This window comes from Solea solea, chromosome 7 (assembly GCF_958295425.1).
Source record: "Solea solea chromosome 7, fSolSol10.1, whole genome shotgun sequence".
Classification (NCBI taxonomy): domain Eukaryota; kingdom Metazoa; phylum Chordata; class Actinopteri; order Pleuronectiformes; family Soleidae; genus Solea; species Solea solea.
Window position 1 is genome coordinate 29,777,520 of NC_081140.1, and position 71,626 is coordinate 29,849,145.

General features: G+C 40.1%; 4 protein-coding genes and 1 long non-coding RNA gene across 10 annotated transcripts in view; 4 read left to right on the forward strand and 1 right to left on the reverse strand.

Moving 5' to 3' along the window:
• Window positions 1–5,466, forward strand: part of LOC131462317 (extracellular calcium-sensing receptor-like) — an 8,461-nt gene extending 2,995 nt beyond the window's left edge. Inside the window, exons 1-11 of one of the 3 annotated variants that reach the window (XM_058633387.1) lie at window positions 1–1,112; window positions 1,201–1,430; window positions 1,909–2,000; window positions 2,362–2,541; window positions 2,629–2,817; window positions 2,908–3,363; window positions 3,448–3,657; window positions 3,741–3,864; window positions 4,162–4,355; window positions 4,452–4,733; window positions 4,810–5,466. The exon at window positions 1–1,112 is cut by the window's left edge and continues 411 nt beyond it. In XM_058633387.1, coding sequence (XP_058489370.1) covers window positions 820–1,112; window positions 1,201–1,430; window positions 1,909–2,000; window positions 2,362–2,541; window positions 2,629–2,817; window positions 2,908–3,363; window positions 3,448–3,657; window positions 3,741–3,864; window positions 4,162–4,355; window positions 4,452–4,733; window positions 4,810–5,232 — 2,673 coding nt within the window. In that variant the 5' untranslated portion in view covers window positions 1–819 and the 3' untranslated portion in view covers window positions 5,233–5,466. Of the gene's footprint in view, window positions 1,113–1,200; window positions 1,431–1,908; window positions 2,001–2,361; window positions 2,818–2,907; window positions 3,364–3,447; window positions 3,658–3,740; window positions 3,865–4,161; window positions 4,356–4,451; window positions 4,734–4,809 lie in introns of all 3 variants that reach the window. The other 2 variants (XM_058633386.1, XM_058633388.1) reach the window with 2 other exon arrangements.
• A 15,046-nt stretch (window positions 5,467–20,512) lies between these two features.
• On the forward strand, window positions 20,513–44,351 carry LOC131463070 (neprilysin-like). Of its 2 annotated transcripts, none has more exons than XM_058634733.1 (23): window positions 20,513–20,757; window positions 25,446–25,622; window positions 27,146–27,181; window positions 29,656–29,817; window positions 33,706–33,786; window positions 34,114–34,209; window positions 34,297–34,415; window positions 34,558–34,626; window positions 35,415–35,549; window positions 35,643–35,772; window positions 35,862–35,973; window positions 36,066–36,159; window positions 36,641–36,769; window positions 39,769–39,867; window positions 39,961–40,038; window positions 41,219–41,322; window positions 41,519–41,577; window positions 41,666–41,785; window positions 42,102–42,235; window positions 42,378–42,443; window positions 42,562–42,657; window positions 42,881–42,957; window positions 43,051–44,351. In XM_058634733.1, exons 1-23 carry the CDS (start codon window positions 20,715–20,717, stop codon window positions 43,148–43,150), a joined length of 2,316 nt encoding a protein of 771 aa, XP_058490716.1. In that variant the 5' UTR covers window positions 20,513–20,714; the 3' UTR covers window positions 43,151–44,351. The 2 variants fall into 2 exon arrangements, with proteins under 2 accessions (XP_058490716.1, XP_058490717.1); XM_058634734.1 differs by having other exon boundaries at window positions 20,516–20,757; window positions 35,643–35,744; window positions 35,837–35,973.
• A 3,003-nt stretch (window positions 44,352–47,354) lies between these two features.
• On the forward strand, window positions 47,355–55,893 carry LOC131463178 (uncharacterized). The gene is made up of 5 exons (XR_009240959.1): window positions 47,355–47,758; window positions 49,977–50,050; window positions 50,461–54,686; window positions 54,783–55,249; window positions 55,339–55,893. It is a non-coding gene; the product is annotated as an uncharacterized LOC131463178 (long non-coding RNA).
• Window positions 55,894–58,439: 2,546 nt separating this feature from the next.
• LOC131462803 (extracellular calcium-sensing receptor-like) lies at window positions 58,440–62,458 on the reverse strand. Its single transcript, XM_058634334.1, has 10 exons — window positions 62,118–62,458; window positions 61,730–62,033; window positions 61,577–61,663; window positions 61,374–61,481; window positions 61,091–61,257; window positions 60,529–60,991; window positions 60,220–60,444; window positions 60,020–60,143; window positions 59,454–59,926; window positions 58,440–59,381 (listed from the first exon to the last, which is right to left on the reverse strand). The coding sequence occupies exons 1-10, from the start codon at window positions 62,387–62,389 to the stop codon at window positions 58,941–58,943; spliced, it is 2,664 nt and encodes an 887-aa protein (XP_058490317.1). The 5' UTR covers window positions 62,390–62,458; the 3' UTR covers window positions 58,440–58,940.
• A 2,862-nt stretch (window positions 62,459–65,320) lies between these two features.
• Window positions 65,321–71,275, forward strand: LOC131462715 (probable G-protein coupled receptor 149). Of its 3 annotated transcripts, XM_058634179.1 has the most exons (6): window positions 65,321–66,609; window positions 67,475–67,655; window positions 67,824–68,257; window positions 68,760–68,815; window positions 68,904–69,047; window positions 70,649–71,080. In XM_058634179.1, exons 1-6 carry the CDS (start codon window positions 65,539–65,541, stop codon window positions 70,950–70,952), a joined length of 2,190 nt encoding a protein of 729 aa, XP_058490162.1. In that variant the 5' UTR covers window positions 65,321–65,538; the 3' UTR covers window positions 70,953–71,080. The 3 variants fall into 3 exon arrangements, with proteins under 3 accessions (XP_058490162.1, XP_058490160.1, XP_058490161.1); XM_058634177.1 differs by lacking the exon at window positions 68,760–68,815 and having other exon boundaries at window positions 67,589–67,655; window positions 70,649–71,275; XM_058634178.1 differs by lacking the exon at window positions 68,760–68,815 and having other exon boundaries at window positions 65,322–66,609; window positions 70,649–71,275.
• The last annotated feature ends 351 nt before the right edge of the window (window positions 71,276–71,626 follow it).

Genomic DNA, 71,626 nt, shown 5'->3' on the forward strand with positions numbered 1-71,626 from the left:
GATGATCCACCTGTCGTTTTTTAGTCAGGCTTCCTTCTTGTTACGGACGATAGGTGATGAGTTGATGGTGTAGAAAGAAAGCCTCTGACACAGGACTCGTACCAAAGTCAGGCTTCAGACCGAGCTCTGCAGCAGCTGGGGAGAATGTTTCTGCCAAATCTCCGAACAATTCCATGCTTTTAAAAGTTCTCTGACATCATCCTATACCTCACATTTGCCCATTTTAGGTATTCTATCTTTGACCTCTGTTGTGAACCTGTTGTAAACTGTCATAGGTGATGCATCTAAACCCCAAAATAACCCTCTTTTGCTTCTCAATGCAATGAAATGCACCTCTTTAACACATTCAAGACAAAAATGAGCTGTGTTAATGTGTTCGTCTAAGTTCATATACTTTACACCACTGGAATAAAACCCCTCTGTTATCCACTGGACTTTCATTTCAATAAGAACGAGCTAAACGACAGAAAAGCACAAACATCTGAATCATCATCATCATCATCATCATCACTCTGAAGATAACGTTTGCTTCATGAAAACATTTGATTTCAAACATATTTGCCCCGTCAGTCACTTCCTCCTGTTTTCATGAGTGAATGAAACTGTGGCAACGATGTTTTTCATGATGAAGGTGAAACAGTGAGGTTCATGTTCACGCAGGTGTGCTCTCCTCCTGTTTACTTCTATTCCACTGTGGCTTTTGTCACTGTTATAAATACTCGCAGCAACATCTGTGATGTGCAGAGACGCTGAGACGTCGTGTTTTCTGTCGACGCTTCACCTGCGAATGTTTCATGTTGTTTTATTGTTCTTGTACCAATGACATTGATCAGTCTGCAAATATCTGAGTGTTCAGGGATGTTGTGGTTCTTGTGGTTCGGTTCACTGTGGCTCGGTTCCGCTCCGTCCCCACTGCTCGTGGGTCTGGTGGGTCTTGGGTTCGGATCCCAGCTGGTTCAGGCCGTGGCTTGTTCTCGCTGGGAGACGCCTGGTGTCACGGGTCTGTTCCAGGACGGGGACGTCGTCATCGGCGGTCTCTTCAGCCTTTATTACCAACCTCCAGCTTTAGATCATGACTTCTCTCAGCTGCCGCTCTACAAACCTTGCACCAGGTCAAACTGTGACTGTTGAATATTGAAGTTAAATGTTGTAAAACCCAAGAGTAACCGAGTGGTTCTTCTGTCTCCCCTGTGCTCTCAGACTGCAGGCTCTTCCATTACAGTACATATATGCCATGGTGTTTGCGCTGGAAGAAATCAACGAGAGTGTGAGGCTGCTGCCAGGAGTGAAGCTGGGTTATCACATTCACGACAGCTGTGCTCTTCCCCTCTGGGCTTTACGAGCCGCTCTGTCGCTGGTCGGAGGAAACAGCAGCAGCTGCAGTTTTTCAGCCGCGACTGACGGAGGAAAGAAAAGTGGAGAAGAGTCGGGTAAAAAACATGATGTTTGAAACCAGAATGCTTTACTGTCACTGAGCACACGCCGAGGGTCTGTCCAGAGCTTGATTATTATAGGATGCACATTTATGAAGGCGATGAAGGACACGATCTTTGGTTCTTTTGAGAAGAAGCGGTTTCTGAACTTTAATGATTCTGTCAAATCAAAGAAATGTTTAGTTGTACAGAACCGAATCACGACATACGTAAACGTTATCTCACGGCACTTGAAGTTCATTCAAACACTCAACTCTTCAGAAGAGTCTCAGCAGGAAGAGAATCTTTTAATCTGAACTGATCTGATCCAACAGCCTGAAAACTCACAGGTCGTAACGTTGACCTGAGTTTTCAACGAGTGAATCAGGATTTAAATGACGCAGTTTTTCTCTTATTCCTATTTTGCCTCCATTCACTCAGCTGTTCTGTGATGTTTGACCATGTTTGATCATGTTTGATCATGTTTGATCATCAGGTGATCAGGCTGTTCCTCTGATCATCGGCGGCGACTCGTCAATAACAGCTATGATTCTCTCCAGACTCCTGGGGCCGCTCGCTGTGCCTTTGGTGAGTTTTTATATTCAACTCTTTGTTTGCATTTTTGTATTTTATATTAAAGTGAAGCTGCAGGTGCTGGATGATCTCTCACCATCAACTTCACTGATCACGCTGTGCTTTAATCACGTGTTTCTAATGGTTAGTTTCATGTCATCAGTGAAAAGTGAACAACGTCTCACTGTCGATGAAAGACAATAAATGTTGAATTCATTCTTTGGTGAAAAGCTTTTATTGATCGTTGGTGCAATAACACTGACTTTATCATAAAGATCAAAATGTCATATTTATTATAAACTGCAGCAACGACATTGATAGAAAACTCAACAACCCAGAGCTGAAGTTCAGATTTGTGTGTGAGTGTCTTTTTCAGCTGAGCTACACGGCCAGCTGCCCATGTCTGAGTGACAGGAGCCAATATCCAAACTTCTTCAGGACCATGCCCAGCGACATTTACCAAGCACGAGCCATCGCGCAGCTTGCGATCAGCTTAAACTGGACATGGATTGGAGCTGTAGTGGCAAAAAACAGTTATGGCCTCATGGCAATAAAGGTGTTTCCACTGCAAATGTTACAGCATGTGTGTCAGAAACATGCACAGGTGAGACTTTACATTTCTGATTCCAACTGCTTTAATCAGATTTTTCAGGAGGAGACTCGAGGAGCAGGAGTGTGTTTGGCATTTGTGGAAACTCTCCGCAGAGAGAATATTGTGAGCGATGCCACACGCGCAGCACTTGCCATTCAAGCCTCGACTGCAAAGGTGATTCTGATCTTCACCTGGTACACAGATGTGAGGGAACTGTTCCAGCAGCTGGACGCCAGGAATGTGAGACACACACGGAATCTAGGAATCTGTCGAACTCTGCTCTTTAAAGAAAAGTCACAGATTATTGTAAAGATTTTGTTGTCACTGCAGGTGACTGACAGGCAGTTTCTGGCCAGTGAGGCCTGGAGCACCAGTGGGGATCTTCTCCAACATCCTTCCTCTTCTAAAGTGGCAAGTGGGGTCCTGGGAGTGGCCATTAGGAGTTCAGCTATACCTGGATTTGAAAAGTATCTCAGAAATCTCAGCCCATCTCATCGTCCAAATGATAAATTCTTACGAGAATTTTGGGAGAACGTGTTTCTCTGTCGTCTTAAAGACTCGGCTGCTGCTAACACACTGCCTCCGTGCAGTGGCACAGAGTCTCTGCAGACGGTGCACAATCTTTTTACGGACACATCTCAGCTAAGAGTGACGTATAACGTCTACCTGGCTGTTTACGCCGCAGCCCACGCTCTTCACAGGCTTCTCTCGTGTCCTGACATTAAGAGTCTTCCTGGAAACAGCAGCTCCACCTGCTCCGTTCCAAAACACATCAAACCCATGGAGGTAAAATCACTTCTGTTTCTCACTGTGTAATTTTCACACCCCACTTTTCCACATTTCCCATTTTGGTTGTGTTGATGCTTACAGGTCCTACAGCACTTGATGAAGGTGAACTTCACTACACCACAGGGGGAAATGTTTTATTTTGACGGAGCTGATGTTCCAGCAAAGTACGACCTCGTGAACTGGCAGAAAACTCTCGGAGGGAAACTCAAACTTGTCCTGATTGGTCGTGTAGATGGATACGACCTCCAAATGAATGAGTCAGCAATTCAATGGAGCACAGGGTCCAATCAGGTGATCCTGACTCAGGCCAACGTCCAAACATCTAATGAATAAAATGCTTATGATTTACTTGAAAATATGTTGTTTTTGTTCAGGTTCCTGTTTCAGTTTGCAGTGAGCGCTGTCGTCCAGGAACCAGAGTGGCCACAAGGAAAGGAGAACCAGTCTGCTGCTTTGACTGTCTCCGGTGTACTGAAGGAGAAATAAGCAACACAACTGGTGAGGAAATCACAGCATATGAGTGTGTGTGTGTGTGTGTGCTTCGTTTCAGAAGGTTCCACAAACACAAGCTAAGAATCACATGTTGTACGTGTAGCTGTTTTAATGTAGAATCTGCGTTCAGGAAACTTGGAGCTGCGTGGTCCAGTGAACAGCAGCAGCTGTGTTGTATTTGGCACATGCAGGCGCTGGTTTGGGCAGCACTCACTCATAGACCAGACGAAACTGACTCCAGCTCCTCCCACAAACACTCATGTATAATGTATTCATTGAAGAGTTTCCTGTTTCCTGTGCCAGGTTCTCCTCACTGTGAACCTTGTCCACCTGAGTTCTGGTCCAATTCTGACAGAACCGCCTGCGTCCCTCGCCAGCTGGACTTCCTGTCCTTTAATGAAACCTTGGGTATAACACTAACTACAGTTGCTGTGTTTGGTGTCACGGTGACAACAGCTGTGTTTGTGGTTTTTCTTTACTACCGTCAAACACCGATGGTAAGATCCCAGTAACAGCAACAACACTCATCATCTTTGGTTTAGTTTGAACATAAAACATGTGAATGTCTTTTCAATATCAACTCTTTATTGTAGGTTCGAGCCAACAACTCTGAGCTGAGCTTCCTGCTTCTTCTGTCTCTGAAGCTGTGCTTCCTCTGCTCTCTGGTCTTTATCGGTCGTCCGTCAGTCTGGTCTTGTCGTTTCCAGCAGGCAGCCTTTGGCATCAGCTTTGTTCTTTGTGTTTCCTGCCTTCAAGTCAAAACCATGGTGGTTCTGGCAGCCTTTCGCTCGGCTCGTCCTGGAGCCGAAGCCTTGATGAAGTGGTTTGGTCCAGGTCAACAGAGAGGAAGTGTCTGCTTCTTCACCAGTATACAGGTCAGTGTTTCTTTTTAATTGTATCTCGTTACACATTTTCATGAGCCTGACTTTGTGCTGTTTTTGTTTCATCAAGGTTCTCATCTGTGTCATTTGGCTCTCAATCAGCCCACCGGTTCCTCAGCCTGACCTCGATGTGCCTGGTTTAAAGGTGACGCTGCGATGTGCCATGGCCTCGGTGGTGGGCTTCTCTCTGGTTCTGGGCTACATCGGCCTCCTCGCCTGCACCTCCCTCCTCTTGGCTTTTCTCGCTCGGAAACTCCCCGACAACTTCAACGAGGCCAAACTCATCACCTTCAGCATGTTGATCTTCTGTGCAGTCTGGGTGGCGTTTGTTCCCGCCTACATCAGTTCTCCTGGAAAATATGCAGTTGCTGTGGAGATTTTTGCGATTATTGCCTCTAGCTATGGTTTGCTTTTCTGTATCTTTGCTCCAAAGTGTTTTATCATTCTTTTAAGGCCCGAGAAAAACACCAAGAAATACCTGATGGCCAGGTAGCAGAGGAAACTATGCCTTTGTTTATGATTGTGAGTCATCACATTTATCAATTCCATATGCATTTCAGTCACCATACTTTAAAAGTACTGTAATTACGTGTCAAGTATAGATTTATATTCATAACCTATTGGAGTTAAATCATAGCCCTTTTTTACTTCAGTGTTTCACATTTGTACAAATTCACAAACGTTGCACAGCAAAAGAAAAATACCATCAATAAACAAATAAAAATAACATTCATGATGTTCTGTTTCTTTTCTGTTTGAGTTTTAATATCTAAATTCTGAGACTTACAAACTTTACTAATTTGTTCAAAAAGTCCCAGAAATAAGAGGCCCCTCCCTCGTCTGCAGGAGATATTTGGAGAGTTAGAACAATTCATTTGTGTTGGACTTCGCCTTTTATTCTTCTAAGTGTTTGAACACATGTTCAATTATGACATGAAGGAAACGTTAAAGCACTTATTGAACTAAACTATCGCCGTTTTGTGGTTCGGCACCTTAAAACCTTCGAGTGTAGAATAATAACTGCTGCCTGAGCCACAGGGCCGGTTCTACGCAGGAATATATTAGTGGGCTCTCAAATCTAAAGCAAGCTTTTTTGTGTTTGGAATGTTGCCTGTACACGTTGTATTTAAGCATGTTGCACTTTCACTTTCATCGGCGAGTTAAAGTAAGGATGTAGCAACAGCTTCTCCCTGTGGTTCCAAACCACACTCTATAACAGTGTTTCCCAAGCCTGGTCCTCAGGGAACACTGCCCTATGGTCTCTTCTAATGTTTCAAACCAAAAGAAAAACTGGATTAAACTGAACAACTGAGACATGTTTGTTTCCAGTAGAGATCTCAAGAAGAAAACTGTTTTTGTAATTTACTGACGTACTTGATATCTCAGTAATAAATGAATAATAAAATCAGGAAAACCTCTCATAAAAACAGAGATGAAGAAATCTGGAAATATTTCAGGGACATAATACGTTAATGCAGAAAACTGAAACCAAACACAATTTCATAAAATAAAACCAAAACCAACCAAAACAAATAACAATAATGGTCATATTTATATATTATGGTAAATTGATTTAAAGTGCTTGCAAAGGAAGAAAAGCAATGAGATAACAGGTAAAAAGGTTAAAATGTAAAAAGACGGCCTCACATAAAAGCAAGTCTATAAAAATGAGTTTTAAGAAGAGATTTAAAAGATGACACTGATCAAGCCTTATCTCCACGGGCAGGCCGTTCCAAAGCCAAGGCGTTCTGACGGAGTAAGCGAGGTCACCCTTTGTTTTGAGCCTCGGCCTCAGAACAGTTAAGAGAGACCCACCCGCGGATCTAAGGCTGCGAACAGGCTCGTATGGGGTCAGCAAGTCTGTGATGTTTTCAGTGGCTAGACCTTGATGAGCCATAAAAGTGATCAGTAAAATCTTAAAATCAATTCTAAAACATACGGGGAGCCAGTGGAGTAATGTGATGCCGTCTGTTAAAACCGGTGAGAAGCATGATGATGGATTTATGAGTTGCAGTAATCTAAACGGGAGAATATGAGGAGAACGGGAGAATATTACTGGTAGAGCCATTCAAGGAGCCTGGGGCTGTTTCTGCTGCTCGGACACTGGTCGAGCTAAGACAAGGCCGGCTCCCCGTCTGCCTCCGCAATTTACATGATTTCCCTGTCACCATAGGACGCTACCAGAAGCTGAGCCTTTTTGAGCCTTGCTGGATATTATAGACGGTTTGTCGCCGGGTTTGCTAAGATTGCACGACCGCTAAATTCACTTTTGATCGGCATATCAAATGACAAAAGCCTAAGTTCCCGTCCCTTAAGGTGGTCAGCCGAGTCCCAAGCTGCCTTTGATAACTTAAAAAAGACACTAACTGAGGCCCCCGTGTTAGCTTATGCTGATTTTTCCAAGCCATTTGTTCTCTACACAGATGCCAGCCATCAGGGGTTGGGAGCAGTGTTGGCTCAAGTCCGGGAAGGTAAGGAGCGAGTAATTGCTTATGCCAGCCGGAGTTTACATCCCACAGAACGCAACGATGCCAATTACAGCTTGTTGAAGTTGGAACTGCTAGCACTGAAATGGGCAATTACAGAGAAGTTCAAAGACTACTTGACAGGGGCTGAGTTCATTGTGTATACGGACAATAATCCTGTGGCTCATTTACAATCTGCCAGGTTGGGTGCAGTAGAGCAGCGCTGGATGGCCCAGCTGGCATCCTTCAACTTCAAGGTGAAGGATGCCCAGTGACTCGTATCAAAATATTCTGGTCATGACAGACATGTTTGAGTAAATTATAGCTACGCCTGGGCTATGCCCACTCGCGATCAGACAGCCAAAACCAAAGTACGTGCCATTTGGTCCCAAATCATACAGACCTTTGGCTGCTGTGGGAAATAACCAGTTTTCTTCTTGTTTTCTGTAGTGGTTTAAGATAACAATTAACCAATAGTCGAGCTGTGAACAAATGCTGGGGGGATCATTTCATAGGGAAAGGTCAACGTGAGGGTTGCACATGATGACATCTGTTGGTTTTCGTAAAAAAAAAGATAACATCTACTGGGGTCATAAACATTAGGTATGGTATTTGTTCTTGTTGTAAGATTTCTGGAAGAAAGGGAGAGAAGATTTAGACCGTCTTGGTGATAGGGTCTCTCCTTCATGCATGAAGTAAAGACATAATTTACTCAACACTGATGACTCTAGAATTTCTTGCACACTGCCCTGCTCAGTTCCATTCTGATCAGGATCCCAATTTTGAATCAGACTTAATGAAACAGCTATGCGATCTGTATGGGGTCTCCAAAAGTAGGGCTACTCCATACCACCCTGCAGGTAATGGAAGATTAGAGAGGATGAATCAAACCCTGCTTGCCATGCTCCGTACTCTGGAGACCGAAAAACAGAGTAGGTGACCAGAGTACTTGCCTGAATTGTTGCAAGCTTACAACAACACAGTACATTCGGCCACCGGTTTTGCTCCAACTTACCTTATGTTTGGCCGGCATCTCAGACTCCCAGTAGATGTTGGGTTGGGGGTTGTACAGGAGAAACCAAACAGTGGGCTGGGGGGCTGGGTTAGCGACCATCATCAGAAGATGAAATATGCTTATGAACTGGCAGGCAAAAAGATGACCACAACTGCTAAACAGACAAAACGCTGCTATGACCAGAAAGCTAATGCTTCCCCTTTGTTGCTAGGTGAGCGGGTGTGGGTTCGAAATCGAGGTTGGGACCACGAACCTGACATTGTACTAGAAACTGTGGGAGACTCAGAACTGGTGTACAGGGTAAGGCCGGGGGGGGGGAGTCTTACAGAGGAATTTGCTTAAACTGTGTACAGGTTCCCTGCCACAACCACAATCCCCTGCCCCACAGCTGACTGGACAGAGAGAGACTGAATTGCCTATGTTGTATTGTGTTCCTGCCATCAACATGCCTGCAGATGAGGGACAATGAGGGACCGGCGCGACGGTCCTCTCGACCGAATCAGGGGGTGCCACCAGAGCTTTATAGACTGTAAGGGGCCGTTGCAGGGACTGCTAACGCTTAGCCGTGGGGGAATGTGACAGGGTCAGTTTTTTGTGTTATAGGTTTTTATTTTTTGTTTAGTTTTTTGGGATTTAAGGACGTTTGTTATTTTGCATGTTGTGTTATTTTGCATGTTGTGTTGTGTTTTTACAGATTTGGTTGTAGTTTTACAACCAAATTTGGTTGTAGTTTTACAACCAAATTTGGTTTGTAGCTTTATGTTTTTGTATGTTTTCTCCAACTGACTGTGAACTATCCACAGACCTGCCAATAGCAGTCTGATTAGCAACGAGCCACAGGTGGTGGCGAGCAGGAGAGCAACCTTTAATATTTCAGACACTAGTGCACGCCAGGGAGACAGAGAGGACTTAGGAAACGGCCAGACGCCAGGAGACGACTGGCCGCCGAAGAGACCACCTGCACCCGAAGCGACTCCAGCCTGGAGAAGTGTGTGCGTGTCGCTTGGAGCGCCGAACGGGAGAGCAGAAGGCTGGCTGCGGGGCCAGGTGGAGTAAAGACAGCGTGGAGTGGGCGAGCTGGTGTGTTGGCGGAGGACTGGCGGCACATTAAGCCGTTTGAGTGTCGGGCTCGTAGCAACATGGGCTCGTAGAGGGGTGTGGTCACGATGCACCCCTCTCACAGCTAAGTACCCTCTCCGTCCTTTTTTACTGGATTTGGGCAGATTTTAGATTTGGAGATTCATTTAACATGATTTTACATTGGGCCCGATTAATTATCCCAGCTTTTTTTTCTCTCCTTGTGTATGTTCGCTGACTGGAGGCCTGTTCGCCTCGGAGGAGGACGGGGTCGCGGCCGAGTCTGCGAGTGACTGTCCAGGGACACGAGGGACCCATGGGGAGATTTTGGGCTGGGATAATTTTATCATTACTTCCCTTGTTTTATTGTAATAAATGTGTGTGTATATTATTGATTAGAGTCATGGTTTTTTTAACTCTGCTCAAACCCTGATTTTAATTAAGAACCTGTGTGTTAGTCGACCTTTAAGGGTCCTAGGCCCTCACCCCTAGGTGGCGTCGGCAACACCCGTTTAACAAATTAAGTGATTTTTAGAGCAATTAAACTGCGCCACACCTAGGTTTCTGACAGTGGGCTTTATGTTACTGGATAACGGACCAAGACTGATGGGACTGGAGATGGTGTTTGGTGGGTTAAACAGTAATATTTCTGATTTGGAGTTGTTTAATTGGAGAAAGTTATGGGCCATCCAGCGGTTCACATCTTTTAGACTAAAACAGCAACCAGGCTTCTCTGAGATCGTTGGGTCTCAGTGGGAGGTATATCTGTGTGTCGTCAGCATAGCTGGATGATTTGGCCGAGTGGGAGCATATAAATAGAAAATAAGATTGGACCTAAAATAGAACCCTGCTGTACACTATAGGCTATTTGGGTTGTGTGAGTGGTTGCCTATGGTGACTGCACAGGTTCTGTTAAAAAGGTAAAAGCAAAACCAACCAAGTGCTGTGTCCCTGATACCACCCCAGGATTTAAGACGGTCAATTAAAAACTTGTGATCTATAGTATCGAAAGTGGCGCTTAAGTCTAAAAGAATTAAAATAGCGAGCTCTCCTCTGTCTGTAGTTAAAAGCAGGTCGTTGGTTATTTTGAAGAGGGCAGTTTTAGTACTATGTAAAACTCTAAAACTGGATTGAAATTTCTCAAATAAATTATTTTGCGCCATAAAAGATAAAAGTTGGGAGGAAAATACTTTTTCTAAAACTTTTGATAAAAACGGAAGTTTAGAAATTGGTCAAAAATTATTAAAATCAGTGCGGTCTCTGTTGGCTTTCTTTAAAAGAGGTTGGACTGCAGCATGCTTAAAAACAGAGGGAAAAACACCATGGGTTAAAGAACTATTTACAATGGATAAAATACTGGTTTTATTTTATTATTTATATTAATTAAATAATTATTTATTTATTTTTACCATGTCATGTCTGGGGCTCCGTACAACCGATACGCTCAGCAGCTACAACAAGAGTAGTTCTTCTTCCTCTACGGTTGAAAGTACGTCACCGGATGTGCCCGGACTCTAGTGCCCGGACTAGGAGGCGCTGCTGTTTAGAGGAGTGGTGAAATTCACCAGTGATGTTATTAGTCAACGGAAGTGCATTTCCGCTCCGTAGAGCTCTGGATAACAATCAAACCCTGCGCTCTCAGCAGTGGCTGAACTGATTGTTATAGACTTTTAGGGCTTCATAGACAAGGTCGTGACGCAGATACACACAAAAACACAGCGTTAATTGGCACTTCTAGGCTGTGGCCTCTTTAACAAAGCTCATTACCGTTCATCAGGGCCATCACTGCACGTATCGAGGACAGTGTTGAGCCACAGTTGTCATAAATATTGTATCCAACAGAAACATTTAGAAGAACGAAGTCACTTGGTTCATTTCATTTCTTCTATTGCAAATATTATGGTCTGGGCAAATCGGAACTCCCTGAGGTTGATACCTCAACAAAAAAGATCAACATAGAATCTTGTGAATGATTCAAAATCATTTCAGTCAAGTTTCAGAATAACAATTACACAGTTTGTCTGTAGAGTTTTGAAATAAAATTCTGAAGCTGGAATTGAATTTTGCAGATTGTTCCATTTATTATTATATTATTTATTTATATACTGACTATCACTACACCTTATAACTCGTAGTGTCATAAATATGTCAAACTCAATGAGCCAGTGATGAGTGAGCGTAATTAATGCTGTTGAAGTTTATTTTGAATAATATAGAATTGATTTATCACAAAGGGCTTTCTGAGATCATTGAAAAGGTCAAACAAACATAAACATACATCTAATAATAAAATGACTATTTTAAAATTATGTCAAAGGATTTTTTTCTTTCTTCTTTAAATATTCTTGTTTTTATGATTTATTTGGAATATTTTTTTTCCTCAGTGTAGCATCTTTTTTATGGAGCTCTGTATTTGGATATATGAATTAAAGTCAGACTTTTGACAACGAATCAAAATAAACACACCTGCTTTAACAAGGCAGTGGACTGTGTGATATTTAATTTGATGTTATTGTTATTTTTCAGCCAAAGGGAATATTAATATGAAGCTGATTTGCCTGTTAGGCCTCTTTTAATTAAAAAGGTGTTTGTGTCTCTGTCTCTGGGGGGCTTTGTCTTTTGGGAGCGGCTTTAATTTGAAAGAATGATGTGAAGAACAATGATTAACACCTCAGGCTTTTCCAACTTCATAATAACAAGAATAATAATTCATAACTGTGTCTCTGTGTCAACTCAGCTTTGTTTCTTTAGAAATATTGCATCAGGATTTCATCAGATCTGTTTGTGAGACATTGATGATAATACTTTACTTTACCTTAACTAAAATTAAGTTTAGTTCTGTTTATTGAAAGTCACCATAAGTTATTATAATAATAATAATAATAATAATAATAATAACAACTAATGGTGACTTTCAATGATGACTTTCCATAATAATAAGGATAATAATGATATAATGAAATAATAATAATAACTTTAGTTAGTCACTATTAGTTACTTCCTGAGATCTACATTCATAAAAATATAAACATAAATAGAAACACAAGTCAAGTGCAGTCAAATGTATAGAAACATAAAATATCAATAACATAAATGAAGACAGTATATAGATTAGATAGATATATAGATATATATATAGATAGATTCTCATGCATTAGCAGAGCATTGATTATATATTGTATAGATAATGTATGGATGAAATGTTGTATAGACGAAATGTTGTATAGATGTAATGTTGTATAGATGTAATTGACAAGATGGTTCAGAGAGGACTCAGACGCAGAGTCCTTTGAATGGTCTTTATTGGCACTCGTAAACAAAACACAAGACAGATTCTCTTTACTGAGGGAAAACAAAAGCGAGGCTAAGTCACAATCCTAGTGATTGGAGTTCCTAAAAGGTTGTAAAATGTACAAACAGAAATCTCTCCCAAGGAGGAAAACAAAAAGGGCTATAAATCTTAACTACGGTATCAGCTGAAAGGCTATGATAAGAAAACTTACAAAAGAAAGCATCGCTCACTAAGAGGTTCGAAAACTTGTGGAATCTGTGGCTGTGACGAGGAGCTCTGGTGATCAGGCATGGGCGGAACCACACTGGCATTGAAACAAGGAAACGGAGAGTTTTTAAGGTTCACATGGCTTAATTGTCAGCAGGTGTGTGTAATCAGGACCGGCAGGCCGTCGGAGGAGGGGGCGGGGCAAACTGCTGGAGTGACAGTAATGTTGTGTAGATGTAATGTTGTATAGACGAAATGTTGTATAGACGAAATGTTGTATAGACGTAATGTTGTATAGATGTAATGCTGTATGGATGTAATGTTGTATAGATGTAATGCTGTATAGATGTAATGTTGTATAGCTGTAATGTTGTATAGACGTAATGTTGTATAGACGAAATGTTGTCTAGACGTAATGTTGTCTAGACGTAATGTTGTCTAGACGTAATGTTGTCTAGATGTAATGTTGTCTAGATGAAATGTTGTCTAGATGATGTTGTATATATGAAATGTATAGATTAAATGTGTAGATGATGTTGTATAGATGAAATATTGTATAGACGTAATGTTGTATGGATGTAATGTTGTATAGCTGTTATGCTGTATAGATGAAATTTTGTCTAGTTGAAATGTTGTATAGATGAAATGTATAGATGAAATGTTGTGACGATGATGTTGTATAGATGAAATGTGTCGATGATGTTGTATAGATGAAATGTATAGATGAAATATTGTATAGTTGAAATGTTGTATAGATGATGTTGTATAACTGCCGGAGTGACAGTAATGTTGTATAGACGAAATGTTGTATAGACGAAATGTTGTATAGATGAAATGTTGTATAGACTTAATGTTGTATAGATGTAATGTTGTATAGATGTACTTTTTGGATAGATGTAATGTTGTCTAGATGAAATGTTGTCTAGATGATGTTGTATAGATGAAATGTATAGATTAAATGTGTAGATGATGTTGTATAGACGTAATGTTGTATGGATGTAATGTTGTATAGCTGTTATGCTGTATAGATGAAATTTTGTCTAGTTGAAATGTTGTATAGATGAAATGTATAGATGAAATGTTGTGACGATGATGTTGTATAGATGAAATGTATAGATGAAATGTGTCGATGATGTTGTATAGATGAAATGTATAGATGAAATGTGTCGATGATGTTGTATAGATGAAATGTATAGATGAAATGTTGTATAGTTGAAATGTTGTATAGATGATGTTGTATAACTGCCGGAGTGACAGTAATGTTGTATAGACGAAATGTTGTATAGACGAAATGTTGTATAGATGAAATGTTGTATAGACTTAATGTTGTATAGATGTAATGTTGTATAGATGTACTTTTTGGATAGATGTAATTTTGTATAGATGAAATGTTGTGTCGATGATGTTGTATAGATGAAATGTATAGATGAAATGTTGTATAATTGAAATGCTGTATAACTGCCGGAGTGACAGTAATGTTGTATAGATGTAATGTTGTATAGATAAAATGTTGTATAGATGAAATGTATAGATGAAATGTTGTCTAGATGATGTTGTCTAGATGTAATGTTGTATAGATGAAATGTTGTCTAGATGATGTTGTCTAGATGTAATGTTGTATAGATGAAATGTTGTCTAGATGATGTTGTATAGATGAAATTTTCTATAGATGAAATGTATAGATGGAATGTTGTGTAGACGATGTTGTATAGATGAAATGTATAGATGATGTTGTATAGATGAAATGTATAGATGAAATATTGTATAGACGTAATGTTGTATAGATGTAATGTTGTATGGATGTAATGTTGTATAGATGTAATGCTGTATAGATGTAATGTTGTATAGATGTAATGTTGTATAGATGAAATTTTGTATAGTTGAAATGTTGTATAGATGAAATGTATAGATGAAATGTTGTGTTGATGATGTTGTATAGATAAAATGTATAGATTAAATGTTGTAAAGTTGAAATGTTGTATAAATGAAATGTTGTTTAAATGAAATGTTGTATAGATGTAATGCTGTATCGATGAAATGTTGTATAGTTAAAATGTTGTATAGATGAAATGTTGTATAGATGATGTTGTATAGATGAAATGTTGTATAGATGATGTTGTATAGATGAAATGTATAGATGAAATGTTGTATGGATTATGTTGTATAGATGATGTTGTATAGATGAAATGTATAGATGAAATGTTGTATAGATGATGTTGTATAGATGAAATGTATAGATGAAATGTTGTATGGATTATGTTGTATAGATGATGTTGTATAGATGAAATGTTGTATAGTTGAAACGTTGTATAGAGGATGTTGTATAAATGAAATGTTGTATAGATGATGTTGTATAGATGAAATGTACATATGTAACATATAGATGATGTTGTGTAGTTGAAATGTTGTATAGGTGTAATGTTGTATAGATGATATTGAATAGATGAAATGTACATATGTAACATATAGATGATGTTGTGTAGTTGAAATGTTGTATAGATGAAATGTTTTATAGATGAAATGTTTTATAGATGAAATGTTGTATAGATGAAATGTTGTATAGATGTTGAACATGTGAACATTTCACCACTGAATAAATGTTGATCTTCTATGTTGTAGTTGCAGTTTTCTTCAGCCGACAGCAGAGGCCAGTATTGGTGACTTTATGAAGAAAAAACTGTTACTGCTGTGTTAAAAACACAATAAAAAGTTATATTTTTAGTTATTGTTATTATCCAGACAGTGAGAACTGGTAACATATAAAACAAATGCTTATCATATTATGAGAGAGATAAATATTAATATTTCTTTCTTTGATTGTGTCAGTGGTTTATGTGATGTGCTATTTTGAAATTGCCCTGTGAATCAAAAACTTTTCACATCTGAGCACATTAAAGATCATTATTATTATTGTTGTTGTTGTTGTATTATTATTATTATTAGTAGTTGTAGTAGTATCATACACCACCACAGAATTTTCTTTGTGACTTTAGGTGCAACTGTACCATGGACAACACTGCCATCTCCTGGCAAAGATTATATAACAACCAAAGGTTTCCAAAATGATAAGACATGATGATGATGACTAAGAAAGGAAAATACTTAAAGCACTATACACAATAAATAATAAATAAACATAAAAAATAAATACTAAAATAATAATAAAAAAGTAAATAAACACTTCAAATGTGATGGTGTCCTGTCCCGCACACCTGATTGTTACACGTCGGCAAATTTGTTAGTTATGTTTGTTTTGGGAGTCACGTTTTTGTCATTTCCTGTTTTATTTTGGTGAGGGTCAAGGGTTTCCTGTTGGTCTGCACTTGGTCTACCTTGTCCTTGTCTTGTCTGATTACCTTGAGTGTTTGCACCTGGTGTCATTCCCTGATTGTCAGCACCTGGTCCCCGTTCCCTTTCCCCTTCTTCAGTCCTTTGTCAGTGCGTTTTTTCGTCTCCATGTTCTTCGTTACCTTGTTCATGCTTAGAGTGTAGAATCAAGTTGATCTCGTTTTTGTTTTCATGTTTACAGTTACGATCCAAGTTGATCTAGTTTACGTTTTCTGGTTATAGATTTGTTTTTCACCCTTTTTCTTGCTTCTTGTCTTTTTTGTTCATGTTTTTGAGAGAGCAATAAAGCCTCATTGTTGATTTGACGTATCTGACTCAGTCTCGTGCATATTGCATCCAAGCTCTGCAGACGGACCCTGACACTGATTCACATGAATTGGTCGTTAACAGGCTTCTGCCGACTTGTTGATGAGCTGAACATTTGATCAGGCGTGTTAGAGCAGACAAAACGTCTAGAACAGGCAGGACAGGACCGGTACATAAAACTATGAAGGTGTGTAGAACTTAAAACCCTGTGAGGTAATAGTGAAAATGTGAAAAAACCACCACAGTATTGATTAGTTCGATCAGAACTTGTTTTATTTCTTTTGAGACAAAGTTTAGATCTAAAATGTCTTTTATTTCATTGATGTTTAACAAGTTTATTTTAGTTGACGTCACTGACTCTTTAACTTTAAAGTGGAGTTTCCACGGTAACAATGAGAATGATATGATGGTCGTTGATGTAGCTGAACTCACACTTTGACTGTGACTATTGATTTGATTATTATGTGTGAGTGAATATTGATTGTGCTGCAGTGTTCATTGTTTTGGAAGAGTTGGGAAGGCCTCTAATTAAATGTCAGATTTAATTATTTTCCAACACAACAGCTGCTGAGCTTCAGTTTCACGGCCTCAGACTCGCATGTCGTCAGTCTTATTGGAAACACTTGTCTTTTCTTGCCCAGCCTGGGCACTTTGTTCCACACTCGGTCTCCTGGGAAATATGTTAATTGTCAGGTTTAAGGAGGTGATGTGATGGTGACACTATAACAAGTGTTGAGTGTTTCCCCGAGTGTGTTGCACCTCAGTACATGTTGTTATTCATAATAAAATCAAAACAACATTTAACATGTAAGTTTGTTTTTCTCATGTTCATAAACCACACACAAACACAATTTCTAGTTAATTAGAAAGTGATCTAAATGTATAATGATGTGACCAGAAGTTGGTGTCATTTTCAGTTAATGTATCCACTGTGTATAAACTTAATTTCTTTATATTTTTCCTGAATATCTTCAATTAAAATTACAATAAAATAGTCTTTGTTCACGCACAGGCCTGTGCACATGTTTGTATGTGCGTGTGTGTGTGTGTGTGTGTACTTGTGAACCAGTAGAACAGGGGACTTCGGTGTCGTTACATACTCACAAACAGGGGACTCCACGTTGAACAGGGGACATTTTTCAGGTCCCCTGTTTGTCATGCTTTAAATCAACCTAAAATCGTGTCTAAGGTGCTCTGGGTAATTTTTTTAATATTGAGCAAGTGTGGGGGACTTGCAAGTGTGTGAGTGTTAAAGCTCATACTCAGCAGTGCCCCTGCTGGCTGATTCACTAATGCATGAGAACTCATTCACACACGTCGTTTCTTAACACTCCTCCATTGTCTTTCAGACGTCCTTGAGGACATTTGATGTAAAAACAGTGTCAAATGTCCCTCGTGTTTGTCCTGGAGGACGTTTGATGTGGATTTGTGTTCAGTCACGTGATCAATCACATGACAGAAAACTGTAACACATGAGTTTTTCTACTGCGACTGTAAGAGAACGTGATTATTTGTGAAATTACAGATTAATATTATTATAAGTGACTTGTGTGTTATAGCAGTTTATGGCCAGTAGGAGGTGCTATAGTGTGTTCTGCATATAGTAACTGAACTGACGTTACCTGCATTAAAAGCAGCTGAATGAAAGATAAAGTTTCATGTATTGATTTGATCACATACTTTATTTAAATGTTCCACTGAGTGTAAGAAAAATAATAATGTTATAATAATAATAATAATAATAACAATGTCAGATCATCTGTGGTGAGTTCACGGCTCTGCTGTGATAGTTAATCAATAATCCCATGCAGGTACTTCCTGAAACACTGTGTCCTGTCACAAGTTTGTCTAAGTATCAGAGCTTTGTTTCGTCCCTGTAAAGTTCAGGGGATGAGGGAAGTAACGAGATAAAAACAAGAACATCTGGATATTTTGAACAAAGAACAAAGGCTGAGGCAAACAGAAAGTAACTGATATAAAAGATTTATTTACAATAAATAAACATAATGTAAACTTAAGATGAGCTGCTCCAGAAGTAGCTGATCGGAGAGAGAGAGAGAGGGAAGAGAGAGAGAGAGATCCCAGCTTTTCCTCAGCTTTTAAGTCCAAAGCTGAATTGGAATGGGCGGAGCCACAGAGCACACACAGGAAGTCTCACACATTATTGTGACACAAACGCAGATGAATGAATGTAATTTTATAGAATTGAATGAAACCATCTTTACAATCTCAGCTGTTTGTAATCATCTCAACAACTGCACAAATGTATCAGATGAAATAAAACCAAACTAAAGACATGTTTGGTGTCTTTGTAAATTCAGTGTGTTATAGAAATAAAAAATGTTTGTTGTAAACCCCTAAATAATAAATCATAGCATAAAAAACTAAGAGTTTAACATTTACAACATATTAAGATTTATAACATGCATATGTAACAATACAGTGTTTACTAACAAGAAGTGTAATTACTTTAGTTCAGTGCATCACTGCAGTTCATCCATGTATCTGTAATCTGCTCATTTACACACATCACTTCCTGTTCAATACAAACACGTGCAGCTGTTTAAATGGGAGAGAATCAAAGGAAGGAAACTGCAGTAGAAGCATGTCAACACCAGATGGCAGACTTGGTTAAAACATCACTCTCACATACAGAAGACTATTGGAAATAAAGTGAGAATAGACTATTACAAACATTCATCCATTCATTCATGTTCCACCACTTCATCCTGCTCTACAAACATAGTAAGTCAATCTTTGATGATGACAATGAATGTTTCATTATAACAACGACTGCTCTGTGTGTGAACGTCTGACATTAGATACATTCACTTCACATTTATGAACACACAGTCTCACTTGTAAAAGAAATTCTAATCATGATGTTAGAATTTCAAGATTATCAAGAGTTTGTAGTAAAGGATGAATAAAAACCATGTGTGTCATTCATTCATTCATTCATTCATTCAAACAACACAATGAGATTGTATCAGTGTGTGTGTGTGTGTGTGTTCCAGAACCACATACTGAAGTAACAAATCACAGAGTTCTGACAAAAAAATGCTTTTTTACTGAAAAAGAACATTTGCTCTATATACAGATTATATACATTTGTTCTATATAAAGATTACATACATTTGTACTATATACATATTATATACATGTACTCTATATACAGATTATATACATTTGTTCTATATACAGATTATATACATTTGTACTATATTCATATTATATACATGTACTCTATATACAGATTATATACATTTGTTCTATATACAGATTATATACATTTGTACTATATGCATATTATAGACATTTATTATATATGCAGATTATATACATTTATTCTATACGCATATTATATACATTTATTCTATATGCATATTATATACATTTATTATATATACAGATTATATACATTTATTATATATACAGATTATATACATTTGCTCTATATACAGATTATATACATTTATTCTATATACAGATTATATACATTTGTTCTATATACAGATTACAAACATTTGTTCTATATACAGATTATATACATTTGTTCTATATGCCGATTAAATACATTTGTTCTATATGCAGATTATATACACTTATTCTATATGCAGATTATATATATTTATTCTATATACAGATTATATACATTTATTCTATATGCAGATTATATATATTTATTCTATATACATTTATTCTATATGCAGATTATATACATTTATTCTATATGCAGATTATATACATTTATTCTATATGCAGATTATATACATTTATTCTATATGCAGATAAGCAGATTATTTACATTGACATGAGGAAGACCTCATCAGTCTGTGTAAGAATATGTGGACATTAATAATATATCATAATAATTACACATGTTGATCACTGTTGTTTAAAATAAACACATAATATTTTAACAGCGTGGTGATGACGATGATGATGATGATGATAATTCAGCTACTTCCTGTTTGTGTAGATGTTACAGAAACATACGGTGAAGTGGAGGTGCGGGGCGCGCATGTGTGTGCGTGTGTGTGCGCGCGCGCGTGTGTGTGTGTGTGCGAGCGAGAGAGAGAGAGAGAGAGAGAGAGAGAGAATTTGCACTCCGAGAATAGAAAGCCAAAGGAAGAAGAAGAAGACGAAGAAGGAGAAGAAGAAGGAGGAGAAGAAGAACAGGAGGAGGCGGATTGTTCAGACTGAAGCAGATACATTGATCAGCAGCTCGAGCTCATTTGATGGATGTTTGATCAGTGGATGTGATGCCCATTTATATCATCGACCGAAAATTTCCTGACACATCAGGTCAGTGTATCTCCCTCTCCCTCTCTCCCTCTCTCTCCCTCTCTCTCCTTCTCTTTCCTTCTCTCTCGGTGCGTAAATTGCATGTTTGTGTTCGTTCGTATTTTCGCGTGTGCGCGTGCCGCCGCTGTGACACGGGACAGCCCTCCCTCCTCTCTGTTGAGTTACAAACGTGCAACAGATGAAGAGCTGCTCGGTCCACAATCATGAGGTGAATCACATTCATGTTCTCACATTATTCATGTTCTCACACCATCCATTCAACGGTTACCCACACGCTTTATTCTTATTATGCGTTATTACTATTATTATTATTATTAGCATTAGCATTGTCACATCAGAACTGGTGATGTTTTAAATGTTGTTATTTCATTACATTAAAGACTTACTTACACAGATACAGAGTTACACAGTTACACAGTTACAGTTAGACAGTTACAGTTACAGGGTTACACAGTTACAGAGTTACAGTTACACAGTTACAGTTACAGAGTTACAGTTAGAGAGTTACACAGTTACAGAGTTACAGTTACAGAGTTACAGTTACACAGTTACAGAGTTACAGTTACAGAGTTACAGTTACACAGTTACAGTTACAGAGTTACAGTTGGAGAGTTACACAGTTACAGAGTTACACAGTTACAGAGTTACAGTTACACAGTTACACAGTTACACAGTTACAGAGTTACAGTTACATAGTTACAGTTACAGGGTTACACAGTTACAGTTACACAGTTACAGTTACACAGTTACAGTTACACAGTTACACAGTTACAGAGTTACAGTTACACAGTTATAGATTTACAGAGTCACACAGTTACAGTTGAACAGTTACACAGTTACAGTTACACAGTTACACAGTTACAGTTACATAGTTACACAGTTATAGTTACAGAGTTACACAGTTACACAGTTACAGTTACACAGTTACAGTTACACAGTTACACAGTTACAGTTACATAGTTACACAGTTATAGTTACAGAGTTACACAGTTACAGTTACATAGTTACACAGTTATAGAGTTACACAGTTACACAGTTACAGAGTTACAGAGTTACAGTTACACAGTTACACAGTTATAGAGCTACACAGTTACAGTTACACAGTTACAGTTACATAGTTACACAGTTATAGAGTTACACAGTTACAGAGTTACAGTTACACAGTTACATAGTTACACAGTTATAGAGCTACACAGTTACACAGTTACAGAGTTACACAGTTACAGAGTTACACAGTTACAGTTACACATTTACATTACATGTCATTTAGCAGACACTTTTACCCAAAGCGACTTACAATAAGTGCATTTAAACATTTGGGTACAAACAAGAGCTAGAAGTAAGTAAGTTCTTCAAGTAAGCCAAACTATAAAGTGCTGGTCATAAGTGCGATGTACAAGTAAGTGCTTGACTTTTTTTTTTGTCGTCGTTGTTGTCTTAGTCGAGGTAGAGTCGAAAGAAATGTGTTTTTAGTCTGCGGTGGAAGATGTGGAGGCTTTCTGCTCCGGATGTTGATGGGGAGCTCCTTCCACCATTTGGGAGCTAGGACAGCGAACAGTCTTGAGTTCTGCGAATGCCTCTGCGATCTTCTCAGTGACGGGGCAGCAAGCCGGTTTGTCAATGCAGAGCGGAGTGGGTGGGCTGGGGTGTAGGTTTTGATCATGTCCTGGATGTGGGCTGGACCGGATCCGTTTGTAGCATGGAACGCAAGCGCTAGAGTCTTGAAGCGGATGCGAGCAGCTACAGGAAGTCAGTGAAGGGAGTGGAGGAGCGGTGTAGTGTGGGATAACTTTGGTAAGTTGAAGACCAGTCGAGCTGCTGCATTCTGGATGAGTTGCAGAGGTCGTATGGCACACGCAGGGAGACCAGCCAGGAGGGTTGCAGTAATCCAAGCGTGAGATGACAAGAGCCTTGACCAGAACCTGTGCCGCCTTCTGGGTTAGAAGAGGCCATACCCTTCTGATGTTGTGCGACATGTATCTGCAAGATCGAGCGGTTGCAGCAATGTTGGCAGTGAGGTTCCTTGTGGTATGAGAATGAGCTACCACAGAGTTGTCGAGAGTGATGGTCAGATCTGTGGTGGGAGAGCCCTTTCCTGGGAGACAAAGAAACCCGGTCTTTTCGAGATTGAGTTTCAGGTGATGGTCAGACATCCACTGAGAGATGTAGGTCGGACAAGCGGAGATCCGTTCTGCTACGTGTGTATCGGGGGGGTAAAAGAGAGAATGAGTTGGGTGTCATCGGCGTAGCTGTGATAGGAAAAACCATGAGAGGGAATAACAGAACCAAGAGAGTTGGTGTACAGAGAGAAGAGTGTAACAGTTACACAGTTACATAGTTACACTGTTACATATTTACACTGTTTCATAGTTACACAGTTACACTGTTACATATTTACACTGTTTCATAGTTACACTGTTACATAGTTACACAGTTACACTGTTACATAGTTACACTCTTACACAGTTGCACAGTTACACTGTTACACTGTTACACAGTTACACAGTTACATAGTTACACTCTACACAGTTGCATAGTTACACTGTTACATAGTTACACTGTTACATAGTTACACTCTACACAGTTGCATAGTTACACTGTTACATAGTTACACTGTTACATAGTTACACTCTACACAGTTGCATAGTTACACTGTTACACAGTTACACAGTTACACAGTTACATAGTTAGACTGTTACATAGTAACACTGTTACATAGTTACACAGTTACACAGTTACATAGTTTCATAGTTTCATAGTTACACAGTTACATAGTTACATAGTTACACAGTTTCATAGTTACACTGTTACATAGTTACAGGCCTCTGATGGCCTTTACAGGATCGGGTGTTATTTTAAGTGAAAGTAGGACACATTCCTGTGGTTCTTCAAACTTAATTAGGTTCATGACGTTTGTGCTCTCACTGGACTCATGACTGTTCATGTTTAACAGTATATCGTGAACATTAGATTATAAAATGTGTTCATACATTTACAACTCATATTTATAAAGAGCAGAATCCTGCTCCAGTTAAATGTTAGCGACCATTCAGTCGTAGAAACAAAACATAGGACTTTTCTTCAGTCCATCACTCATCTCTCATATACCTTTAATCTGTCTTCATGTCCTGTTTACTTTTAATACATTTGGCAGCAGTTTAACCTTTTGGAATGTACCATGTCAGGATTTGTGAGAATGGATTAATTACGCTGCCTCTCCGACCGAGTTATGCACACATGGTTTTATTGTAGCTGTGGGACTGTTGTCACACAAAAAATATAAAAACTAATATTACATTAAAAAAGGGCCACGTTCCAAAGTCCATGCTTGTTTTGAACCATTATACTGTTTCATTATGTCACTCATTTGTCTTTGTTAGACTCATCCATTCACTTTCCTGCTGCAGATGTTCTCATTTAGCATGAGGTCATGTGTTTTTAAGTGATGATGTGGTTATTGTGGACATTAATGACCAGGATGAATAATGACTGTGTCCTGGAAAGTCTGAGTTTACTTTCACATTCAGTGGGAGAGTGAATGTGTGTAATAACAATTAGAATTTGTACTTTATTAATCCCTGGAGGGAAATCAATCCTCTGCATTTGAGTAACTCTCTGTTAGAAGCCGTCCAACTGAGAGCACTGAGCAGCCATGAAGCAGTGGGAGTCGGGTGCATTGCTCAGGGGCACTGCAGCCAACCTGTCAAGATTCAAACTGGCAACCCTCCAGTTACAAGCCAAACTCCCTTTCCACTTGTCCATGGGCTGCTGTACATGGGTGTAGTAGGCTGTGAGGACATGGACACTCAAAGGCTTTTGTGGGTTAAGACTTGGTTTGAGGGTTAGATTAGGGTTAGGTTAGGTTAGGTTAGGTTAGTTAGGGTTAGGTTAGGTTAGTTAGAGTTAGGGTTAGGCTAGATTTAGGGTTAGGTTAGGGTTAGGGTAGGTTAGGGTAGGTTAGGGTAGGTTAGGGTTAGGTTAGGTCAGGGTTAGGTTAGGTCAGGGTTAGGTTAGGTCAGGGTTAGGTTAGGTCAGGGTAAGGGGCCCAAGAATGTATTATGTCAGAAGGAATTTTTTACAATAATGTTTGTGTTTTGGTGTAAAGAGTTAAGATACTTTGTTTCTGGTTGTGCAGCAACACTCGCACTAACAAAGAGACTCTCTTATCTGCTCAGGTGCCTCATGAGACCCCCCCCCCCCCCCCCAACACACACACACTCGTGATCGTACAAGTGTGTGTGTGTGTGTGTGTGTGTGCAGCGTCAGTAAGGGATTAGGGATTAATTGCCTTCAGAGATAGACTGAAGTGTTTGTAACATGAACTTTGTAAAGTTGTCACTTGATGTGAGAGGAGAAAGAAAACAAGAGTGAAGAGTAGAGGAAACGTTTCCTGTCTGTTTGTTTTTTTCAACAGAACTTCCACTTGAGGGTAAGAAGTAAAAACTGGTTTCTAAATAATCAACTTAACATAATGTCTGTTTGATTAATGTCAAGTTTGTTACACGACATATTCAAATACTTTGTCATTACAGTAATGTAAACGGACATTTTCACATGTAGTCTTGAACTTGTTTGTTCTTTTACATTTGACATGGTTTCAGACCATCATGTATAGAGTATCAAGTATCAAGCTTTTATTGTCCCTAATGGGACTAATGTGGACTCATGTCTTCACTGTTGTGGTGCAGGTGAGTTGATACTGTCGGCAGCTGAAGGAGGAGACCTGACGATGACAGAGACAAAACCCCCAAATTTGGCGAAGAAGCCTCGCTGGACCTCGTTGGAGATTGGACTCATCGCCATCGTCTCTTTATTCTTCATCATTATTGTTGCCCTCATCATTCTGTGTAGCACACAGAAGACTGGTGAGTCATGAGAAACACTTTATTAATAAAGAGTTCTTGAAGTTCAAGGTTTGACATGTTCTATGTTTAGACTTAAAGACTGTTTCTAAAAATTAGCATAACTTTCATTTTTCAAAACAAACTTGTGTTTTGAACAAAATCCCAGGTTCTTTCTTCTTCATCTACGATGTAACAATGCAACATTATTACCAGTAATGACATTCTTGTCCTCATTTCAAAGTCACAGTTCACAGCCATCAGTCACTCTGAAGTTCATTCATGTTTTCAAACTGACACATTCAAGAGCTGAAAGAAAGTAGAAGCTGATTTAACAATAGACTTACATTTAGACTGAGCTTATCGCCCCCTGGTGGCTAACTGCTCCTTCTTTTCACTTCATTCACTTTTTCATTCTGATGATTAGTTTGAAATTCAGCGTCATGTCTTCATTATGTCACATGACTTCATGTACTGAGTATCTGTCATGTGACCAGTCACATTATATGTGTCAATATCTATGTATAAATTTCAGGAACTGTCTGTCTGTCTGTGTGTCTGTCTGTCTGTAACTTGCATATCTCTCAAACCAATATTCCGCTTGATTTCAAACTTGACAGGTGTCTTGCTACGGGCACGACTAAGTGCAGTTTGACGTTGATTGGAGAAGTAATGCAAACGATATCGCTAAACTCACATTGGCCTTCGCCACTCTCGCCGCTCTACTGTAGCCACTCCCCCTCTCACTCACACAGCACTGTGAGTGAGACAAAGCGCAGTGAAGCTGAGGCAGGTGACGGACGCAGTGCCCCCAACCACAGAATGTGACAGGTCTCTGCAGGTTCAGAGGAAGCTTCTTTCCTGCAGCTGTCACTCTGACAACCAACCAACTGTTGTTCAATCAGTATTTGCTTTCTACCAAACACAAATAAAAATGTCACTGAACTTTTGCTGTGTAATCGTAACAATGAGCGCTGAAACACACCAAACCAACAGTTACTAAAACACACGCAGCACGAGTAATGATGTTGATGAGGTGACGTGAAATGAAAATCATGGTTTTATTCAAGTTCATGTTTAAGGTTAAGAATGAAGCAGAGACGTTTTTCTCAAACCCGAACCAAAGACACAGCTGTGCTTCATATACGACATATAAATGTCATGATGTCATGGATTATTTAACAATAACTGTCCTGATGCTTCACATCAGCTTCACCGTGTTTTCACAGATTAACCTGGTGATGTTTTTTGTCATTATTCACACATTCGGGTTCCTTTAGTTTCAACTGTGCAAACACATTTAATAAGAATGAAAAACCTGAATCCAGAATAATGTGTGCTGTGACATTCAGAAGGAAAATGTTACAGATTATTGATGATGGATACAACAGATTATTTAATACAATAACTTTTTTATATATTTATGTTTTAAATATCAACATAAATGATTGTTGTCAGTATTTATGGTTGAACATGTGTGAACACATGAGGAGGAAGAAGAACATCAACCTAATGAAGAACATGTTTTGTTTTGTATTTTCCTGTAGATAAAATCTGCACCACAGCTGACTGCACACGGTCAGGTAAGCATGTGTGTGTGTGTGTGTGTGTTTGATTTCTCAGGTGAAAAAGTATAAACAATGACTGAATGAAGAGTTATGTGAATTCACAGATTAAATGAATCATGTTCACACATTTGTTAAAAACTCCACAGCAACTGTTCCTTCATGCTGTCACTGAATAAATCAGACACTCACTCATTCACTCACTAACAAAGACAAGTAGACTTGTTCTGTCTCATCTCATCCTGCTCATGAATCTTTATGATGTAAAGTATCTCAATTCCCCACTAGGGGTCTCTCTCTCAATCAAAATGGTCCAAACCAGCTAAAGAACAGGACACGTTTATACTGCTGCTCAATCATTAAGGTGTTTTACAGGAGTTTTAAATACTACAGTGATCACATGTCATTTGAATTGTGATTGAATGATTGCATGAAGACTGATGTTTGTATTTGATATATTTGTGCATTTGTTGAGATGATTAGAAACAGCTGAGGTTGTAAAGGTTTCATTCAAGTAAAATACTGTCATTCATTCATCTGTGTTTGTGTCACAATGAGGTTTCAGACGATGAAGCTCTGATACTTAGACAAACTTTGTGACAGGACACAGTGTTTCAGGACCTGCATGAGATTATTGATTATTGATCACAGCACAGAGCCGTCAACTCATCACTGATGATCTGACATTATTATTATTTAACTTTTCTCAGTGGAACATTTAAATAAAGTCTGTGATCAAATCAATGCATTACATTTGATCTTTCATTCAGCTGCTTTTAATGCAGGTAACGTCTCTTCAGTAACTGTATGCAGAACACACTATAGCACCTCCTACTGGCCATAAACTGCTATAACACAAATGTCACTCGAAAAGAATATTAATCTGTAATTTCACAAATAATCACGTTCTCTGACAGTTGCAGTATTAAGTAATAGTTTCAAAATACCTCTGGTTTTAACAGTGTAGCATGAAACATGAAACCTCCGTTCTCTTGGTGACAAACGTCTCCATCAGTGAATCTGTGATCGACCTCACGGTCTACTTTAAAGACATGTGAACCCACACTTACCACGATTAATTACACCTGGTTTGACCAAGCCCCGCCTTCTCACTCTCGTCTCACTGTCGCCTCACTCTCGTCTCACTGTCGCCTCACTGTCGTCTCACTCTTGTCTCACTGTCACCTCACTCTTGTCTCACTCTCGTCTCACTCTTGTCTCAATGTCGCCTCACTGTCGTCTCACTGTAGCCTCACTCTCGCCTCACTGTCGCCTCACTCTCGTCTCACTGTCGTCTCACTGTCGCCTCACTCTCGTCTCACTCTCGTCTCACTGTCGTCTCACTGTCGCCTCACTCTCGTCTCACTGTCGTCTCACTGTCGCCTCACTCTCGTCTCACTGTTGTCTCACTCTTGTCTCAATGTCGCCTCACTGTCGCCTCACTCTCGTCTCACTCTAGCCTCACTCTCGCCTCACTCTAGCCTCACTCTAGCCTCACTCTCGTCTCACTGTAGCCTCACTGTCGCCTCACTCTCGTCTCACTATCGCCTCACTCTCGTCTCACTGTCGTCTCACTGTCGTCTCACTGTCGTCTCACTCTAGCCTCACTCTCGTCTCACTGTAGCCTCACTCTCGCCTCACTCTCGTCTCACTCTCGCCTCACTCTCGTCTCACTGTAGCCTCACTCTCGCCTCACTCTTGTCTCACTGTAGCCTCACTCTAGCCTCACTCTAGCCTCACTCTCGCCTCACTCTAGCCTCACTCTAGTCTCACTGTAGCCTCACTCTCGCCTCACTCTCGTCTCACTGTCGCCTCACTCTCGTCTCACTGTCGTCTCACTGTCGCCTCACTGTCGTCTCACTGTCGTCTCACTCTCGTCTCACTGTAGCCTCACTCTCGCCTCACTCTCGTCTCACTCTCGTCTCACTGTAGCCTCACTCTAGCCTCACTCTCGTCTCACTCTCGCCTCATACTCGTCTCACTGTCGTCTCACTGTTGTCTCACTCTCGTCTCACTCTAGCCTCACTCTCGTCTCACTCTCGCCTCATTCTCGTCTCACTGTCGTCTCACTCTCGTCTCACTGTCGTCTCACTGTCGTCTCACTCTCGTCTCACTGTCGCCTCACTGTCGTCTCACTCTTGTCTCAATGTCGCCTCACTGTCGTCGCAATGTCGCCTCACTGTCGTCTCACTGTCCCCACACTCTTGTCTCGCTCTCGTCTCACTGTTGCCTCACTCTTGTCTCACTGTCGTCTCACTCTTGTCTCAATGTCGCCTCACTGTCATCGCAATGTCGCCTCACTGTCATCTCACTGTCCCCACACTCTTGTCTCGCTCTCGTCTCACTGTTGCCTCACTCTTGTCTCACTGTCGTCTCACACTTGTCTCACCTCACTCTTGTCTCAATGTCGCCTCATTGTTGCCTCACTCTTGTCTCGCTCTCGTCTCACTCTTGTCTCACTGTCGTCTCACTCTTGTCTCACTGTCTTTCAGCCTCTGGTCTCATTGAGAAAATGGACACCAGTGTGGATCCTTGTGATAACTTCTATCAGTTTGCCTGTGGAGGCTGGCTCAAAAAGAACATCATCCCAGAAACCAGCTCCAGACACGGCATCTTTAACGTCCTACGAGACAACATGGAGGTCATCCTCAAAGGTCAGATGCCCGCACGCACGTACACACACACACACACACACACTGCCTTCTCCTTTCATTACAGTAAAACGTGTGAATGTTAGAAGTGTAACTATAAAAGAAGACAGAGAGAGAGAGCTGCTCTTCAGATATTATCAGTGTGTGTGTGTGTGTGTGTGTGTGGTGACAGGATCAGTCAGAACATCATGTGAGATCTTTGTCCAGTAGTAGGAAGATCTACTGTGCAGAACCTTCAGAACCCTTAGAGGAGACATGTGTTGACATATATACGTGGTGCACATGGCCATTACTGTTGCCTCGCAGTAAGAAGGTTGCTGTTCTTCTTGTGTCTGTGTGTGTTTTCTCTGGCTTCTGTCTAAAAACATGCAGAGCTTAATGGTTTGCTCTCCGTCTGCTGGGATCTGATGATTTGAGTCTGGATTTGAAGAGGGGAACAGAGTCAGAGTTCTGGTCTGGTGGGAGGGAATCCAGAGACTATGAAGGCCACTGCTCATGGTGCTGAGTCGGGCGGAGGATGGAGGAGGTGGTGGTGGAGAGATACGGAGGTGCGAGGTTGTTGATGGCCTTGAGGGCATGCAGGAGGATTTTGAATTGGATTCTGAAACAGACCGGGGTTGTTGTAGAATGGAAATTATGGTTCTGGTTCTGATGATGGTGCAGCAGCTTAGTTCTGGACCAGTTGAAGTTGGAGGGATTTGTGAGGGAGACCTGAGAGAAGAAAGTTACAGGAGTGGATGCAGGAGGTGACGAGGCTGTGAACAAGGATTGAAGTTGTATGGGGAGTAAGAGAAAGGGGCGGAGTCAATTAATAGCTGCTTAGATGGAAATATGCAGACCAGGTGATTATTGATGTGGGATTGGAATGAAAGTGAGCTGTTTTATCACTGTTTGATTTGAGGAAGTTAGAGGTGAACCAGGATTGTATTTGGTGAGGGAGCGGGGTGGGTGTGTTGGATAAACAGAGCTGGCTGTCAACTGAAATTTGTGTCACTTAAAATTAACTAACTAATTCCCCCGAGCCAGATTCCATTGATTGACAATGAAGAAAAATCCTGAACTGTCCCTTTATCATTTTCCACACGTGTGTGTGTGTGTGTGTGTGTGTGAATGCTTTATATTTTTAATTTCTCAGAAAACCTACAGACCTGGTTCACAGGTTAAAATGAGTGTGATGTGGTACAGGCTGTGACCGTCTTGACCTTTGCTCTGGAAGTGACATCAAACATGTGACCTCTGATGCTCGCGGCTGATGGACCAATCATGTTCCTGTCACCAGCTGCAGGAGGCAGAAACACCTGGACAGTGTGGTGCAGCTTCAGGCAGTCATAAACGCGTCGTAAATGTGTCGTAAACGTGTTGTAAACATGTCGGAAACATAGTTCCCTGCTGCGTCGAAGGTCTGAACGGTGTGAACGTGTTTCTGTTTTCACACGCTGTGACTGAGTGTTGTTTCACACAGAAACAGAAGAGGGAAAAGTTTTCTCCTTATTTATCATCAGCATGTCTAAGCTCAGTCTGGTGAATGAATGAATCAGTGAAAGGGTGAACTCACTGCACGTTGTCAGCTTTATGTTTGTCTGTGAATGTGTGAAAGCGTCTTTCAACATAAAAGAAAGATATCACAGTAAAACAATATGAATTGATGCAGATGGTATTTTCATTATTCCAGATTATTTAGATCAGGGGTGTCCAAACTACGCTGTTGTGTGTCCGGCAGCTTTGCTTTTATAATGTATGTATTATTCACTCATCTCATATTATTTTATTTGACTCCAGATGTGGAATTTGTCATTTTTGATCATTTTAAAATCCCTCATGTTGTAAAAAGATCTTTATTCTTTGTTTGCTCAGTTTGCGCTGGGCTGGACGTGTTGCTGGTTTTGCCGTGGCGGCTCACACATGTACTGTAAATTGGTTTCAGAGTCAACGGTGTGAAGTGAAAAATATTCAATTATTGAAGGAGAAAATGTAAGTGAAGAGAGTTTGTGTGTGAAGGTCAGAGTTCAAAGTGACTCAGTGTCCCAAAGAAGAAGAAACATCAGATGGCACACACACACACACACACACACACACACACACAAGTACACACACACACACACACACAGAGCGGTTAAACATTAGCAGCAGGCAGTCTGTAATCCGATCACACACACATGATCTGTGGCCTTTAGCAGGAAGCAGCACAGTGTGTGTGTGTGTGTGTGTGTGTGCGCGACTTCATTAAGATTAAATGAGCACATAAATAGTTCTCACATGTAATGAGAGAATGAAAGGATTACAAAAATGAACGGGTGAAAGTTTGAAGTGAAAAACAAAGAATGAAATGAACATGACTGAAAAAAACAAGAGTGAATTAGATTTTTCCAGAACTGAAGCAACATGTTAATGTTTTAGAGATTGAGATTATATGAACGATTTTAAATAATGAATTATATTATATCACATATACACACATTATATCGCGGCGGGGTCACAACCTGGACAGTTAGCCAGTCCATCACTGGGACACACATAGAGACAAACAACCATTCAAACCATCACATTTACACCTACAGACAATTTATATATACATAACCATATACACATATATACACACATATACACACATATACACATATATACACACATATACACAAATATACACATATATACACACATATACACACATATACACATATATACACACATATACACAAATATACACATATATACACACATATACACAAATATACACATATATACACATATACACATATACACACATATGTCACACATATATCACAAATATACACATATATATCACACATATATACACAAATATACACATATATACACACATATACACATATATCACACATACATACATATATACACAAATATACACACATATACACACATACATACATATATCACACATATACACATATATCACACATATATACACAAATATACACATATATACACACATATACACATATATCACACATACATACATATATACACAAATATACACACATATACACACATATACACACATACATACATATATCACACATATACACATATATCACACATATACACAAATATACACATATATACACACATATACACATATATCACACATACATACATATATACACATATATACACACATATACACAAATATACACATATATACACACATATACACACATACATACACACATATATCACACATATACACATATATCACACATATATACACAAATATACACATATACACACACATATACACATATATCACACATACATACATATATACACAAATATACACACATATACACACATACATACATACATATATCACACATATACACATATATCACACATATATACACAAATATACACATATATACACACATATACACATATATCACACATACATACATATATACACAAATATACACAAATATACACACATACATACATACATATATCACACATATACACATATATCACACATATATACACAAATATACACATATATACACACATATACACATATATCACACATACATACATATATCACACATATACACACATATACACACATATATCACACATATATCACAAATATACACATATATACACACATATATACATATATCACACTTACATACATATATCACACATATACACATATATACACACATATACACACATATATCACACATTACCGTGTAGTAATTATAATCTTAAAGTAGCAGTACATATATATGTATATATAATCCTTTTATTTAATCCATCAGAAATCAAATCCAGCAAATAATCTAATTGATCCATGACCTGTGAATTTCCATTTTCTTTCTTGTCTCAGACTCTTTCCTTCACGTTGTGCTCTTGTTGTAGGAGTCCTTGAAAAGAAAGTGGAGGGAGAAGCTGCTGCTCTCATCAACGCAAAGACTCTTTACAGATCCTGCACCAATGAGAGTGAGTCAACTGTTCATCATCTCATCTCACACGTCAAAGTCATGTTTACATCATTGTCCCATCAGTTCTTTCAAATCCAGTCATGTCATGTCAGTTAACACCACACACACACACACACACACACACACACTTACAGTTAAACATTAATGATTAAACATCTGGTTTATTTTATTATTTCCTCATCACTTTTCAGACAGACTTAGATTTATGTTTCTGTAATAGTGAATTTCTTAATGAGAACTTTGTAAACAGTTAGTAAATCATGATTGATTATCATTATAATTATTATTATTATTATTACTATAATAACTCCCTGAATCCTGACAGGTTTAATTGAGCTCAGAGGAGGAAAACCACTGCTGGAAATGCTGCCTGATATATTTGAGTGGCCTATAGCTGTGGACGACTGGGAAACCAAATATGGTGCAGTATCATTTTCCACTGACACCCACTGCAGACGTCTTCCACAGGCTTTTCTCACCTTCTCACTTTCCCTGCTGTATTCTGAAGGTAACACCTGGAGGTTGGAAGACGTCATTGCCAAACTGAACGAGAAATATGGAACTCCACTGTTAGTGAACCTTTTTGTTGGCACAGATGACAGAGAATCCAATTCACACATCATTCATGTAGGTGTGCAAATGGAACTAAAGAATCCCTCTCTCTTTCTCTTTCGTATTCACATACTCGACGTCATCATGCTCATAATATATATAATATAATATCAAGCTTAAAAACAACATTTCGACTCTTTGTCTTTGGATTTTCCAGTTTGACCAGCAGACAAACCTCGGCCTCTTGTCCAGAGATTATTATTCCTGTGTCGGACCCTTTGCAGAGGTAATTTACAACACACACACACACACACACTTCATGTGTTCATTTGGGCCAAAGCCACAGAGTCTGGGTTTCATGTCCTCCAGAAATCAGACGTGATGTGAGGTAATCAGGAAACATCAGTAAACACTTTATTGTGTTTACTTACAAGCTTTATGTGAATGTGTGTGGGTGCAGAACATGGAAGTGATGATAACAAAACACTTTTACACCAAAGATACTGTGTGTGTGTGTGTGTGTGTTTCCTGTCAATAAACACTGACCTTGTCGTCCTCATGGAGACAAAAACCTGGTTTTGAACGGTGGTTATCAGGGCTGCTGGAACACATTTTTGGGAGTTGAATATAATTTGAATATTAAAAAAATGTAAGAATTACTATTCAAATGTGTATTTCTTTAATGCATGTGTTAAAATGTAGTGATGGAAGCCCCGCCCTCTTTCCTCTGCCTCTTTCCGTGTGAAAAACAAAATGTTTCGCTCATGTACGATAAAACACCCGGGGAGATCTCCACGTTTAAAGTTCGTGTGTGTGTGTAAATGTAAAATGTAAACCAGTTTACTCCTGTTCTGAATGTTACATTTGAGTTTGAATTATTTATCTTCCATTCATTCACAGCAGCCACAGAAAAAAACTGACTTCACAAATATTGTGCGATCCAATTTAGCATCGAATAGAATAATAATCATGATGATTGACTGTGTGAGTGAACACAGATTTAAAACGATTAGCTTATTCTTCATTATCACAGTTTTCTAAACACATGAATGAGTGAGTGCTTGTGTTGGACAGGCATGTCAAGCCTATGAACAGTTCATGATGGACCTGGCTAAGCTGATCCGCACCGACCGAGGACTGACGATCAACGAGAGCCGCATCAGAGAAGAGGTGATGAGAGTGATTGACCTGGAGAGAGACATCGCCAACGTAAGTTTGCTTTCACACTTCTTTTCCTTCTTGTGACAAAACAGCTGAAGCAGCTGAAGCGATGTGTTGAACTTTAGTTTCATTCTTTCTAAGTCTACTGACACTCCTGAGGACCGTAACAACCCGGTTCTGCTTTACAACAAGATGAACCTGAGCGATCTGAACGACAACTTCACACTGGAGGTCGACTCGCAGGTGAAGAATAATCTCTGTCTGTCAGAAGGTTTCTTTTCCTCTTTCTCTTTATTACGTTTATTATATTCCTTTTTGTGCTTTTTGCCCTGAAGGTATTTAACTGGAGTTACTTTACAGCTAAGATCATGGCAACGGTCAACATCACTGTTCCTGAAACAGAGAAAGTCATAAACTACTCCCCAAATTATTACAAGAGACTCAGCCTAGTTTTGACCAGATACAGCAAGAGGTATGTGAGTGGGTGAATGTGTGAGTATGTGAACAGCAGTGTCACTCATAACTGGAAACCTGATCTCTGCCTGGTCTCCTCCTCCTCTACAGAGATCTTCAGAACTACATGGCGTGGCGTTTTGCTATGAACATGGTTGTGGGTCTGAGTAGAGCGTACAGAGACACCAGGAAACCCTTCCGCAAGGTGAACGATCCACAGTCATTGAAAAGTGAACACACTTCCAGATAAACACATTTGATCATAAATAACATTTACACGTATAACACTTACATGTTAGATGGATAGATGTTAGATTTGAGTTTTTATTTCGGAGCCTGGTTGTATGTGAAACCTCCGAACTTCCATGTTCACCACCACCTCTTCATTCACACCAGGATAGTCCTGGTTCAGGACCAAACTTCCTGGACAAAGTCACCCAGTTAAGACAGACTGCTTGTTTGGGGCCGGGAGGACAGCGTGAGACAGCAAGCTGTCCTCACGTCGAGACATATAATGTATATGAGCCACAAATCTCACTAACATGTTACATGTTCACTCTCTTTTGCTGCATTCACAACTCTTTCTTAGACCAATCTTAGTCTTAATTGAAATCTCCCCTCTTCCCCGTTACTTATATTCCTAAGTGAACTTTAAAGGCTGTTCTAAGTGTCTTCTGCCCCTGCAGGCTCTGTCTGGTACTGCAGTAGAAGCACCAGTGTGGAGACGATGTGCGCTTTACGTCAACGCCAACATGGAAAATGCTGTTGGTCGTCTTTATGTGCAGGAGGCGTTCTCTGAAAAGGGCAAAGAACTGGTCAGTGAGGTCCAATATCATCATCATTATTATTATTATTGTTATTATTATTATTATTATTATTAACATGATTAATAAGGAAATCAATGTTGGACAATAAGCATCATCAGTTCTTTTATGAGACAGAAAATACAAATGAAACTGTCTGAGTGAAGGTGTTATTATTGCATGTTTTTATGTAATGTGTTTATTTTTGAACATGGCCTTGTTGTTGTTGTTGTTGTCCTGCCCTCACCGCCCACACTGCACATTCATTTCTGTGTGTTAGAATACATCCCTCCATCCTCTGGGTTCATCTTTCACTCGCTGTAAATCACGGTCATTTGCTGCGACAGCAGCATGTGTGTGACTCATGTTCCACCTGCTGAAAATGTATCTGTGTGTGAGCGTATGTGTATCAAAGTAACACACAACTTATGTGTAGTTGTGGCAGAGTGAGTGTGCAGCTGACACCTACGAGGCGCTCTTCACATACTAACACTACTAAAACATACTATACACTGTTTTCATTTACTGATACTTTACTGCAGAGTTTTCATTTACTGATACTTTACTGCAGAGTTTTCATTCACTACTTTACTGCAGTTTTCATTCACTACTTTATTTACTGCAGTTTTCATTCACTACTTTACTTCAGAGTTTTCATTCACTACTTTACTGCAGTTTTCATTCACTACTTTACTGCAGTTTTCATTCACTACTTTACTGCAGAATTTTCATTCACTACTTTACTGCAGTTTTCATTCACTACTTTACTTCAGAGTTTTCATTCACTACTTTACTGCAGAGTTTTCATTCACTACTTTACTGCAGTTTTCATTCACTACTTTACTGCAGTTTTCATTCACTACTTTACTGCAGTTTTCATTCACTACTTTACTTCAGAGTTTTCATTCACTACTTTACTGCAGAGTTTTCATTCACTACTTTACTGCAGTTTTCATTCACTACTTTACTTCAGAGTTTTCATTCACTACTTTACTGCAGAGTTTTCATTCACTACTTTACTGCAGAATTTTCATTCACTACTTTACTGCAGTTTTCATTCACTACTTTACTGCAGTGTTTTCATTCACTACTTTACTGTAGAGTTTTCATTCACTACTTTACTGTAGAGTTTTCATTCACTCATACTTTACTTCAGTGTTTTCATTCACTACTTTACTGCAGTGTTTTCATTCACTACGTTACTTCAGAGTTTTCATTCACTACTTTACTTTGGAGTTTTCATTCACTACTTTACTGCAGTGTTTTCATTCACTACTTTACTGCAGAATTTTCATTCACTACTTTACTGCAGTTTTCATTCACTACTTTACTTCAGAGTTTTCATTCACTACTTTACTGCAGTGTTTTCATTCACTACTTTACTGCAGAATTTTCATTCGCTACTTTACTTCAGAGTTTTCATTCACTACTTTACTGCAGAATTTTCATTCACTACTTTACTGCAGTTTTCATTCACTACTTTACTTCAGAGTTTTCATTCACTACTTTACTGCAGTGTTTTCATTCACTACTTTACTGCAGAATTTTCATTCACTACTTTACTGCAGTTTTCATTCACTACTTTACTGCAGAATTTTCATTCACTACTTTACTGCAGTTTTCATTCACTACTTTACTTCAGAGTTTTCATTCACTACTTTACTGCAGTGTTTTCATTCACTACTTTACTGCAGAATTTTCATTCACTACTTTACTGCAGTTTTCATTCACTACTTTACTGCAGAATTTTCATTCACTACTTTACTGCAGTTTTCATTCACTACTTTACTGCAGTGTTTTCATTCACTACTTTACTGTAGAGTTTTCATTCACTACTACTTTACTGCAGTGTTTTCATTCACTACTTTACTGCAGTGTTTTCATTCACTACGTTACTTCAGAGTTTTCATTCACTACTTTACTTTGGAGTTTTCATTCACTACTTTACTGCAGTGTTTTCATTCACTACTTTACTGCAGAATTTTCATTCACTACTTTACTGCAGTTTTCATTCACTACTTTACTTCAGAGTTTTCATTCACTACTTTACTGCAGTGTTTTCATTCACTACTTTACTGCAGAATTTTCATTCACTACTTTACTTCAGAGTTTTCATTCACTACTTTACTGCAGAATTTTCATTCACTACTTTACTGCAGTTTTCATTCACTACTTTACTTCAGAGTTTTCATTCACTACTTTACTTCAGAGTTTTCATTCACTACTTTACTGCAGAGTTTTCATTCACTACTTTACTTCAGTTTTCATTCACTACTTTACTGCAGAGTTTTCATTCACTACCTGCAGAATTTTCATTCACTACTTTACTGCAGAGTTTTCATTCACTACTTTACTGCAGAGTTTTCATTCACTACTTTACTGCAGAGTTTTCATTCACTACTTTACTGCAGAGTTTTCATTCACTACTTTACTTCAGTTTTCATTCACTACTTTACTGCAGAGTTTTCATTCACTACTTTACTGCAGAGTTTTCATTCACTACTTTACTGCAGTGTTTTCATTCACTACTTTACTGCAGAGTTTTCATTCACTACTTTACTGCAGTGTTTTCATTCACTACTTTACTGCAGAGTTTTCATTCACTACTACCTTACTGCAGTGTTTTCATTCACATTCAGAAGTAGAAATCGATCACTAAATCCAGCTGTGCTGGGCTGTGTCCATCAACCTGCTCACGTTCACTCTTACTAAACTGATTTGTCTAAAATCTGATCAGAAGAAATGAAATGTAACCAGAATGTTCCTGCACTGACATGTGACTCTAATCATGAGACCTTATTCAGAGAAGTAATAGTTTCATAACTTTATTGTAAAACAGTTCATTGGATTCTCTCCAGAGTCACAGAAAGAAAACAAACAACTCAATGAACAATCTGACAATGATAATCTGGAGGTTTCATATGCCATCATTTTGCATCAGTGACAAATGAGTGATTATTTCTCTTTCTTTTTAAACTGTGTGTGTGTGTGTGTGTGTGTGTGTGTGTCAGATGGAGGAGATGATCAAAAATATTCGGGAAGTGTTCATTAGTAATCTGGAGGACTTGACCTGGATGGATGCTGAAACCAGGAAATCAGCAGAGGAGAAGGTCCTGCTTCAGAATAACAGTTATGTTGTCATGTTCATGTTGTCATGTTGTATAATTTTGTGGTGACTGAGGCATTTGTTTATTTTCTTTTAGGCCAGAGCTATTCAGGAACGGATTGGCTATTCTGAAAACATCATGGATGACAAATACCTTAACAATGAGTACAAAGATGTGTGTGATCAGGATTTCCTCTTATTTTCCATTATTTTTCGCTGTAACTTACCACTGAAACTTCACTGTAAAATCACTGTAGCTTTACTATAGTGTCACTGCAACACCACTGTAACGTGTAGCTTCACCGTCACTTCACTTTAATTCACCTTAACTTCACTGTAGCGTCATTGTAACGTCACTGCAACGTCACTGCAACGTCACTGTAGCATCAGTGTAGCATCAATGTAACTTCATTGTAGCGTCAGTGTAGCTTCATTGTAACAACGTCACTGTAGTGTCAGTGTCGCGTCAGTGTAGCTTCAGTGTTGCTTCATTGTAGCTTTAGTGTAGCTTCAGTGTAGCTTCACTGTAGCTTCAGTGTAGCGTCAGTGTAACTTCACTGTAACTTCACCGTAGCTTCAGTGTAGCTTCATTGTAGCTTCAGTGTAGCTTCAGTGTAGCTTCACTGTAACAACGTCACTGTAGCATCAGTATAGCTTCACTGTAACTTCACTGTAGCGTCAGTGTAACTTCACTGTAACTTCACCGTAGCTTCATCATAGCTTCAGTGTAGCTTCACTGTAGCTTCACTGTAGCTTCACTGTAGCTTCACTGTAACAACGTCACTGTAGCTTCAGTGTAGCTTCACTGTAACAACGTCACTGTAGCGTCAGTATAGCTTCACTGTAGCTTCACTGTAGCGTCAGTGTAACTTCACTGTAGCTTCACCGTAGCTTCAGTGTAGCTTCACTGTAACTTCACTGTAGCGTCACTGTAACTTCAGTGTAACTTCACTGTAACTTCACCGTAGCTACAGTGTAGCTTCACTGTAGCTTCAGTGTAGCTTCACTGTAACAACGTCACTGTAACCTCAGTATAGCTTCACTGTAACTTCACTGTAGCTTCACTGTAACTTCAGTGTAACTTCACTGTAGCTTCACTGTAGCTTCACTGTAGTGTAGCTTCACTGTAGCTTCAGTGTAGCTTCATTGTTACAACGTCACTGTAGCTTCACTGTAGCTTCAGTGTAGCTTCACTGTAGCTTCAGTGTAGCATCATTGTAACAACGTCACTGTAGCGTCACTGTAGCGTCACATGTCAGTTCAATGAAAACACCTCAGTGCTTGGCTGTTTTTCTGCAGAATATATGAGCAGGTGTTGATAAGTGTCATCACACCTCCTTGTGTGTTGTTTTCAGCTGAACTACAGAGCACACGAGTACTTTGAAAACATCTTACAAAACCTGGAGTATGTGCAAAAGAAACGTCTGCGGAAGCTCCGAGTCAAAGTCAACAAAGACGAGTAAGATGTTTACTTTAAAATGTTAAAACCAAGCTTTTAAATCACATCGTATTCTCTTACACATGACTTTGTCCCACACACACACACACTGACAGTTGATATTACCATGTCTATTATTATTATTATTATTATTATTATTATTATTATTAATAATATAATTATCTTTGTTGATTTTAAATTGTGCTGCACTACACAGGTGGATCTCTGCTGCTGCTGTTATCAATGCTTTTTACTCACCCACCCATAACCAAATAGGTATTTTCACATGCACACGTTTTTTCATTTAAGATGTCAAACATGATTGTGTCAGGTTTTGTAAAGACAATGTTTCCTCTGTTGTCAGTGTTTCCTGCTGGTATCCTTCAACCACCGTTCTTCAGCAAAGGCCAGGCTAAATCTCTCAACTATGGAGGCGTTGGAATGGTCATCGGTCATGAGCTCACACATGGCTTTGATACCTATGGTATGATTTTAATTTAAAACCTTTTCTGCTCCTCGTCCCATGTAATGTTTTCCTGCACTTTACAACCAAGTCAGAGACATTTAATTAAACAACAACAACAAATGATTGTGTCTCAATAAGGAGAGATTCAAATCCACAGTAAGTGTCAGTCCACAGGTGGAGCATGACATATAAAATACTTGTGATTTCACTACATTATCACCTTCAGTCGCTACATGTCGTTCTTTGTTTCTCCAGTTTCTGTTTTCGTATCGATATGACACATGAGTTTTCTTTTTGAAGTCGACTGAAGCACAAATTAATGTGGATTCTTTAGGCCGTAATTATGACAAGAATGGTGACATGAAGGACTGGTGGACACCGGCCTCCACTCAGAGGTTCCTGAACCTGTCAAAGTGCATGGTTCATCAGTACAGTAACTTCACCTGGGACCTGGCCAACGGACTTAATGTACGTCACCTCTCTCAACTTTGTGTAGAATTCATATATACACATATATATATATATATATATATATATATGAATACATGAATATCTTGATGTTATTACATTATGTCATATTCATAATAACAATCATATATGTGATTTACAGTTAAATGGTAATAACACACTTGGTGAGAATATTGCTGACAATGGAGGAATTCAACAAGCGTTTCAGGTGACGTTTCAATAATATAATCATATATTGATTGACAGATTATTTGAACCCATATGTCATTGTTATGATGTTTGTTACTACTGATCATGTTATTATTGAATATGTTGTTTATTTAAAGGCATATAAGATGCATGTGAAGAAGCACGGAGAGGATTTACCACTGCCTGGAATCGACATGTCACATGATCAACTCTTCTTCCTTAACTTTGCTCAGGTACAAACATCAGTCTTCATGCAATCATTCAAGACTAATCAGAATTCAGAGGCTAAGTTCAGCCAGGATAAAGATGATAGGGTTAGTAACATAGCCCGACTTATCCCTTATCCTAGTTTCGTGCAACAGGGCCCAGAGCAGGCAGCTATGTTGTTGTTGTTGTTGTTGTTGTTGTTGATCTGATCATTGTTGTCATGTTGTAACACTGTGTGTGTGTGTCCAGGTGTGGTGTGGAGCGTACAGACCAGAGGACGCAGTTAAATCTGTTAAAACTGAACATCACAGTCCAGGAAAATTCAGGTAAATTCACGACTAGTTATTTTCCATCAGTCAGACACACAAGAGGCAAACAGTGGACCCTAACGTGTGTGTGTGTGTGTGTGTGTGTGTCAGAGTTCTAGGTTCCCTTCAGAATTTCCCAGAATTTGCCAAAGCTTTCAACTGCAATAAGAGCAACTACATGGTTCCAAACAACGTGTGCCGTGTGTGGTGATCCACGGGCCTGTGCAACGGATAATGTTCCTGAAATGGATCATCATCCCTGTTCCTCCTAAAGAACCTCCACCCCCCCACTGGAGGACTGGTGTGTGTCTACAGGAAGTGACGCTCCCTCCTGGACGATCCATGGCAGTTGGACTGATAATGCAGGTTGCATTTCCAGAGACTGTCCTCAAACTAAACGTAACTATGGGTCGTTTGCAGGAATTACAACCCATAGGAAAGGTTTTTAAAACATAACAGCAACCTGGTACCGTGTGTGTCGTCATCAATGAAGTTTCCACCTGCAGTTCTCTTCGTGGTGACACTGCGACACACTAATTATTATTGTCTGGAACTTAGTGCCTGTCTTTTTCTGCCCTAACCCTAACCTCACTAACACTTGTGCCTAGTTCACTCACTCACTCACTCATTCACTCAGGGTTAGGGTTAGCCTTCTACCACTTTGTCCTCCACATGACGGTTGTGGGGGTCACAGGGACACATAGAGACAAAACAACCACCCACTGTCACACCTACAGTCAATTTAGAGTGTCCAATTTGACTAATCCTCAAATCTGCATGTTTTTGGACAGATGCATGAAAGACCCTTGTTCTGAAAGGCAAGTGTGCTAACCACTACACCAACCGTGTGGCCCCTTGAGTTGTACAATACCAGTGCACTAAAAACCTACCTGTGGTCGACAAAAAAAACTCATAGTTACGTTTCAGTTGGAGGTCAGTTGAAGGACAGGTTGGAGTACATCTGAAGGACATTTGGAGGACAGTTTGAGGACAGGTTGCACGTCAACCACAGGCAGCAGTGGACGGTTGCCACATGGAGACACACATGTCGTCCATTCAATCTCCTGCTTCTCACTGGATTATCCAAAACACTTTGAGTCAGTAGCAACTTGAACAACTTGAAGTTGAAAGTAAAACTTGAGTCGAGTTGCTTGTGACTCCATGTGTTTTAGTTACACACACACACACACACACACACACATTGAACCACTGTGTGGTTTCAGCCTTCAACTCCAAACTGACACACCGTACAATCTACTTCTGAATGTGAATTCATTTTGTTGAAAGATATATTTAATGATAATAAGTCATGATAATGGCGGCTGTTTTTGATTATGAATCACAGAAATGTCTTTATGTTAATATCTATGTATTTTCAGCTTTTATCATTGATGCTCATTGTTTTTGCTTTACCACAGCTGGCTTTACCACAGCTCATTGTTTTTGCTTTGTTGAAGAACCAGAACAACAATCCTCTAGTGTTTGGGTGCTACAGCAAGCACCTGCTAACTTAGCTTAGCATAAAGCCATAAAGCTCTTTATATAAAACCATAAAACCTTAAGGTTGTGTATTTAATGAGGGGGAAAAACATCATTTGTTCATTGGTTCATTTGAGATGATGAGCTCTGCAGGTGATTCTATTCTTTCTTTTTTCTTTTTATTATTCTTTTTAAAAGCTACAATGATTTTGTGACTGTTTTGTAAGTTTCTGTTTTTGTAACGTTCAGTTTTTAGAATTCTTTACACCAACAATTACACTCCAACTGTAGACAGACAGATCAACCTCACTTACCTCCACTTACACTATATATACTCTATATTATATAATGGCTGATTATAGGATAATGATTATTGGAAGATACTGACTGATTATGGTCTTGAGGAGCATCTTGTTTTCTTTCAGAATAAATCTTTGTTCTGTCAGGTTTGTCAGGTTTTTGTGTTTAGTTGAACGTTGAAGTCTTTACAAATAGAAATAAACAACATATTAATACAATTCCAATGTTATGTCTCACACGCGTACATAAAGGAGAGTGTAATATGGTGGTGACTGTATTTATTGAGTTGGTTGTGTCGACACACACACACACACACACACACACGTAACAATGCCAGTACCATTGATTTATTCATTGATTATTCATTCATTAAGAATCCTAATGTGCAGCTTGTTGTGGGTGTGGCTACTGGCCAACCTTGAGTTGGTCTGTGTGGTCCCTCATCTACCATTGGAGAAGATGGGCGGAGTTGCAGGTGGACTGGACAGCGATTGGTGCGGCCGCAGAACCTTCAATTGTCTCACTCCCAGCGGAAGAAGACAAGAAGCGTCTCCCAGGCCACACCGGGCGCCTCTGAGAGTCAGCTCCTCATGTTGAGCAGCAAATTGTTTGCGATCATGTTTGTGAGTTTTTGCCTCGAGTGATGCTGAGGTGCATATCTTTGAATCTGTGGCTTTTAGAACGGATTTCTCCTCACGTGGGATTGATGTTACTTTCTCTAGTGATGTCTAGTGATGCTGTTCCCCCTTGTAATTTTATTTTTAAGTAAACTGAGTTAATTTCAAGTGGAGTTTTATTTTGTATTTTGACTGATGAGTTACTTAGCTCTGACTTTTTCATTTTGCTTCTTGTTTTATTTGAACAGCATCCTCTGCCCTTTTTCTATTTGCCAGTTTATTTTGTGAATTATCAAATAAATTCTTTATTTAACCATATGACATCTTGGTTATTTATGTCACTTCCTTTCTAACCCTGAGTGACTAAAGTGCGTTTGTTAGTTGTGTTTGTGTGTGAAAGTACACAAACACAACAGTGTAACCATGTGTGAACACGCTTCCACTCTAAAGAATCTAAATGAGCTGCTTTTATTACGTCCTCAGCCCCTTTTTGCTCAGGAGCACGTTGGTGGATAAGTGAAGGTTCACACCACCCACATTCCTCATGCTCTCATATTCTCACCCTGCCTGTCATTAGCACTGAGGCTAGTTATCATCACAGCTAACATTACAACACGTCAGCATGTTCCTGGGAAAGTGTCAACACTGTAACCTGCTGTAGTTTCAGCCCTGAAGTCACATGGCGCACGTGGGAAGTTTGTAACTAAGAATAAGACATTTTACACGTGCTCCACCATTTGTCTGTTCTCTCAATAGAAATGTGTGCTCACCTCTGTTGACCTTTGTTCACCTCCTCTCACAAAATGACTCGCCTCGCCATCCTGTGCCCTTTGGTGACCCTAATGTGTGTGTGTGTGTTTTACTTTCTAATTTTCTCTAAATTCACGAATTACGAGTTTCAACTCTGGATTTTGTGTAAAATATTTTAATGAGCTGCTTCATCTTCCCTGATTCACTGTGTCATCAGTGACACCCTGTGGTTGTTCAGCATTTAAATGCTGCTCATTTGAGCTTGTGATGATTGATTAACTTATATCAAAGTAACCACAGGGGGCGCTGTGCCAACTACAGAAACTACAACAAATACAATATCTACAGAAACCGCAGAAACACTGGCGGTTGTGTTGATTCAGCTTTAAATGTAATCATACTTTTACATTTGATTTCCAAACATAACTAAAAAAAGTGCAGCAGATTGTCATTCTATAGTTTTTCTCTTCACATCATTTGAGATAGTGGATCAAATCCAAATGAAACATAAACAGACTCATAGTAACCATGGCAACAACATTGTCAGCCCTAACATCCACAATTATTGATGGACACACACACACACACACACACACACACACACACATAGAGAGACTAATGCATATCCATTTCTCCTTTATTTCTGTTTTAGTTGAACTCTGAATGAACCACCTGTGACACTGCTCATTGAAAGTGTGCTGCTGGATATGTAGTTAATGGATTTCACATATTATGTTGAAAATGTAAATAATATCATCCAATAATTTGAATTATTACTTGTTTAAACTAAACAAGTAATAATTCAAATGATTTTTATAGGAATATTACTAATATAATCCAATAATTTCAATTATTACATGTTTAGTTTGAACAAGTAATAACTATTAAATTAATGATTTTATTATATTAGTAATATTCCTATTATAAATGTATACATATATCTCATGCCATTCTGTATCCTGAGTTTTAGTAGCCCATATATTGATTTAACACAAATACCTTGTGTGTGTATGTAGTCATTGCACCTTTCTGTTCTGTTTAATGTAATTTTAAGCCCATGGTTATAATGATATATATATACATATGTAGTGTCATAATAACTACATCTCTGACGTTTATAACAAACCAAACCATTTGAAAATCGGTAGAAAACTGAGCAAGTTCTGGTTCTTTAAAAAGTCTGTGACCCACTACAACACCTGTGATGCGTGATGCGTGACTGTGGCAAGATGGCCGCACTGTGCGGACGTCCGGCGCTCCGCCCACCTGCTCGTCTTCACGCAGGTGTTTGTCAATCAGCTGATGACCGCTGATTGCTGCTTCCGCCTCCTCCTCCTCCTCCTCCTCCTCTTCGTATTTAATCTTCCTCCACCTGATAGTTCCGTGATGTCACTTTGAGGAGAAGCTGCACGAGCTGTGGAACGAAAAAAATAAAGACTACTAACTAGTGAAACTGTTCCGGGAGGAGGGAACATGTGGCGCGAATGCACCAACCGCCCTAAAACCTCAAAAAAGAACGAGGGAACTTTAAAAAAAAGAAGAGAAAAGGAAAGAAAACTCCCGCGGCGTGACGTCAGACGCCGAAAAGGTGGCCGCGTGCATCAGCTCCTGTATAGAAGGCGCTCCAGGATGGCGTGTTCGATCTGGTCCAGATTGGTGGCCCGTCCAGAATGGTGAGTAACTTTTGTCAAGTTATCTTCATGGTAGTGGTGGGTGAAGGTAAGTGAAGCCTTATGAAGCTCTGAGGCTGCTAACAAGTGTGTCCAAAAAGCTTCAACGCCTCAGTGACATCTGGTGGACAACTGAAGCCATAACAACCTCCCAACAGCACTGACACTCTGTCAATCCCATGTTAGGATTAACAGTTTAGAAAAGACTGCGTGGTCATTCAAGTGTTTTGTTCTTTTTAATACTTGCCCACACTGTAAAACATCCCAGATTAAGCCAAAGAATAAATCTAAATGATATCAAAGGTTCAATGTTGGTTAAGGGTTTAATTAAATTAGTACAGTTTAATTAATGAAACTGTACTAAATGTCCATAACAGGGTAAGAGATCCTTCCTATTTTGCAAATGATCATGTTATTTGTACTCGGAAAGATCATTTTTGTGTAAAGTGTTTTAATCCAGTGTCCAGGTAATAGTTTGTCATTGGAGGACTTTTATGGTTAAGGTGTAATGGTTATTCACAGAAGTAGACAGGTTATTTGTTATTAGTATTTTTTACACTGTGGCAGGCTGCAACGTTGAAGTTAGCATCCGATTCGCCAGCTTCCGATTCGGCACTTAAGGGGAAAGTTAATTGGAAATGTACCGAATGTGCAGTGCGACTGTTTGTCCACTGATTATCTTTTTTTTGGGACACTTCTTGATGTTTAGACATTTTGGATATGACATTAACTTTGCTTCACACCCACTATTGTATTTGTGAAAATGCTAAAGGGGAGATTTCACCGTTTCTGTGTCATACCTAGACCACTTTGGACCAGGTCCAGATCAAAAACCACTGTACCTAGACTTCCCAAATCTGGACTAGATTATCCTATAGCCTACCAAACAGATTGAATTATTTTGGACCTTTTCCCATTGAATATCTAACAGATGAGCACATTTCTGGCTGTTATGTCAAATATATATAATGTCATTATAAAGTTGTAGGAAAACGTTAGGCTACATCAAACTTACCTTACCAAACTTGTAGCACTCCAGTGTAGCGGTTTAGACAACCTTTGCAATTAGTGGTCAACTATAACCCCTCCCACTCAAAAAAAAAATGTTGCCAGGCAAATCCACAAATCCATCAAATGAAATACCCCACTGAGTACGACCAATGGCCAATATTAAGTAATATATCTTTGAAATGATTTTTTAAATAGAGCTGGTTTGCTCTGGGATGCATTTTCAGCAGTGCATAACTGGAATATGTGATATTAAAATAATAGCAGCAGTCACTGTAAGAAAAGATCATTTTTCTTCAACTGTGATAGATCAGGTTATTATAGATAGAATAATGTATTGAATATATAATATTGCCTAGTCAGTAGATTAAAACCAAAACTTTTCAAATACAATGTCAAACATTTTTTAACACCAAATTACATTTATTTACTCATATTAAAAATTTAAAAAAATTATGAAATGCAATATTGTCACTGTATTTATTATTAAATTGTCAACACATATTAAAACTATGACTAGGTTTGTTGAAGTAACACAAGTCTATATAGACTGCCCAACAAAGATTTATTCTCCAAAATATTTTGTACACTGTTAACACACAGAAGACTTGTAACTATTTCTGTGATACATTCTTGGAGGTCTGTGATCTCATGCAGCCAAAACCTGTAATCAGATCTCAAAGGAAGAAACATGAGCAAGAACAAACACCCAAAATTCAAAACTAAACTTATTTCCTACTGTTGGATGCTTTTCAGCGGCTGTTGCTCAGGAGGTAGAGCGGGTTGTCCAACTGGAAGGTTGGTGGTTCCAATCCCAACTCCTTCAGTCTGTGTCATCATAGCGTAGTGTCCTTGGGCAAGACACTGAACCCATTGCCTACTTGCCCCCCAATGGGTGTCTCATTAGGTGTATGAATATAGTCTCGCTAAAGTCATACAATTTTGTTAAATGATCCATTATGTTTGAGTCTAGTACCTGTATCACTGTATGTTGATGTAGACCTGGTCCAAAGTGGTCTATATGCTGAAAAAACAGTGAAATGGGCTGTTATTCTATTTTCACAAATAGAATAAAGGTTTTCACAAATCAGAGACTGTGTTTTTATGAATCTTCAGGGTCTGTATGATATTATGACAAAAACAAACACCTTGTCTTTAATAATTCTAAACTTTTAATCTAGTCATTAAAATACAAACTTTTTTTTTTTTAAAGGAAAAACCTGCTTCCTGCTCACGGAGACCTGGTCGGACGCGCCATATACAAAAGCCTGAGGTTGTCAGAAATAGGTGAGTGACACCTTTAGAGATGATTTACTACATTATACAAAATGTTATGGCTAATTTTCATAATGTATTTAACTGATGACAATATATCATAGACATTTAATCGCACATGTATAATATAAGCTGTATGAGATACTGACATTTGTATACTTGATCTTAAAAGGCATTCCTTAAATCTTAATCAACTTTATTCTACATCACTTGTGATTATGTTCATTCCTTTGTTTCACTGTTAGAATAGAATGTTTTGACTGAAAGTGAGTGTTTATATCTCAGGCTGGGTGAACCATGTCTGTACCTCATACAAACACCTTACCTAGTTATTTTACACCTGTAACAGTATGAACTTGAACATGGTCAAGGCTGGAGACTGGACTCAAACATGTTTTTGTTTGTCTGTTGTTTTCCCCCAGATTGATCTTCATGAAGATCGTCAAAGAGTAAGGTGTGATTATTTAGTTCTGGGTGGCCGCTGTGTCCCCACTCTTTCTTGGCCGCTGTGCCTACATCTCTCTGCATTGTCCAACATGGCCACGTTCTCTCTCTTCTCCTGCTTTCCATCTGTCAGATAGCTGAGGGTTGTACATGGAGCATTTGCCACAGGTTGGTTTTGTATGTTCCTGACCACTTTATTGGGTGGTCTGTAAATCTGGTCCTTGTTGGTTATATTTTTGTGGAACTGCTGAGCGAGTGAGGTGACTGATGGAGTGTTTGAGATTCTCTCTCTGAATGAACGGGTTGTGTGTGACTGAGATGCCTGGATTGAATAGTTAAGATGGTGTGAGAATATGATTATGTTCAGCAGTTCACAATAAAGTAGATCTGGTGTCTTGAAGGTCTTAGATACTTGAGAAGTTATAATGCACTAACATTTCCTTTTTAGGTCCGTCTACAAAGGGTGAGTCCATATTTTCTTATGTCTTCTCTGGAGGGGGGCTACCTTCTTGCCCTCCATGTGTGCTAGGGTTTGCAGAGTAGGGGAATAAACAAAAGAGAACTTGTTTGTTGTGTTTTTTTTAAAGTGAAGGTACTTAGGTGTCGGCAACTGACTTCCTGGTCTGGCTGCTCACAGCTAACTACTGAATTTACATGCAAAGGTAAGAACACGCCTCTCTATGGAGGCGTTTTCTTGCCCCTGAACCACTTTTTCTTTCCAACTGTTACGCAGGCCGCGGGCCATCGCTGTTCCGGCCGCCGTGTCGATCTGTCCTGGCCCTCCTCGTGCCTTTCCTCACTTCTAAAAGGAAAAAAAAGTTTTCGTTAGCACTAAAATATAGTGATGTTGGAGGACCAGATCTTTAATATGAGGTTTAAATGGATGTTGGTGTACAGTCAAAGCTAGATGGTAGGAATAAAGTTAATGTTGTGCCTTGTACGCTCTGTCACAAGGTTTAGACTTCTTGGCCGCTGTGCCTTTTTTTTTTTTCTCTTTTCCAACGTGGCCATTAATCTACCATTAGCCCTAGAACGTTAAAGTAGATCCTGGTGATCTACAAACATAGTACCTGGCTTTAGATAGCAGCCCTGCCATAGCCTTAGTATGGCCATTACGTCCTTTAATGCAAGTAGGCCATGATCGCTAACTGTGCCCGCGCCTTCGTGATCTACTTGTGTTCTTGTACGTGTGGCCTTGCGCGTATAGTCATCTTAGATAGACAAACATGGGTGCCTTCCGCGTCCATGCACAGTAAGTCAACTAACCTGTACTTTTCTTCTAGCATCAGTCAAGAGGAGCAACGACATCCCTGCATGTCCACCTTAATTAGATTGCGTTTTAGTTAAGGTAAAATTTCAAATGTTAAGTAGTTTAATTTAGTGTGTGTGTGTGTGTGTGTGTGTGTGTGTGTGTGTGTGTGTGTGTGTGGGGGGGGGTCAAATGTTGACCTTTCAGGGTAAGTATTAAAGGCCTTTGCCACATGATCTTTGTGGGTAAATCGTGTCCACTCATTTATAAGTTAAGTTAATTTGCATCTAAACATTTACATAATGGCATTACAATAATATCATTTGTTTTGCGTTACTGAGTGCAAAGGCCTTTATTTACACACTGACACATGCCAAGACTGCCGTCATGGCCTCTCTCTCTCTGTCTCTCTCTCTCGCTGTCTCTCTCTCTCTCTCTGTGTCTGTGTGTGTGTGTCTTGTCCGCCTGTCCTTTGTCTTTCTGTGTGTCTCTGTCTGTCTGTCCTGTGTCGGATTTAGTCACTTTTTAGTCTCAACTTAAATGGATGATTTTAAAGTTGATTAGTCTTGAGGCGTCCAATTTTGAATTCTGGTACCTTATTTTGAAATGGCTTTAATTTAAAAATGTAATTTTGGTCTTGAATCTGAGTTATCATAGTTGCAACTTGGACTGTTGACAAAAGTTCTAAAGTTCTTTCAAAGTCTGTAAAAATGTAGTAACTGATTATGATGAGCTAGACCAGGTCTTCCTTTATTCTCCACTGGTAATTGCTTTGATAAGATAACTGGTTCCTGATTTGATTAAGAAGCTAAACTTTTGATTTATATGCAAGTGTAGTCACATTAGATTGTAGGTGTTATTCAGCCCATGGATAATATTATGATATACTTTAAATCTGGCATTTGTTGGCACACTTTTGATATCCATTTAAGTCTTAAACTTAACGCACTGCCATCAGCCTTTGTAGTCGCTAACTGAAATCAAATTCAATATTAACACTGACTTGTCTCACTCTGCCAAGTTTATTTCCCTCTAAAGGAGTTGAACCTTTTGTGTTCATAGTCTTTTTGCGCGTCATGTTGGGAGGCCTCCCAGCAGGGGATTTTTATCTTCCCCTGCAAAACAATGTGTTACTCGTCTTAGGGATGCAGGGCTATCATCTGCATCGTTTCTTTCATAAATTAGGTTGTAGGTTTCAGGATTAGAACGCGTTTCTTTTCTTTAGGAGGACACAAACCTGGCAGAGAGACAACTCGGATTATTTAAGTGAAAGTGTTGGAACTTTTTATCTTTTGATACTTGAAATAAAACCTTTTTATTCTGTGGGCTGCATTCAGACAGAAATCAGACAGTAGTTGGCTTCATGTTAAAGACTGCTGTACAAGTACCCTCTTGTAGCAGGAGTGAGCAGCTGCAGCTTTTTCATTTATTTTTGGTGGTTTGATTTGTTTCTTGGATTTACTTGGTGTCTGGAGCTTTGTGGTTAACAGTGATCATGTAAACGTGTAAACACAGGTGTCTTTTGTCTCTTATTTGCGAAGCTGGCAGCTGGTTGAAATGATAGGACTTTATGGCTTACCCAAAGTGGGATTTTTGATAGAGCAAAGGGTTAACACCTCACCATACACTCGCTATTTCAGCGAACAAGTGTCTGTAGTCCGTTATTACCCATGACTTTCTTTCAAATTTCATATTTTAGGCAGCTTGTAGAGTCTTTAGGAAGATGCTTAATCCCAATGTCTTGGTTGGTTGCATGAGAAACTTCTATCTCTTAGATGTGTTGGCGAAGTTCCTCCTCTGATTGTTGTAGACTTGCCCTAAAGTTTCTCTCTGCTTTAAGTCTTGTTGAACTATGCATTAAATGATTCCTCCAACTTGTCTCCATATCAATTGTTTTCTCCCAGCAGACTTCCACCACCCACTGCTGCTGTTGCCTCTGCTAAAGGTAGCCGTATCCTGATTCACTGCGTCTTCATGTGTTTGGGTAAGAAGTGTCATTAGACTACTAACAATGTAAACACCTTTTAAATGCTTGATCTAATTTACCCAAATGGTTCATCAGTTTAGGACAAAAAGTCATTGAATTTGACATTGTTGGGGTCAGTAACCTGACCTCTAAATGTTTGGGAAACATGCAAAAGATCGCAAGCTCTCTGCATGACCCAACAGCATCGATGTTTGAGTTATTTCATTGCTCAATTTTTAAATCAGTCAAGCTTTTATGAGCTGGATCTTCTTCACACAACAGAGAACAAGGTAAATAGAGTCGACTCGTAACATGGTAAGGCATTTTGTCTTTCCCCTTCTTCTCTTTGTGTGAGGAAATCTGGCCACGGATCCTGACTGAGTGGCATACCATGACTGTGCAGTCTACAAAATCAGACAAGGATCCATCTGATTTTGTGACTCGGCCTGTCATGATATGCTTTTATCTTCCTCCGAAACAAAGGATTGGAATGGACGGGTTTGTAGTGTAAATCACATCACATGTAGATGATGAAGCATTTGTTTAAATTGGAGTCAAGCATTTTCAGGCGTCTGCTTTGTCAATACTCTGGTGCCACGTCTTGCTAAACACACGAGAAGCTCTGAATTGTGAAACTGCTGCCTCTTGCAGATGTTACAACAGCAATGGTTGTTGAAAGGCTGCAGGGAGAGAAAATTAGATCTGAGGACGGGAAAGTGGAATTGATTTCATGCTTAGCAAAATGAGGGTTTCAGCACAGGACATTTTTGTGGCGAAGCTACAGAATCAGAAGGAACGTTTGTCTGGGCATCTGGGAGATTTACAGTTTTTCATGCAGACAACCAAGACATTGAGGTTAGCATCATCCCAAATGGCTGGTGAAGATTGCTTGTAACTGTCAGTGTAGGACAGGAAAGGCAGGTATAGGTTAGGGAGGGCATCCATCGGTGAGCTCTGACTGGATGTGAGGACCTGTCACACTTGACCAGGTGAGCTACCTGAAGATTTGTCATTTGTTTACTTCCTTTTTTTTTTTTTTTTTTTTTTTTGTCTTGTGACTTATCAAATTCTTCCTTGTTTTGAAGGGATGAACGCTGCAGCACATTCCTGGATCAGAGGACTCCATGTTGGACACCAAACCTGGCGAAGTCCTGTCCTGGATGGCTGCGGTGATGACCTAGCCCAAGATGAACCAGCCCTTCTACGACGAGGACTTCGCCCAAGATGAACCAGCCCTTCTACGACGAGGACTTCGCCCAAGATGAACCGGCCCTTCTACGATGAGGACTTCGCCCAAGATGAACCGGCCCTTCTACGACGAGGACTTCGCCCAAGATGAACCGGCCCTTCTACGACGAGGACTTCGCCCAAGATTAACCCGCCCTTCTATGACGAGGACTTCGCCCAAGATGAACCGGCCCTTCTATGACGAGGACTTCGCCCAAGATGAACCGGCCCTTCTATGACGAGGACTTCGCCCAAGATAAACCGACCCTTCTACGTCGAGGACTTCGCCCAAGATGAACCGACCTTTTCCCCGGGATGTCTTCAGGTACGTTCTTTCAGATGGTACTCAATATGTTTAATCCATATTAACTTAATACTAAAGTATGCTGACTCTTATTTTATATTTTTTGTTAGATGCTGGACCTTGCCAAACTGTACTCGTTAAATGGACTTTACCACCTCCGTCCCCACTGACCCACAACCACACATGACAAAACACTGTACATGTGATGCATCACCCCCTCTGCATGACCCAACAGCATTGATGTTTGAGTTATTTAATTGCTCAATTTTTAAATCAGTCAAGATTTTATGAGCTGGGTCTTCTTCACACAACAGAGAACAAGGTAAATTGAGTCGACTCGTAAATATGGTAAGGCATTTCGTCCTTCCCCTTCTTCTCTGTGTGTGTGAGGAAATCTGGCCACAGATCCTGACTGAGTGGCATACCATGACTGTGCAGTTTCCAAAATCAGACAAGGATCCATCTGATTTTGTGACTCGGCCTGTCATGATATGCTTTTATCTTCCTCTGAAACAAAGGATTGGAATGGTCAGGTTTGTAGTGTAAATCACATCACGTGTAGATGGTGATGGTGTACAGACACTGCTACTTTCAGCCTGTAATGTTTGACATTGAAAACTTGTATTTATTGCCTTCTTTATATCAAGTAAAACTTTTGTTCTTAACTTTATGGTTGACTTGATTTTTTCAGTGATTCTGTGATGAATGTTATTTTGACAAGTTAGTGCTTTGAACTTAAAGATGTGGAATTCTTTTAAAAAGAATTGCACTGATCTGTTACTGTAGACTTGGCACCTTTTGACACTGCTCCAAGTGTTTGGTTGATCTTAACCAGGAAACTCAAACATATATGGATTTGTACAAGGTTTTAAAGGTAATATAATAAATTGGACTCTAAAGCAGGGAATGCTACGTTGGATGGTGATGCTGCTACTTGCCCCCCAATCTCACAACTTCCTTACTTCTAGCCACTAACACTAAATATGGCTAATGCATAAAAATATGCCACTGAACATTAGACTACTTTGCTTTAAAATGCTTTCTTTTAACTGCAGATGTATTTTTACTATTTTATTTCATTTGGCTTTTCATTTTATCTTTAAATTCTGTCTTTTACCATTTTACGCTTAAAGGTTTTATTTTTCTACTATGGAAAGCACTTTGTAGAGTTGTTTTGAAAAGTGCTGCAGTACCTAACACCAGCAGCAATATGAGCAGCCACACATGCAATGCTAATATTTCTGACTGCCTCAGCCTCAGATAGGTGATGTGATGAATCACAGCCAGATAACGCTCCACACATTAGTGCAGGAAAATATTCAACAGTTAAATAAAACACCAAAGTGTGAGGCACAGATGTACAAGATGTTTCCCAAAGTAAAGATCAGACTTGGAACAACCGAGCGGTAGACAAAGAAGTCAGTGGCTTGTTGCAAGCTGCAAACACTGGTGACCCAAGATGGTGAGGGGCGAGGAGACGATTCTTCCAGTCTCAGCATCCGAATCATGAATTCATCATTCATCATCATTCATCAATTCATCATGAATTCGACAGGAAAGAGATGACCGACATTTTGGTTGTGTGATGATGGTTTTTGTCGCAAAAATCAGACTTTGGACCATTGCCATGGCAACAACGTTATACGATCTGCCATCATATTCAGCATGCATTTTCTACCATGTGTTTTGAGTGTTTTCACCAATTTTGAGTTTGATACGATAATCTCTGTAAAAGTTATTCCCAAAATCGTAAACAAACTTTTTTTTTGGTTATTTTCTGCCACCACCAGGAGGCAATGTTTTCAAACTTGAGAGTTTTTGCATAGACATCTCCAGCAAAATTGCCTCCGATTTGGCGTTCAATCCAAGATGCGGCCTTCCTGTAGGATTCACAGGAAAGTCGTCATCGACTTTTTTGACCGTCCCCACCTAATGAACGTGTGTACCAAGTTTCGTTCATGTACGTTATACCCAACAGCAGATGACCTAATACAAGTTTTTTTCCCCGAACCACTAGACGTAATTTTTCACCAGGTCTGATGCGGTTGCAAAAAAAATTTGGGGGTATGATCAAGGTCTCAAAAACGTGATTCATTGAGGAAGAATAAGAAGAAGAACTCTTGCGATTTCAATAGGGTTCTACGCACCTTGTGCTTGAACCTGTCTAATGAATAATTTTCAGATCTTAATATTGCAGTGTCTCCACCTGGCGCTCCACAGATTCTCACGGCAGCTCGAGAGTCTGTGTGCGTGGAAAGCAAGCGTACACTGTCTTTTGGTGATTACGCACTGTTTGAAGAAAGTTAGAGTAAAGCCACACTCGGCAGAAAGAACCACAGAAGACACCTGTCAGGAACCATCCAGGGCCACAATAGTTATCTACAATCTTCACAATTTTTACGGAGAGGACTTTTCTGATATGTGTGTCTCCTGTATATGTAAATGACATCTGGAGCTCTAGAGTCTTTGTTGTGGTTTCCTTGATGAAAGATGATGACCCACAATTATCTGTGACAAAACTATTTAAAGCTACAAACCTACAGTATCTCAAACCTTTTCTTTACAGGGACCATGTGCCCTGCAGTGTTAGCGGTTACCCTGTACTTACTGCAGCACAGTCACTGCTATCTCGTCCCTCCAGCACATAGTACTTCATAGTTATACTATTTTAACATCTGTTGTAGTGGGGTAAACCCTCTCGTGTTCCAAATGGAAAAACGAAAACATCTGGTCATAAAAAAACAATAATAGTGATGACAAGACTGAGTAAATAACTCCCACTGAGTCAAGGTCAGAACCTAATTTAACTTTCCCTCTTTTGTTTATCTCTTAACTGTCAGAGAACCTCTGTCATCACATTTCAACACTCTAAACATATGTATGTCGTGTTTTCTCATTCTAATGAATGATGTATTATTTATTTATGTTCTTTTACTGAATACATGATGCTGTGATGATAGAGAATCATACTTGGAATGAAACAGAGCCAGGTTACCATCAACTCACTGTCATATAATACATGTAAATACTCCAATACGCTGTTTTCAATCTGACAGATGTCAGGAAACCAACATTGCTTCATCTTTCAAATGATTTCTTTGCCTCTGAAGGAACAACAGATGAAACGGTGGTGGATAATCGATGTTGGCCTGAGGGCAGCTGTGGACAGACGCAGAGATGTTTGACATTTGAGTTTGTTATTGTAGGAAACAGCCAGGCATGTTGCTTATATGTGAAGTCGTCTGGAGTGTAAGGATTTAATGAATGACAGCAGGTATTTCCACTGAGCATACCACCTCAGAGACACTGGGCCTCAGCGTTCAATCACAGGTCAAATCAGCACCAACACTGTTGCCAAATAGCACAGGATGTTCTTCACATGTCAAAGAAGTGCCAATATTTCATACCTAATGTTTGATACAAGAAAATGACTCCTCTTCGTCTTTCTTCTGCTTTATTTTGTTTATGACAAATACTAGTTTTTACAGCAGCATGTTGCTTAATCATAAAATAATTATCAACCATCAGGGAAAGATATTTTAAGAGGGAGGACATGAACGTGATGAATGACAGAAACGAGTGTTGACAGCACACTGCCACCATCTAGTGGTATTAAGTAGAAAGTCATACACAAGAACCTTCATATTTTTATTTTTCCTGACTTTTTCAACATAAAAGACTGTACATTAATAAATGGGTTGAACATTTTCTTCTAAAACTTGTCTGTGGCAACTCTGGACAATAAGTGTTTCCTGGAGTTCTTCTCTGGCCTCAGGATTATTATGTAGCACTTTGGTGCAAAGATGCAGCCCAGCAGTCCATAACTAGAGGCTAAGATAGCAAACACTTCTGTGACTGTGGAGTACTTTCCTGGAGAGGTGATGTAGGCGGGAACAAAGGCTACCCACACGGCACAAAAAATAAGCATGCTGAAGGTGATGAGCTTCGCCTCGTTAAAGTTGTCTGGAAGTTTCCTCGCCAGAAAGGCCAAGACGAGACAAAGGCAGGCCAGCAGGCCGATGTAGCCCAGAACCAGAGCGAAAGCTACAGGTGAACCTTCATCACACAAGAGAATGACAATGGGACTCTCACGTGGCATCAGTTTGCGTGGAGTGGGTGGAGCAACAAACAGCCACACTATACAGATGATGACCTAAATAAAGAAAAAACAAGTGTGAGTAAAAAGTTATTTAAGTTTACAAAGAGTGTCGTTCCAAGGCTTTACCTGGATCAGTGTAGAGAAGATAATGATTGCTTTTTGCTGCACGGGTCCAAACCATTTCATCACTTTTGTGCCTGGAAGTGTCGCCTTGAAGGCCATTAGCACCACAATAGTTTTCCCCAGAATACAAGAGACACAGAGGACAAAGGTGATGCCAAATGCAGTGTGCCGCAGCATGCAGGACCACTGAGACGGCCGGCCGATGAAGGTCAGAGAACACAGGAAACACAGAGTCAAGGAGAAGAGCAGCAGGAAGCTCAGCTCAGAGTTGTTGGCTCTGACGATGGGAGTGGTTCTGTGATGGATGAATATGACGACCACAGTGCAGGTGCAGAAGAAGCCAATTAGGGAAATAGCCATCAAGACGACGCCCATAGTGTCACTAAAGGAGAGAAATTCCACCTCTTTGGGGATGCAGGCCATCCTCCGAGAGTCGGACCAGAACTCAGGCAGGCACCGCACACACTCAATGGCATCTAAAGCAAAGAGAAGAAGGCGTCACATGACTTTTCACTCAAAGATGAGATGAGAAGAGAAAACATAGCTGGTACAAAGTAGGTCTTCCTCACCGGTTTGATTGCTAATCTCTCCAGCTGTGCAAACCACACAATCGTGGCAGCAGATAGGAAAGTTGGGTCTGATTGCTTTTCGGGTTCCTGGGGGACAAATGCTGCTGCACACTGACAAGGGTACCTAAGCAAGAGGAATCACATGCTACACCGCTCACAGAGCAAGCACACAATGAGCAACACTTCAAGTTAGTCCCTACTTTGGTTTGGTTTCCATTCCATATGATGTTTTGTTCCTGAATCTGGAGCTCTTGTTTTCCAGACATCTCGTCAAATGTACCAATAGTGGTGATCTCCATTTCTGCATTCGCTGTCAGCTGCCAGTTAACCAGGTCATACACGGCTGCAGGATCACCATTCTCATCAAACTTGATTTCATCACCAAACGAGTTCACGAATGTCACCTGTTTTATGTGATGAAGCAACTGAGAAAAGAACGTGTTTCTGATTATTTGTTTTTCCACCAAAAATGTGAATCTACACAGGATTATAGAACACATGGAACATACCTGCCAGGGCTGTATGTTGTCTGTATCTGGACAGTGCGGGTCTCCTTTTACACAGCTTCTTATTGCTTGAAGTGCATGAGCAATAGCATAGACAGCCTTGTAGACATTGTAGGAAATCCTTAGCTGTGAAACATCTGAATAGATATTTGTCACATTCCCCAGTTCTTCTGTTCCAGAACATGGAGGTTTCCTCTCATCAGTATGTTCCTGGCCGTTGGTCGTCAAACCCAGGCTGCACTGAAACACCTCTTCCCAGAAAGGTTTTAGAAAGGGATTTTCAGGATCATCTGCACCTGCAGGATTCAAGCCAAGCAGAAAGTCTTGCAATCCAGGAATGTGTGTCTGACGAATGGCAAAGCCCATAGAACCTTGAAGAATTTGGTGGTACTTTTCGGGAGAAGAGAGGACAGCAGCCGTACTCCATGCCTCACTGGCCAGCCACTGTATCCCAGTGAGGTCCTCTCTAAATGCAAACAATATTTATAATGACACAAGAGGCATTGAAAATCAGGCTTTAAAAGAAACTATACTATAAATACTTAAACAGATAAAGTTGTCGTGCCTGAGAGCTTCATCAAACAAAGCAGCCGCATCTTGTTCTACAGCAAACACAAGAATCACTCGAGCCCCAGAGGAGCGGATCTTTGAGACTATGGATGAAACTGCTGCTTGTGCTCGGTTCTTAGGGATGATCTCATGGAGGGCGACACAAGCACCTAACTTTCTGACCTAAGACAGAGAGACAACTTCATTTACATTCACTTTATTATTAGTTATTGTCGTTATTTCATTTATAAAGGTAATCTGTCATGACTTATATTGTATTGAAGACAGTATGGACTAACCTTATCAGCAAAAATATTTGCCCCACCACGGCCATAGTCATCATCGCCTGCAATCACACCCACCCAACTCCAGCCAAAATGCTTGACAAGCTGAACTAGTGCGTCTACCTAAAAGAAGACAGAAAAATATAAAGTCATTAACAGTATTTTAGAAATAATGTGGTGGTTTTTTCTTGTTATGTCATTTGTTTGCTCCCTCTAACCTGGAAGAAGTCACTGGGCATGGTCCTCAAAAAGGCAGGGAACTCCTTTTTGTCACTCAAACAAGCACAGCTGGAGAAATAACTCACCTGCATGAAGAAAACACACTTTGAAGTTGAATAGAATAACGTTGATCCTCAGCAAAACAAACTGACCTGTGGCATGTGGAAGACGCCGAGGAAACGAGCCACGACAAGAGACTGCGTTGAGCCGCCGTCTCCGATCACTGCGGCAATGTTCCCGTGACACGTTTCCTTACTCTGCATCTTCCCTTCGACCACTGAGCTCTTCTCAGTCCCCATTAACTCCATGGCAGCCCTCAGAGCCTGATGAGGTGTGCTGCACGAGTCATAGATCTTATAGCCCAGTGTTATGTTGGGAAGGAGTCGTCCATCTCTGTTGATCTCCTCGATAGCAAAGATCATAGTTTGCATCCAACGAAACGTCCGAAAGTTAAATCTGAAAGAAGAAAAGGAAAGATGTTTTCATTTTGACCACAAAGACATGATGTTCCTCACAAACACGGACTCACTCACAGCTTACCTTGTACACTGTGTGGGTGGAGGTGCAGACGTGTAGGAGACACTGTGCTCCTCCACCATATCATGAAGAGAGAACAGTCCCCCCAAGGTGATGTCCCCCTTCTTCTCCAGCAGAGGCAGGGACATGGAGCCTGGGATGATTTGACATTGTTGGCTGGACTCTTGTTGGGAGTTATGAGGAAAAATCCCACAACACATGAGACTCATAAAACCAACGCGTGTTATTCTCCATAAAAGACTGCGTTCTGATGATCTCATCTCAAAATGATTCATCTGATGTTTGTGCTTCACCAGCAGCTCTGACAGCACACACCATTCTAATATCACAGTATCTCTGGTGCAGTCGCCTGCGTTTGTATCTTCACAGAATTGTTACCACAGACAAGTGCTGCAGCTTATATAGGCTTCATATCACAACTGTCAACCTGAGCATGTTTCCCCTGAGCTGCTGATCAATGGAAAACAGCATTCAGTCAACAACAACAACAACAACAACAACACGGTCTGGAATGTGCACTTGAGTCCAGGTGACAATGATGGGATGAGTTCTATTCTGTCACAGTGTCACAGTGTCACACCTGAACTGAGCTGAACTCATGTGTCACTGATGTGAAGAGGCAGGAGGTCCACGCACACACACACACACACACACACACACACATAACATAGAAATACTACAAACCCTAAATTAACTTTAATGCAGAAAAAGGAAGAGAAGCAGGATTTTTTATTTCCTCAGATTTCTTCATACTTGTCTTATTCTTATATTAAATTAAACATGCTATGATGATGATGATGATGATGATGATGAGGTGAGTTAATGAGGATATCGTTAGAAGAAAAAAGCCTACAGGCGATAAAACAGTATGAAGAGAAGGGAATACTACATGCAACATGTTACGCTGCCTCAGGCCTTTGTTTATAGAGTTAATGTGTCCCAGTGTGACACACCCACTCTGACACTGCTTTCCTTTCAATTAACAAAAGGTTAACACACAGAATTCTCTGAGAAGGAAGGAAGGAAGGAAGGCAGGAAGGCTCACTCTTGTTTCTGAAAACAAGCTGATTAAAAGTGAACAAATGTGACATTGATGTTGCGTGACAGTTTCAGTCTCAGGAGGTTCACACAGTTCAACATAATTGGATCCTCTGAGTTTTGGCTGCTCCACTGTGTTCTGTAACTGTTCACATGTGACTGTAAACTGGAAAAAGCCGAGAAAATGAAATCAAGCAGCGGGAAACTCGCTCTGACAGCGACTCCTTCACCAGCGAGTCAAGTCCACATGGACTGAAACACAACACATGACTGTTGTTCAGGTGTGGTTTCATTCCTGGAAACTAAACACAACCAAAACACGTCACACAGCTGTGTGATGTCCCCTGTCCCTATGTCTTATGAGGACATGGTCGTTGGTTATTGTTGTTTCATGCTGGTGGAATGATCTACCAAGTGCTACAAGAACAACCACTTAGCTTAGCCCTGCACTTATCTTAGCCCTGCACTTAACTTAGCCCTGCCCTTATCTTAGCCCTGCACTTAACTTAGCCCTGCACTTAACTTAGCCCTGCACTTACCTTAGCCCTGCACTTACCTTAGCCCTGCAGTTACCTTAGCCCTGCACTTACCTTAGCCCTGCACTTAACTTAGCCCTGCACTTACCTTAGCCCTGCACTTAACTTAGCCCTGCACTTACCTTAGCCCTGCAGTTACCTTAGCCCTGCACTTACCTTAGCCCTGCACTTACCTTAGCCCTGCACTTATCTTAGCCCTGCACTTAACTTAGCCCTGCACTTAACTTAGCCCTGCCCTTATCTTAGCCCTGCACTTATCTTAGCCCTGCACTTAACTTAGCCCTGCACTTAACTTAGCCCTGCACTTACCTTAGCCCTGCACTTATCTTAGCCCTGCACTTAACTTAGCCCTGCACTTACCTTAGCACTGCACTTAACATAGCCCTGCACTTAACTTAGCTGTTGGGTTAGGGTTACACACAGACACCATGTAATAACATACTGTTGTATGTCTATGTTTCTAAAGCTGCTAAGTGACAGTTATGTGTCTTTTCTACAGTGCAAGAGAGCCCCCTGGTGGACAGATAAAGAAATACTCTGTTACTGGTTTACTGTAATAATGTCTCTTGTTCATATATGAAGAGATTTGTCTCAGCGTCAGCTGTTACAGTCTGTTTTATGATTAATGGTCAGTATTTTCACCCATTAAAACTCACTCATTCATACAGCTCTGCTTTAAAGTGTCTGTCTGTGTGTGTGTGTGTGTGTGTGTGTGAGACAGAAGAATTGGAAGGCAAAGGTGTTTGTGTATGGCTGTGAACTCCTGTCTATGTTTCCATGGAAACAGGGGCTGTGAATGATTCGTGAGCTAGAGAGAGAATAGAGAGAGAGAAGGTGAAGCTGTGAACATATTATCACAGTGTATCTGAACTTTGTGTGACAGCGGTGGATCAGTGGTAGAACAGGTCATGCAGTGGTTTCATCCTCAGCTCCTCCAGTTCATCATTTTATTACGGACACACTTTTTAAAGATGACAAACTTCTGTGAGCCAGTTTACAGTTTCTGCACAGAATGACGTTTAACACCAAAATAAAAACAGTCAAAATAGAACTTTAACAACTTTAACAAAGCATGAAAACATAGAACTGAGCTAATATGGACTTCCAACTTACCAACTTACACTTTAACACAAACACAGTCTATGATATGATCAAATGTTTTCACCATAAAGAGGACATTTATGAATGAATGAATGAATGAATGAATAAATAAATACATGTTATGTTCACATACTAACAGAACACTGAAGTGCAGATTATGTGTCCTCACATGAAGAAATGGTGGATGTGAGATTTTACTTCCTGTTCTATTTCATTATTCATCACTAAGTCTATGAAAACATGAGTCACACGTTCACCTTTTTTATCACATGATGTACACGTTCTCTCTGTGTGTGTGTGTGTGTGTGTAAATATAGAACCTGTTTATCTTCAGTGATAAATGGATAAATAAACAAACCGAGGCGTCCTTCAATACAACAAGGCCACACACACACACATGCACACACGCATGCACACACACACACACACACACACACACACACACACAGTGAGAGTGATTCTTGTGTTGAATAAATGAAACATGAATGCGCAGCCTTACGTTTGAAGCTGCGCCACGTGACTGTCGTGACAGGAGAGCGGGATGACGACAGCGCGTAAAGCAGCAATCAGTGTGTTTAGAGTCCGGCACCAGAGCACCAGCACCGGCACCGGAGCACCGGCACCGGCACCACAACACCGGCACCGGAGCACCGGAGCACCGGCACCGGCCACACATTCACATCGTTCTGTCTCATCGTCACAAGTCATCAGTTATAGAAAGTGACAAACGAGACAGATGAGTTGAGAAAATGTCCACGACGCTAAACCAGAGTCTTTCCACGGACACGAACGACAAGACCGACAGGCACGTGCGACTGCTGCTGTTCGGTTTGTGCGTAACGATCGCCGCCGCTACGTTAGTGGGAGGTTTGTACTCGCTGGTCTCTCTGCTGAGGAGCTGGAGGAAGAACCCACTGTGCGTGATCGTGGCGTCCATGTCTGTGGATGACCTGCTGAGTGTGGCTCCTCTGTCCATGTTCCTGCTGCTTCAGTGGGAGACGGACGGAGCAGATGATGGAGGAGGAGGAGGAGGAGGAGGAAGAGGAAGAGGCTCCAGCCGCTTGTGCACCGTGTCCGGACTCCTGTACGTGTTCCAGGGTGTGTCCAGTCACATGAAGGCTTGTCTCATAGCAGCTTATACTTTCTATGTGTCCAGAAAGTTCGGCGTGTTCGGGTCAGTGCGCACACCCGTGGCAGTGACGTGGGCAGTCGTGGGTGTGTGGTCAGTGAGTCTGAGCGTCAGTGTCCTTCCTCTGTGTGGATGGGGAACTTTCACTCCACTCACTCTCGGCTGTTTCCCAGACACCAGCGGCGTCTACGTCATGTTGCTTTTCTCTTTATATTCTCTCAGTTTCTGCGGGTTGTTGATTTTCTTCGTCCCGCTCACGCACGAGCTTCTGTGCTCGACCGAGCCTCACAGGATTCTACTGTCCCCGGCCTGTGTGGACATGTCGAGGGGACACGGCGCCTCTGCGCACTCTTGTCCCCGGGACAGCGTCGCCAAAAGTTTCGGCGCGTACAACGAACTAAGCCCGAGCTCGTGCGCGACGGAGCGGAGAGGGACAGAGGACAGCGGTCTGTCCCCGGACAGTGTGAGAGGGACAGAGGACAGCGGTATGTCCCCGGACAGCGTGAGAGGGACAGAGGACAGCGGTCTGTCCCCGGACAGTGTGAGAGGGACAGAGGACAGCGGTCTGTCCCCGGACAGCGTGAGAGGACAGAGGACAGCTGCAGTGACGCACGCGCCGCGGCTGTTTGCGCAGAAGCGCTTCTCCATGATCGTGGCGCTGCTCAGAGTTGTGTTGTGGATGCCGATGATGGTAAAAAAATAACACAACAAACAAAACAATGACACGTTCGTGTTTTATACAAACAGAAGAACATTCACTGTTTAATGTTTCTAAGTTTGTACACATTTAAAATACAATACAATAGTGATGATATTGTGCTTTTTAAGGAGAATCTTAGAGAATATTATCTTATCTTAATCATGAATGGAGAATATTTACATTTCACATCATCATCATTTAGATTGATCTTATTTAAAGGTGATGATTTTGTAACATTATAACATAAGTATCATTAAATGAAGTTAGACATTTATGTTTATGACAAACACCTGTAAACAATATATCTACTCTTTGCCTTGTTGTCTACATAAAAATATTGTCAGAACATTTACATTAAATTCATAAACGTTTGATTTACCTGAGAGGGCGTTCTGTCAGGGGTCAGAGGTCAGGGTCACAGGTCAAGAGTCAAGGTCAGGGTCGATGTGGCCGTATGACAGTATGATATTCAGTACAACAGCACGATTTTGCTTTTAAACAACATTTCATTGTTGAAATTTAGAAGCTAAACATACACGTTAACCACATTTACCATTTCAATACTATTCAAATAAACCAGGAAAAACACATATATGAACACTTTCTTTCTTTCTTTTATAAAAAGCATCACAATGTTTGCTTTTATCATGCAAACTTTACACAACAATGCAACACAAACAAAATATTTTATTACAAACTATTATTTTTGGGCAGCCTGTGGACAAGAGGTAAGGAACTGGGCTCGTGAGTTTGTGTGTCTGTGTGTCTGTGTGATAGAAGATTCACTGATTCTTGTGTCTTTAAAAGCAGAGGAAATATGAATATGAATATTCTTAAAGAAGTCTTTCATTCACAGACTGTGGTTGTGCTGCGTCACACAGTGAAAACACAAAGCTCTTCTGTGGAGACGCTGAGCTTCTTTCTTACTCTGCTCGCTCCCGCGCTCACTCCTGTGTTCCTGTTGTCTCAGCGCTGGATCCACATGCCGTGCGGCTGCTTCATTAACTGCAAACAGGATCCACATCAGCAGTCGTCAGGTAGAACACGTCTGTCATCTTATCCAGAGCCAAGACATTGGTCGAGTAAATCTTTACCTCCATAATTCCATCTCAATACTGTAAATAACAAGAGTTATTAAGAGTTGTTATCGTTGTAATGATGATCCGACAGACACATGATCACATGATTCTTTGTTTTTGTGACAGTCATGAAGAGAAGACTGGACATCCGTCTGTCCTTCCATCAGAACTGTGGCGTGTACAAGTTGTCTCATCACAGTCTGTGTCTGCAGAAGCCTGACTGTTACACGCTCTTTAACTGCCACCCTCTTCATTCACACCTTGATACACTACAACGTGGTTCTGGTCTGGCACCGGGTCTGGACTTCAGTACCACGTGTCCAGCTGACAGTTCGTCTCGTGCAGAACTTCTGCTGGACGCAGCAGAGACCGTGTCCGACCTCTGCCCGGACGTCCGTTGTGTCCACGTGTTTCCTCCTCATCAGCGGGAGCGCGAGGACACTGACGTGTCCTCTGTGTTTGACGGGCCGGACAGGAGAGTGTCCCACGAGGACTGTGGAACCATGCAGCTGACGGACTGGGAGTGGTGTCGCAGTAAATCAGAGAGAACGTCCAGACAGGTACAGCACCTGCTCTCTATGGAAATGAGAGGATGATGTTTGCAAGTCAGTGGAAGAGTGAGGAACGTGTGAAGTGATGAGGAAACACGAAAAAACAAGTGAAAAATGTAAACACATTCACTGATTTACACAAATTCATTTCCATGAACTTGTGACGTGGTGAAGGTTTGGGAGAGAGTCTGTTGACTTTGTGTCAGACTGAAATAGACTGTGATTGGATTGTTGTTTCCTGCCTGTGTTTGTGTTTGTTCCTCATGATCAGATTATCTGCTCTTCAGCACCACAGGGACGAGTGGAATTAGAGCTTAAAGATATCGTTCTCTTTATTCTCTGGACACACGTCATCTTCTCCCCGAGGATCTGTGCGTTCACATGTAGCTGAACATTTACAAGCTTACACGTATCATTAATATGTACCGCAATAATTAATACGTACCGCAATAATTAATATGTACAGAATACATCGATACTGGATAATAACAGCATGATGTTTTCTCCACAGTTTATTTGTGTGGAAGAATTCTTCTCATGCACGTACACAGACAGGTACACAGACAGGTACAGATAAGTACAGACACAGACACAGACAGGTACACAGACACAGTACAGAGAGTTAACTGAGCTTCTGTTGGTCTTGTGTGGACAGCGGTCTTCAGGCGGTCTGTCCGTCCCCCTATGTGCCTTCCAGGGAACCATATCTCTGCAGGCACCAACAGGAAAGACTCTGTCTCTGTCCACCTATGAGGTCAGCAGTGATGGACTCACAATCTGTCCAAACAGCACCAAGAAGGTACAGACACATGTTCACACACAGTTTTTGTGGGTTGACTTTGTTTTGGTTTTTTTTACTTTCTACTTTCTGCATGACCTATAAAAATGTAGTATCTTCTGTAGTAACCTACGACCTCTGTCCTTCAGCCTGGTATAACTCATGGATGTATTATAAGAACTGGATAGAGCTCCGCCCCTTTGGCTCCGTTATGCATATGCCAAAAAAGTTTCTGACTTCCGTGTTCATTTCCGGGTTGTGCGGTCCATAGTGCATGCGCAGTAGTGTTACTCCCATAATGCCTTTCAGCTATGTGAACAAGCCATCCGCGTTCTCGACTTGCTCGGCGCGTCCATGAACAGTGAAAGGCATGATGGGAGTATGCTACTAAAAAAAATTAAAAAAATAAAATCCAGCACAAGGAAAAAAAAAATAAATCAGGCAAAAATAGGTCAGGCAAAAAAAAATTAGGGACAAAAAAAAATAAAAGTCAGACAGAAAAAAAAAATTTGGGACCAGAAAAAAAAAAATAAAAAAAAATCTGTGAAAAAAAAAAATCCGGCACAAGAGAAAATAAAAGTCAGGCAAAAAAAAAAAAAAAAAAAAATCCAGCACAAGAAAAAAAAATAAAATAAAAAAAAATTCTGGACCAGAAAAAAAAAAAATCCGGGTAAAAAAAAAAAAATCCGGCACAAGAGAAAATAAAAGTCAGGCAAAAAAAAATTCGGGACCAAAAAAAAAAAAATAAATAAATAAAAATCCAGCACAAGAAAAAAAAAAAAAAAACAGACAAAAATAAATTCAGGCAAAAAAAGTGTTACTCCCATAATGCCTTTTGGCTATGTGAACGAGCCATCCGCGTTCTCGATTTGCTCGGTGCGTCCAGAAAAAAAAAAAAAAATAATAATAATCCGGCAAAAAAATAAAAAATCCGGCACAAGAAAAAATAAAAGGCAGGCAAAAAAAAATTCGGAACCAGAAAAAAAAAGGCAGGCAAAAAAAAATTTTGGGACCAGAAAAAATAAAAAATAAAAAATAAAACGGCACAAGAGAAAAATAAAAGTCAGGCAAAATAAAAATTCTTAAAAATATTTTCTAAATGTATTTATTTTTATGCCTATGTCTATTTTATAACTTTTTTTTTGTTGTGCTGGATTGTTTTATTTAATTTTTTTTTGCCCGCTTTTTTTTTTTGACTGGCCCTAATACTCGTACACATTATACATCAATTATCATGATTGTATAAGATGGCACACTCTATAGGAGACACAGCTGATTTTAAAGGACAGTTGAGGAGAAAGATTATTAATGTGTTTGTCATGTAATACTACACATCAGATAAATGTATATGGTCCAGTATACTATACATTTAAATATGCGCATCAGAACCTGATTAAAGTAAAAAAAAGGTTGTTTTTTGATTGAAAGTATAATGAAATCATACTTTCAATGTTTTTGTCCATTTTAGATTGATGTGCTTTTGTGATGTCAGATAAAAAAATCTGAAATATTTGACCTGGAAAACAAATATTATAGAATGTAGATTTGTCTCACTCATGTTTGAAGAGTTCTATGAATAATAATGATATTGTGTTGATGTTGTAAATCTTTCTGCTTTAAAGGTGGAAGTTTATCGCTCCAAATCAGTGGGTCATGAGCCCAGAGCAGATGATCCAGTCAGCAGCAGCAGCGAGGTGGACACCAATGTCAAGATCCACCTGGAGGTTCTGGAGATCTGTGACAATGAGGAGGCCATGGACAGCGTCTCCATCATCTCCAACATCAGCCAGTCGTCCACACACGCACGCTCGCCATCGCTGCGTTACTCGCGGAGGGAAAACCGCTTCATCTCCTGTGACCTGGCTGAAAGTGCTTCTTACTCGCTGCTCATCCCCACCAGTGGAAATCCTGACACGGAGACCATGAGCATCACCATCCCCGACACTGTGGAAGCTCACCGGCACAACAGCCGACGCCAGACGCGCCACACGTCAGGATATCACGAAGAGATTCAGATGATCAACGAGGCCTACGACAAGCAATCTGAAGACAGGAAAGAGTGACAAACGCTCTCTGACTCTCTGACCCTCTGACCACAAACTGTGCAAACATCATCACTTTTAATCCCACTTTAATCTGCAGATTATATCACTGTTAGAAATGTTTCCATCATTATTCATTCACTCATTCATTCATGTGCTTGTACAGTTGTTTTCCTAAAATAAATGAATGCCCATGTGTTTGAATCATTCATGCATTCATTCATTCATGCATTCATTCATTCATTCATTCATTCATTCATGTGCTGTGAATCACCTTCTGGTCAAATATGTTTATTAATAAACTGTTGTGTGTATTGTTTAGCCACACAACTACTGTGATGACGAGTGAATCATGATAATGAACGTGTGAAGAGACTGACCTACATGACAACATGAGGATGAAAACGTGAATAACATGAATAAACACGTTTTCATGGCATTTCTGTAAAAACTGAGACTGAAAAACAAATAAAGGACGAAAACAACAATCTGTCTGTGTGTGTGTGTAACGAGACGCTCGAGCGAGACAGCCAATCACGAGGCTCTACGTCATCATCT

Coding starts and splice junctions, on each gene's coding strand:
- LOC131463070 (XM_058634733.1), top strand. CDS start 20,715: ATGCCCATTTATATCATCGACCGAAAATTTCCTGACACATCAG. Junction 34,210..34,296: donor CGACTGGGAAACCAAATATG/GTGCAGTATCAT, acceptor TGTATTCTGAAG/GTAACACCTGGAGGTTGGAA. Junction 42,236..42,377: donor ACCTGGCCAACGGACTTAAT/GTACGTCACCTC, acceptor TGTGATTTACAG/TTAAATGGTAATAACACACT.
- LOC131462715 (XM_058634178.1), top strand. CDS start 65,539: ATGTCCACGACGCTAAACCAGAGTCTTTCCACGGACACGAACGACAAG. Junction 66,610..67,474: donor TGTTGTGGATGCCGATGATG/GTAAAAAAATAA, acceptor TTTCATTCACAG/ACTGTGGTTGTGCTGCGTCA. Junction 68,258..68,903: donor CAGAGAGAACGTCCAGACAG/GTACAGCACCTG, acceptor TTGTGTGGACAG/CGGTCTTCAGGCGGTCTGTC.
- LOC131462803 (XM_058634334.1), bottom strand. CDS start 62,389: ATGAATCATTTTGAGATGAGATCATCAGAACGCAGTCTTTTATGGAGA. Junction 61,664..61,729: donor GCGTCTTCCACATGCCACAG/GTCAGTTTGTTT, acceptor TTCTTCATGCAG/GTGAGTTATTTCTCCAGCTG. Junction 60,992..61,090: donor TTGTTTGATGAAGCTCTCAG/GCACGACAACTT, acceptor GTTTGCATTTAG/AGAGGACCTCACTGGGATAC.